This window comes from Triturus cristatus, chromosome 11, assembly GCF_964204655.1.
Source record: "Triturus cristatus chromosome 11, aTriCri1.1, whole genome shotgun sequence".
Taxonomy (NCBI): domain Eukaryota; kingdom Metazoa; phylum Chordata; class Amphibia; order Caudata; family Salamandridae; genus Triturus; species Triturus cristatus.
Window position 1 is genome coordinate 447,833,733 of NC_140594.1, and position 72,089 is coordinate 447,905,821.

Below are 72,089 nucleotides of genomic sequence, written 5' to 3' on the forward strand. Positions count from 1 at the left end.
AATGGACATGATGGGGGTGCAAAGTGACCAGCCGGAGTTGGGGTTCCCCTACCAGGGTTGTACTTCAAGCATACTATGCAATTCTTGACCACATTCTCTGCACACTTGGGAATCCCAGCATTCTGCCATACTGGAGCCAACAACTTGCATATACCTTTCGTACTGATATGTGCCATTCCATGTGCCATAGTAACCACTGGAAGCACATATGCATCAGGCAACAACCATCGCCTATGTTCTGTCAGATCAATCCAACAACCATTCTCATCCAACTTACCCATACTTTCTCTCCACTTGCTTAACTCTTCCTCTGTGGCTTCAGCTTGAAGCGACTTCACACTCTCTATTGTGTTCTCACACATTCCCACATCATTAACCCATCTTGCGGGACCTGCAACATACATTCTAGTCTTCACATTCTGTGCTGTTTCTTTCGCGGTCTCATCAGCAAACGCATTCCCACGTCCAACATCATCTGTGACTTTCCTCTGCGCACTGCATTTCATGATCGAAACTTGCAACGGTAGGGTCAGTGACTCAAGGAGATCATTCACTAACTTGCCATTCTGAATTTTAGCTCCATGCGACGTCAGGAACCCACGCTCTTTCCACAAACGCCCAAAATTATGAGCCACGCCAAAGGCGTACTGGCTATCTGTGTATATGTTCACTCTCATTCCTTCAGACAACACACATGCTCTCGTGAGGGCGATTAATTCTGCTGCTTGGGCCGAATTATGTGGCACTCGTGCAGTTTCCACGACCGTGTGCAAAGTCGTGATAGCATATGCAGCAGTCGTGTCACCATTAGGGAGCTTGAAACATGACCCATAAAGTGCCATCACACTCAGTCAGGGGAGTATCTTTTAGATCTACTCTCCCTTTCGTCTCTTCTTCTGTTCTGAACAGACAGTCATGTTGCTCAATCTCATCTGAGTCTGCTGGAATTGGCAACAATGTGGCTGGATTCAGCGTATTACATCTCTTTATGTGTATGTGATTAGCTAACAGTGTAAGCTCGTAGCCCGATAATCGTGCACTAGTCAAGTGTTGTGTCTTAGTTCTATTTAATAATGTGTCTACAGCGTGTGGAACCATAACAATCAATGTGTTGTCCATTACCAAACCAGCAGATTGTCGGATAGACATCGCTGCAGCAGCTGTCGCTCTTAGACAGCTTGGCAATGCCCTTGCTACAGGGTCCAAGGTTGATGAAAAATATGCGCATGGGCGCGGTCTGTCGCCAAAAGGCTGTGTTAACACTGACAACGCACATCCATCTTTCTCGTGAACATACAATGTAAAAGGTTTGCTGTAGTCAGGAGTACCCAACACAGGTGCTGAACATAATGCATTACGCAATTCCACAAAACTTTTCTGGCACTCTTCAGACCATGGGATAGGATTCGGTGTGTCTTTGCATGTTAAGGCTAACAAAGGTTTTGCCAATAAAGAAAAACTAGGAATCCAGTGCCTACAGTATGAGGTAATGCCCAAGAAAGCACGCACTTCTCTCTGTGTTCTTGGCACACTCAACTGTGCAATGGCTTGAATTCTTTCTGGGGTCAGTTTCCTTCCCTCCTTCGATAAGAGATGACCTAAGTAGGTCACTTCTTGTCGACAATATTGCAGCTTAGAGAGAGACACTTTGTGATGGAAAGCGGATAAATGGCGCAACATAGATAATGTGGCTTCTTTGCAGATCTTCTCAGTACCCGCAGCGATCAGTAAATCGTCCACGTACTGAATCAGGATAGCGCCACTAGGTAAAACAAGTGCATCAAGCTGCGCTTTCAAAGCTTGACTGTATATGGATGGACTCTCACAGTAGCCCTGGGGAGCGCGTTTGAAGCGGAAGCTTCGGCCTCCCAGACTAAAACCAAAAATATCTCTGCTCTCTTCTGCAATTGGGATACTAAAGAAAGCATTCTTTAAATCGATCACCGAAAACCATACAGCAGAGGCTGGAATCATCGTTAACAAGGCAGTTATATCGGGGACAACCGGAAACTGTGGCACAACAATCTTATTAACCTCTCTAAGATCGATCACAAATCTGTAAACAGGTGGCTGTGAAGGATCCGTTCGTTTTAAGACAGGTAAAATCGGACTATTGCAAACGTTGCCTCTTGTCTCTTCAATCACACCCTTATCAATCAAGTCGCTGACAATGTCTAACAATGCTTTCTGCCCTTCATTAGAGATCTTGTACTGGGGAATACGTGGCAGTCTGACATTAGCCTTTAGAGTCACCACATATGGCGGTATCTCCAAGAGGCCCACATCATTGGGACCAGTAGCCCAAAGGGCATCCGGAAGGGACGACAATTCAGGTGGCATCGTGTTTTTAGACAAATACATTGGGGAAACCACTTTCTTGCCTAATGTAAGTTGTACTCCTGAAGGAGAACAATACAGTGTAGCGTGCAATCTTTTCAACAAATCTAATCCCAGCAAATTCTCACCACAACCTGTTGTCAGGATCAGGGGTGCTTTCAGCTCGCAAGGTCCAACAGAAAGTGACATGGGACTAGAAATCGGGTTCCTAACTGGGGCGCCAGAAAAACCTACTGAAACATTTATATCGCCAGACAAAGGTGCGCCAGGGAGTTTTGAATGCATGATTGAACTCTTTGCAGCACCAGTGTCTAGCAGAAAAGGCTCCCTTACATTTGCTGTAGTCACCTCAACATACGGTCCACTCTGATCCACTGGCACTGAAACAACTCCCTCTCTCTGTCTACGGCTGTCCTAGTAATCATTATTCTCTGCATCACCGTCCTCTGCATAATAATCATTATTATAATACTGGGCCGTATTACTAATCGCGTTAACTTGCTGGTCAAAGCTATTGATGGTACTTTGAGGCGGCAGAGGACGCGCGTTCTGGGGAACACTTCCACGCCCTCTGCCTCTAGGAGCTTGCTGACCACCCCTACCTCTTGCGCCATACATATTACCGTTCCGCTGCATTAATTTAGGGCAACTATATTTAAAATGACCTTCCTCTTTACAGTATAAACATTGGTTGGGACCTACAGGGACACGTGGTTGATAATACCCATTCATTTGCTGGTTGTTCTGAAACTGTTGGGGTTGGTGATAGACACCTTGGGGTTGCCAATAATTATTCTGACCTCCACGTGTAGGATAGGCCTGCTGTAAAAGGACCTTTGTCTTCAGTTCCTTCGTTTTTTTCTCTGTTCTATCTTTCTCGTCCTTATCTCTGTTTTCATAATACTGTGCAGTAGCCAGTATTTGCGCTGAAGAAGAAACAGCCCAAGAACTTTCTGAATCTTTTAACTTTTTACACAGGTCAGGAAGTAAATTCTGCACAAACTTATCCACAAACAGCCGTTGGCCACCCTCAGTACTCATATCCTGCCCACTGTGGTCAATAAACGTTTCTTCAAACCTAGTATAGAAGTCTGACACTGTCTCATCTTTCTTCTGCTTGCATGCAGATAACTTGTCCCAATTTACGCGCATCGCAGGCATTATTGTCTTCATATACGTAATGATTCTACCAGGCAATTCAGCTACTAAAGGTTCTGGTTTCGCACCACCAGTTTGTCTAGCATCAGCAGCAACAATGTTAGCACATGTATCCCCTAGTTCTGCATTGTGATCTACATTACGAATTGATCCCCATAGAGGCTGTGGAACAACATTACCAAACAACATGTCTATGTCGGCCAGATTCATAATGCATGACCCTGCCGTCTGTGACAACTCTTTATAATAACCTGCTGGGTTTTTACGGGGATCAGGCAAGGACTGCTTAAGCGCTAACACCTCAGAGCGCTTCCATGGAACATGCACCCAAACACGCTGGAAATGCGCTGCCACAGCGGGGTTACCACCGGCAGCTGCAACCGCTTCCTTCCATACCGGGGGAACTTCTCTCATAGGGTATTGTCGCGCTTTTGCCTTTTTTCCCACAAGGACCTCTTGTTCAAACAATGACTGTTGGCAATCGTCATTCCTAAAGGACAATACAACCGCAACTGCTTTATCTACTTCGCGGTCCACAATTATACCAGTTCCAAAATCGAACCTCACTCTACACAATTCCTGCTGGTTTGGATTTTTACCACTATCCTCCAATTCTTCACAGAGAATTTCGCACATTTTCTCAAACACATATCTCTGTTTCGGGGCATCCCATTGATGGAAAATGTTGACAACTGATTCCACATTATACAGTGAAGGAAAAACAATCCATCTACGCGCCATGTTATCTATTACCTTTTTCTCATCGGGGTTAGGCAATTGGCTGCGCAACTGCTTTCGCTGTAAACCAGGGGTCGCACCGGATGACTCAAAGAGAGGAGACATTAATGTAGTAACCACATTAGCTAAGCGCTGTCGCGCTGAAGGAGAAGCTGAGGCGAGAACAGGGGGAAAAACAGAGGGAAGAAAAGAGGATGTAGAGACAGGTACTGGAGTGGTGGAAGGAAGAGTGTTAGGGGAGGCAGTTACTGGATTAGGCAAAGTCGCAGGAAGTGCGGGGGCAGTTGGAAGCACAACTGGCGGCGCTTGAGAGGGCTGCGCTACAGGAATAGGAACTGGCTGCAAAGCAACTGGCGGTTGCGGCAAGGCTTGCAGTATATGCACTGGAGGCGGCATATTTACAAGCTGGGGAGGCGCCGTGGCAGTTTGAGCATACGGGGGTGGCGAACTCAACAAATGTGACATCAGGGGATCTTTCTCCTTTTCTTCTGACTCATTCTGCTTAGAATGTGGCAAAGCTGGGTAACATTTGTCAATCCCTAACTTATGCTGCCTGTGCAATTGCTCACTCATTTGCTCCTCTTCATTGTCTTTAAATTGTACAGCTGCTTGCATTACTGACATACCTCTCTCTCTCTTATTCTTTTTTGCTAGCTTAATTTCCTTCTGTTTGGCTTCCTTTCGCCATAAGCGGAAAGAGTCAAACATCGCCGGCCGGGCTTTCTTCTTAAATAATTTAATTTCCAAATTATCTAAAATATCGGTATCAAAACTACCATTTTGGGGCCATTTTAAAACACCGTCTTTCCTGGTGTAGTGGATCCACACTTCGTTATATGCAATGGGGCCTACGCCATGTTTTACATAGAGCTCATAAGTTGGAGTTCCAACCGGAGGAACCGGACATGATTCCTCTAGCTGGAAATCTTTTCCACAACCCAAACAGAATAATCTACCAAATATTCCAGAACCAGGCATCTTCGCTCACTAGTCTAGATCCCAAACGTCAAAGGATTATCGATTACGATAGTCTCGTGAATACACGAGTCCTCTGGTTTTGGCGTTTGCAAACTCCAAAGTACCAATTCAAATGATCCCGAAGGATACCAAAACAAATGGGAGACGCTCCACTTATACTTAACTGAATATTGCTGATCGATGGCGTCACCAGAAGACTCTCTCGATTGTTTCGCTCTCTCAAAACTCGTCAAGGGTCCAAAACAGGTCGATTAATCAGGGCAGCAGTCCTTCGTAGCCGTCGGGACGCGGAGAACCTCGCAGAAAAGACTTTCGGACCACGTCGACATGCAGGGGTCGATGAAGTGGCGGCCTTCCTCCGGAATTTCCACACGAAGCTCCTCACGAACCTCTGGCTTGGACTGGTACCGCTGAAATCGTCCCGAGTTGGGCGCCAAACTGAAGTACTGGGTATTTTAGACCCAGCGGTGCAGGGGCACACACCCTATGACTTCTGGGTTCACCCTGTTCCAGACCTACAGAAACACAGAGTCTTCTGGTTGAAGTCAAAGATTCGTTTATTGGCTGCAGACCAATGACAGGTATCCTAGAAGTACAACAGCGTGTATGTTCTCAGGAGACTGCTGAAAATCATAGGAACGGACTTCTCCTTAAGTACAAAATATCATGCTCCAGGCACACATTCCTTGGTTTACGATATGGCCATTATAAGTATACATTACAAAACGAAAAAGCAGAGTCATGATGACCATCCCACATTCCAGTTCGGCCAGCCCACAATGATTTACACAGTAAGGTTCAGATCCCACATCGTATGTCAATAGACCCCCCAATAAACATGAGCATCTCCTGTTTTGGGAAACAAGTCATAAAGCAGGAACAAGCAGGTGTGGAAGAGATTAGCCGGGGGATTGTGTAGAATGAAAGGGTTTTATGACGGGTCAAGCCCTGATGCTAATCACAGGTGGAAGGAGGAAGGGGAGCTCGTGAGACCGGTTTGACCCGGGGCAGCAGAGCCAGCTGCCCAGGTCACAGAGAAGTCAGAGGGAAAGCCCATGTGCTGTGAGGCCCGTATTTACTCCATTATAGCCTATGTGAGGGCAATGACAAGATGGCCACTGCTTCCAAAATGGAACCCGCGTAGTGAAGCTGAATAACGTGTAAACAGTGCATTCATAGCTAGAACGGTATATAAAGCACTCGTACATGCCGCATTTACCATTTGCGGTTCGCTAATACCAAGATAGACAGGGGTAGGGCCCTGTCCCCTACGCGGTCCCGAATATTAAAGTACGACAGCCTGTACACATGCAACCCTGGGAATGTTGCTGGCTACCTTTGGGGTGATTCAGATGAAGTGAATGTTACATCTGTGAAACCTGTGTTGGGTATTGTGGTGCAGATGAATGGACTTGGGCCTAGGAGGTGTAGGTTTGTAGTTGTGCAAGACAGTACATAGCAGTGTAATGGTATACATTTGTTTGTCCTTACCAGACTACACTCCCCTGGCTATTCCTGTGAGACTCTCTGGATGCAGTATGCCAAGCACCTTCTCCACCCATGCAGGTAATGTTCTTGGTGGAATGGGAGGGCCACCTCCAGTCATCTGAGCCAGCTGATGGTTCTTGTTGTTTCTCTCTTTCACCTCGCTCTTGAGGTCATGCCACCACTTCATAATCTCCTTCTTGGTGCGTTGGGTGGTCCCTACTGCTTTGACCTTGTCAACTATCCTTGTCCACTTTTGTGCTCTGGTGGCTACTGGTGTCGGTTGGACCATGGTACCAAACTATTGTGGTTCTACTCTGATTATCTCATCTACCATGACTGACAACTCCCTGTCAGTGAATTTGGGCATTTTCTTTTGTGCCATGGTGCCTGATGTGCAAATGGTTTGAGGTGCAGTTGTGAGGGTGGTGTGTGTGTGTGTGTTGTTGTGCTGGTGAGATGTGTGCTGTTTGCCTATCCAGTGTGCTGCAGGGTTTGGATCCTTCAGGGATGGAGTAGTGCAAAGGATTCTGGTCAGGGTAGGGGCTGGTTTTATACTCAGCTATGTTGGTGTGTCAAAATGGGGTATTGCTGTCAGGTGTGTTGTGTGGGTTTTCCTGGGATTTGTATTTTTAACGTTGCCATGGGGGTGTGTCATTGGGGTGTGTTAGGTATTTTTGGGGGCATAGCTAGTTTGATGTGTGCACTTGGTGGCCTTGTTATGTGTTTTTTTTGTCGACTGCCATATTTGTCATGGAGGGTCCACGGCGGTGGCTATGCAACAGCCCTTCCGCCGGCTCTCCCATTCAACACTGTTTGCTATCGCGGCGGTCGGAAACAGCGGATCGTCCCGCTGTCACATTGAGGGAATCCTAATTTTACATGCGGTCACTCCGCTGGCCTCGTGGCAGTTTAGTGTGTTTACGCCACGAATCTGACTGCCGCGGATGAATTTTCACCAGCTACTCCTAATACCGGCGGTCTTTCATGGCATCGTTCTGCTGTGGTCAGAATTTTTGGGCAGTTGATCCTAATCGGACTGCCCGTTTTGCCGCTGTACCAGCGGACATTTGATTTCAGCTACCATGGCGGTCGGGGTGGTTTTCCGACTGCCATCCTAATAGACCCCTAAGTTAGTCCATTCTGACGCCAACTGAGCTTCAAGTAAAATCTATTCTCTACAAATTACTCTTCTGGCTAAAAACATCAGGAAGAAGATCAGGCTCTTCTGATTCTAGCTCAGTTTATCACACAATAAATCTCTCCCATTTAAAATTATGCTGTGGCTTACATTGCAAATAATTCAGTTGAATCGGCTGAAGTTGTGTAGAGATAGCCAACATGCACAGGGCCAACCGTGCCTCCCTCCAATCCGATTCATCAAGTCATGTGGTGTGCTTGCAATGAGTGATAGATGAACCTGGGAGTTTGCTCCTCTAGCAATGTGACTCCTCTATAACTAGGCCTCCAAGGGACTAAATGCCGGTATCTCAGTGTCTGGAGGCATGTTAGTCAGGAGTGCGTGGCGTCACTGAAAATATTTATGGAATTGAACAGTGTTAGATTAGTCTCAGAGTGATTTTGCGGTTCTTGGAAGAGCAAAATATGTTTTTCCGCCTAAACATCTCCAAGGACAGCAAAGCCAATCATGTCCCATTTTTAAAGGGCCCTCTGTGTGGTGGAGCCAGAGCCCCCTCCACAGGGGAGTCATCCTCATCAATGTACCGTTCCAGCCTAAATATCGCAATGTGGAATGCCAGCAAAGGAAAATCACGCAAGTGATATCAGGTAGGCTTCCTGGTATTGAAGTGCAATACAGCTCATCCTTAATGTGATCAAAGCTCAAAGAGGAAAGTTCCCATCGGTATGTTAGATCATCCCACCCACCGCTAAGCCACTTATTGACCACAAGCAATAGGAAGGCCATATAGGAACATTGCAGGTCCACCATCCCCAGCCCACCTACATAGATAGGCTGTTGACCTTTGGGAAATGCATTATGGAAGCGACCGCCTGACCAAAGAAAGGAGTGGAGGATGGAATTAAGCATGTGGAACCATTGTGTGGGAATTAGGAGTGGGAAATGCTAAAATATTTCAAAGAAGTGGGGGAGAATCATTACTTTAAAAAGAACTACATAATCCATCACATGTTGGGGAAGCTGCAACCACTTCTGTATGTCGCTTTTTATGGTGGACACCAGCTGAGTCAAATTAAGGTGCCTCATGAGTTCAGGAAGCAGGGAGAAATTAAACCCGAGGTACTTGAAGGAGAGACGTTGCAACAGGATACTGGATTGCCAGAGATGGGTGCCAGCGTCACCTATAATCGAAACCAATAAAGGCTTGTAAGTGTTCACCTGAAGGCCGGGGGCCTCTCTAAATAAAGTAAGGAGTTCTAGACAATGGGGGCCCGAGATGGGAAGGTCAGCCGAGTACAACAGAACGTCATCAGAATAAAAAGCAATGCACTCCTCTGGTCCGTCCTCCCACAACCACCCGCTAAGCTGGGCATCGCAGGAGATGAGCAGTGCAAGGGACTCGATTGTGAGGGCAAACAATATTGGAGACAGCTCTGGCTCATTCCCCACTGGATAGCGAAACAATCTGAAAGTGAGCCGTTGATACACACAAGGGAATAGGGGGGTCACTGATACAACATCAACTCCAAAAACATTGCACTACAAAAATATTGCGATATGAATATCGTATGCATGAATATCGATACACAATACACAAAAAAGAAATGACACAAACATTGATAAAAAAATATTGTCTAAAAAAATCTCGATGACAAAAATATCGACAACAAAAATAAAGAAAACAAAAAGATCAATAACATTAAAATAACATTAAACACATCAAAAACATCAGTATAAACAATATCGACAACACAAACATTGATAAAATACATATAAACTATATAAAAAATTACATTTAAACATAAAAATTACCATTTGCAACAATAAAATAAAATAAAATATACCAAATATTTTAAACGAACCAAAAAAAATACAAAATAATAAAATTAATTAAAACAAATAAATTAAAAATCCTAAAAGAAATAAATAAACAAACAATAAAACAGAAATCTATCACAACTACTGAAAATAAACAAACACAAATATATATCATATATAAAAAATATACCACATTTATCTACGCATAAATTTAAAAAACAACAATTAACAAAATAAAACAAACAATAAATAAACATAATAAATGCGAAACCAGTGAAATGGTAACAGCCGAAAAATTCAACGAAAGCTAGCAAATTTAAATTACACCAACACAAACCAATAGAAAACTCTAACTAATTAAATAAACACTATCAAACAAATCAATTAATTAACAGACAACCATGGAGAAAGAGCGAACTTTTGTGAGAGAGAACACAGAACGAAGAACAACTACACATACAACTATTCCGAAAATCCCTCAATAAAGGTAAGCACAAAACTTTGGGGTCTATTACGATGGCGGGCGAACTTCCGTAACGGCAAATGGGACCGCCCGCCATATGTGCGGCGGTCCCACGATTCAAATTAGGATGAGCCCGCCACACTGGCAGGTGCATCCCGCATTTTTACATTGCGGCGGGCGGTGCTGTCAGCAGCACCCGCCGCAATGTAAAAAAAGGCATATTGTGCATTTTCATGCAGAACATGGCAGGCACCGTGCGGTGCCTGCCACCTTGTACATGCAAATGCAGGGGGCCCCCCACCCCCCAACATCCTGGGGGCCCGCAATTTGCCCCAAACTGCGAACACCGCATGCCTTTACGTGGCAGCAACACCGCCATGGAAAGGCTGCTCTCCACCTGCATTGTAATGTGGATGGCGCTGTCCAGCAGACACTGCCACCATATTCAACCCCTTTTCCGCCCGGTTGACTCGTCGACGGGTGGAAAATTAGCAGGCGGTCTTCCCGTCCGCCGCGGACCACCCAGCCATCCTAATATGGCGGGGGGTCATTCAGATGTGGGTGGTGGGCGGATCCCACCCGCCAGGCCGGCGGTGGCTACAGCCGGCCCGGCGAGAGCGATCCGCCCGCCATCCTAATAGGCCCCTTTGTTGCTAAATAAATAAATGTAATACTAAAAATAACTATAACATGTTTTACTTTACATATCACAGATTTAACTTCACTAAAATTCCACCTAGAAAATTCAACACAAAGATTTACAAACACAACAATAATAAAATCAACATTATAGCAAATAAAATAAACTATTTCAAAGTAGTTAATTTATTAAAAATAAAAACATAGCTAACAAATGTTTTTTTCTTAACAGCTTCTACAGAAATCAACAAAATCACATCAACAAAAGACACTTCCTCAACTAAAAAAAGTAAGTATATTTTTTGTTTACAAATAAAAACAATAGAGACTAAATAATAAAAATAATCCATTTAACCAAAACTATAACACTTTCTTTTAGGTTTCACTGATTATACTTCACAATAACGCCACCAAAATTACTCAAAACAAATATTAAATTTGAAAACAAGTACAAAATCAACATAACACAATTATATTATACTATGGGGGTCATTACAATTGCGGTGAATCTGACACCAGCTGCCTGCCGGTGGCAGATTCACTACAATCGTGTGGCCAAATTGCGCCCACTAGATTGCGATGGTGGGTGGTGTGCGTGGCGCACAGAAAGTCTGTCTGCCACGGGCCCGACAGCAGCATTCATAACGATTGCCTGCCGGACAGCATCGCATCAGTAGAATGGTGGCGGTGCCTGCCCAGCACCGTCTGTCATATTACAATGCTGCCCCCCTGCCAGCGTTTCAATGGCTGTGAACCAGCCATGTAAAGTCTGGCTGGAATGTCCTTTGTGGGCCCGTTGTGGACCCCCCTTGTGCCGAATTTTGTTTAGCACTGGGGGCACTTAAGGTACCCCCTACATTTCCCTGCACAAGGTAGCAGGCACCGCCACATAGTGCAGGGAAATGCAAACAGTGCAGTTAGGACATTGGGGGGGTCCTGCAGCAAGCAGCTACAACTATATTCTTTTATTTCAGATTTCACAGATTACACTTCAACAAAACTCCACCTAAAAAAGTCAAATCAAGGATTAACTTCGGAAACAAAGACAGAAGCACCATTAAATAAAAATATAAAACAAAGTAAGTATATAAAGTAAGTATATAAATTAACCAACAGAGCTACCTATTAAAAAACCGATACATTTAAAAAAAGCAGATATTACTAACAAATACTTTTCTCTTCACAGCGTCTACAAACTTTAACAGACAACAACAGCAACGAAATAATCTTCATCAACTATAATAAGTAAGGGGTCTAGTAGGATGATGAGCGGATGACTGCCGCTGGGCCGGCGGTGACAACCGCCGGACCGGCCGCGCACATCCGCCCGCGATCGCAACCCTGAAAACTGCCGGTCCCATTAGCATGACGGTGACGACCGCGGCGGTGAGAATCTCTGCCCGCCACATTTCCGCCAGTACCAGTCCGCACGCATGCCTAGCAGGCGGAACTGGACCGCCACAATGATGCCGATGCAGGGCCAGACTCCGCCGGCATGATTATCATGCCGGCGGTAGCCAGCCTTTCCGTGGCGGTGGTCCCCCTGCCATCGTAATGACCCCCATATTTACTATTCAAATTCGTATGATTACAAAATAAATATAAAAATATAATCACAGATTCACAAAAAAATGCCGGAAGGAGCAAAATTCACAACTTCATAAAAGGGAAAACAACTTCTGTGCTACATGGGCTACACCTATACGCAAGAAAAAATAACTGGAAACAAAACACATTGGAAACTCAGCAAATATTGCTCCAATTCTTGCTATGGGAGAGCCACTACGGTGGAAACTAATGTAGTTAATATCAGAGAACACAACCATCCACCCAATGTGACTGAAATCGAAGTTAGAGATGCCCTAGAAACCATATGAGAAGCAAGTACCAGCTCCCAAAAGACCAGTACCCAAATACTCAAAAACATGTTAACTAGGGTACATGAACATGTCACAGGACAACTACCATCTATCCCCACTCTGGAAAGATTAGTAGCCAGAACTAAAAGAGCTAGAGTTCAAACACACCCACCCCCAAACTTTAGCAGAAATTGAAATGTTACCAGAATACACCATCACCCACAAAGATGAAAAATTCTTTCTTCATGACAATAAAAGTGATGACAAAAAAATGATCATCTTTGCCATCAACAGCAACTTACAAAAACTAAAAAAACTGTGAAACATGGATGATGGATGGCACATTCAAAGTTTGCCCAATGCCTTTTTATCAATTATATACCATCCATGGGGAATATGAAGACACTAAGGGGCTCATTACGATGGCGGAGGGACAACCACCATCTGGCTCCCATTTCCTGCCCGCCACATTAGGATGGCAGGGGGAATCGTTCCGCAAGTGAGTCGGGCGCAAAGAGTGCCCACCACGCTTCCTCCACAGGCAATCGTAGCGATTGTCTGGTGGAATGGTTCAGACCGGGAAAATGGTGGCGGTGCCTAACACGCACCGCACACCCAATCACAATGCTGGCATCAGCCAGGCTTTCCATGGCGGTGGAAATGCCATGGAAAGGTTGGCACAGGCTGGCTTTGCGGGGCCCATTAAGGGCCTCCTCTGTGGTGGGGGAGCCAGTTGTGCACTGAGGGGTTCCCAAGCTACCCCCCTACATTCCCATTCACAAGGTGGCAGGCATGGCATTGTGCCTGCCACGTTGTGCATGGAAATGCACATCGTGGCATTTTGGCATTGCGAACAGTGCTGCAGCCAGAAGCACCGTCTGAAATTTTAAAAGGCCAGAATGCACCCTCCATACTGGTGAGCACATCCTAATTGGGCTGGTGAGACTGCCGCACAACTGGCAGGCGGTCCTAGCACCGCCATCATACTGGTCCCCTTCATGTACGCACTACGCCATAATAAACAAAACACCACCTAAATAGATCAACTCAATACTGAACCACCAGCAGTACTCAATTGGGAATTTGTCAGGTCTGGGCATTTTACCGGCCAGCAGAGAGGGCAGGAAAACTTCCTCTTCAGTGATGAGTGCATCCAACTCTCGGGCAATGGAGAGCTGATTTTAGGTAGTGGAATGTCACGCAAAAGCAGATATTTGATCTCCTGGGAGGGACGGGGTCCTCAATCATAAAGGGCCAGATAGAAAGATGCAAAGGTCTGCAGAAAATCAGGGGTCCGGGACAGATGCAGACCGTCTGCATCCGTCATTTGGGGTACGATGTAAGAGATGGTGTTGTGGGTGGCGTGTCAATTGAGGAGACGCCCAGACTGATCGCAGTGCTCATAAATGTTAGGGGAACACTTATTGGCGTCTTCGAGAGCCATAGTTGGCCCCTGGCCGACCAAAATCGCTGTTCGTGATCAGGGGCACGTGGCTAGTAATCTGATGCTCCAGATTATAAACCTGAGTCTGCAGCACCAAAGGTCAGAGTAATAGGGGCTTGATCCCATATCCTCCTTGTAAGGATGGCCATGCAGTGCACCTGGCACACATCAGTGGCTGGTAGTAGGAAAATATCAATGCGAGAATCTATTTTGTATTTGGCCAAGGTGTGAGTAAATACCTGTTCTCAAGGGTGGCAGACTCTTCAGACTCAACAGAGACCCAGTGCATCTATGCAATCAGAGAGTTGTCAGACCCAGGAGACACGCCACTGTATAAGGGGACCGGATGCATCTAGATCAGGGTTAGGCACTGCATTAAAGTCACCACCAAGAATGGAGACACCCATTGGCAAACCTGCAAGCAGAGCGGTCAGCAAGGAGAACGTCCCAGCAGGGGCTTGATTGGGTAGGTAAACTGAGAGGAATTTGTAGTGGTGGTGCTCTAGAAGACCCTTTACTGCAACATAATGACGCAAGGGTCTATATGTGAGTTAGAAACTATCAAAGAAACCCTGTATGAAGCAGAATGGCCACATCTTGCGCGCCCCCACTGAGCCCCACATGGAACAATCCGTCATACCCATATTATTGGAGAAAGGTACATTGGGAGGCTAGCAGAAGAGTCTCCTGAACCATGATGACCACTGGTTGAAAGCATTTTACAAAGCGCAGGACAGCCGTGCATTTGAAGAGGTTCAGGAGCCCGTACACCTCCTAAGACATGAACTTAAAGGAGGGCATTGTTGACTATGGTGATTATGTGAGGTGAACTGAGGTAAGACCGGGTTTACAGCATGTGCGCATAATTGTGGGGTGGGGGTGCGGGACTTGGTGGGTCATGACCAGAGTGACATGCAAGCAGCGGTAAACATAATACAAACCAACAAAACCCCTCAGACAACAAGCCATTCTCCAAATTCCCCACCTCCTACCACCCCATACTTCCACCCCTGAAGATGTGCCGCCCTATGGACCTCAATGGAGATGAAGAAAACAGCACAAAAAGAAATTAAAAACACAAAAGGAGGCATACAATGAGACAGGAAGCCCAACAGAACCCCCTCTAGAAGGGCACTCTGCCACAGAAAGTCATAGTAAGTGCAAATACAGTTACCAAGAGACAGACCAACCTGCTGTGGGAGACAGCTGCCAGCTCATACAGCACCAGGATAAAAGAGGTAGGCTTGAACAGTCTATTTGAGAGACCTCTCTTTCATGGGTAAGTGTTGATAAGGCCCCAATCTGGCAGCCATCAGACCCCACTGTCTTGGATGTAGAAGCTCTGAGCCAAGTCTGATCCTGAAGAATCCTTCCGTCCATTGTCACAGGTGCGAGGTTTGTTGAAATAGGTCTGCCATTACATCTGAGGTCTCGGGCAGCTGGCAGTGCCCCGGTGAGGTGTGCCACAGGGGCCCATTCAACCCATTCCCAAGCCTGCTCAGGAGTCTCACACGAAAATTACTAAGAGGTTGATCATGATGACGGGCGGATCATCACCGCCCGGCCAGCGGTGGCGATCCGCCCCATCACAAGCACATTTACCCCCCGCCATATTACCAGAGCGGGGTGGTACCACGGCAGATGGAAAGACTGTCCAGCGCTTTTCGGCCAGTGGGCAATCGTTCCGATTGCTGGCCGGGCGGAACTCAGGCATAATATGGTGGCGGTGCCTTATTATGATGCCTGGCGGTTTGGTCCTTTCCATGTCAGCAATGCGCCATGGAAGGGCTGGCGGGAATTGCTTTGGGGGCCCATTGCGGGCCCCCGGGGGGGCTGCACACGGATTGCCATGCTCAAGGTGGCAGGCACCGCGCGGTGCCTGTCACGGTGTGCATGGCAATGCACAGCATGCCGCCGCAATGTTAGAGATGCGGGATGCGACCACAAGGTTGGCGGTCGCATCCTAATTGGCAGTAAGGGACCGCAGCCTCCTGGTGGCTGGTCACAGCACCGATAGGGTGCTTACAGCAGCACCCACTGCAATGTCAGAGATGCGGGATGCGACCGCCAGGGTCCACCATCCTAATATTTGCGTGTGCAACAATATTGGATTAGTTTCCCTGAAACTAACCTTGTTTACACATCCAGATTCGCACAACATTATCAGAATGTCCTAAACATCATGTACAAGGTCTCTTTTTGCACTATCTGCAAATGTCATCTCTATCTTCCTCCAAGGGCAACAGAGCTATCTAGTTATCCATAACATCGCTAACCAATACACACATTGCAAGGCTGCATGCTTTATATAAGATGAGCATGCAGGCCCGCAACAAAAACACAGAATATTAACAATTTGCTTGCCAATGCAGATGTCTCCCCCGATAGAAGATGGTGTCACTTGGGGTACAATCTTCACTGTCATTTATACCAGAACACTTGGTACACCTTCAATAGCAGTTATACCAGACGTACTGAAACAAATACAAAATGAGTACGGGGCAGAGCTTACCCTTGATCTGGGGATAAAATTGTTGGGTAGTTTTGCAGAAGTATCTGCCATTATGTTAAGTAAAATAAAAGGGAGGGGAGGCAGCAGCTATGGCTATATGCCAATGCCTGAGGGAATTCACTCCTGCACAGCAGGAGTGAGAATTGCCTAAGATTATTGAAGAAACATATGCTTCAATAGATGGAGATAATCAGGGAGCCAGACCTGGTTAATCAATAGTTAAGAGCAATTCTTAAAAGGATAACTCCAAGCAAGCACCCAATTCTTCAGAGAAGAAATGGGAAAATAAACAAAACACAGGAACAGGAACACACTGAGAGAAAATACAATGTGAGAAACCGTGACAATATTAGGAAGTCTGACAGATTTCAGGATACTGATACATGTCCCCCTCGTTCCTTTCAAGAGTCATCCAAAAAGCGTGGAGAGAGATGGACGGTCCGAGGAAAGATCGTGAGAGTGATTCAAGACGAAAAGGAAGACGCATTGCACTTCGGACTACATCATTAAACAGGAAGACAAACAAAAGACTCCTAAACCACAATTTAAAAAAGAGAAAGCTAGCGGGGATTAAAATTAGAAATGCCTAGGCTACTGAGGATTCCTCTTCTGAACGGGGAATCGGCAGTGATGATGCTAGACAGCACAGCACAAGTCACGATATCTCACCAGAACCTGTTGGGTATCTGGCGACAGTAGCTCTAAGTGAGCATATCATGGTGGAAACATTTGATACAAGGGTAAGTGTCAAACATCGTTTATATGAAATAATGCTCCTGATGAGGGGGACAAAACCAGGCATGTGAAGAGTTTCTTAATGGAGAACCTGACAAATGACTGATATTTTATTCTATTCTAATATGAGGGAATCGCAAAATGTTTGCGATTTTTTGATTAAATCTCGTTTTGCGACAACACTAGACATCTCAAATGTATTTTTCTGTCAAAATATAGTCCCTGGGAGCAGGTATTTGACAGCATTCTCAGCGGTAGGTTCTTATCACCAATTTTGTCAATTACTCCAGGGGTATAAGAATTGTCCTGCATTGTTTTTAGCCAGGGTAACAGAGATACTTCAAAAATGTTATGAGGAGGCATTGCCATATGTAGATGACATCTATCTGATGGACGATGAATTAATGGAACACTTGGCTGGAGTGAACCACCTAATCCTTGGGTTTGCTCACCCGGGCTACAAATTCCTTTTCAAAAAATAAATAATTGCCCACCTCAGTGTCCTATTTCTAGGGTACAAGTTGTTAAGTGAAGAAAAGAGACTGGTGGCACAGTTTTTATAAGAATGTGCACTGTTCCAACCTCCAACAACTCTGAACAGACTACAATACATTGCAGGATTTTTTAATTTTGACAGGACATACATTTTGGACTACACAGAAAGGGAGAAACCTTTCTGCAACATAATTAGACCTGATTTTTCAGTACATCACTGAACACAGGAACATACAGATATTCTGAGGTCCTTGCAAGCTGACATGATCGCTTCTAAACATTTATGTACACACGTTAACGCAAATAACCTAGTGATCCACGTAGTTGCTGTACCAACTGGGTACATATATATCACTTTCAATAAAGGTGATTCAGTCCCTATTGCATACAAATCACATTTGCACATGTACGCTGAAATGTGTTTTGCACCAACTGAAAAGATACTTACAGTGGTACAGACTGCTGTAGTGAGAGAGAGATCACTGGCACAGTGGAAACAAATAATTGCTGTGACCCTGGTAACAACCCTAGAGGCCTTTACAAAAGCAAGCATCCAAAATGCTAAAGCATTAAGTCCATGATGGCTACAATGGGCTAACACTCTCACTGCAACAGATGTAGATGACAGATTTGACTCTACATTACAAACACAAGCATTTCTGCAGTATGAACAGGAATATCCTCTGCCATATGGAATTATGCCTATAGATCGATACAAATGCATCATTTATACTGATGGTCCAACCCAGCTAGCCGTAGGAATGAAACAGCAATATTCAGCGGCATGCACAATGTAAAAGGGTGCAAGCATGACAGACATTTGTGTCCTAGAAATTGGAGACTGTACGGCGCAGCTGGTGGAACTGAAAGCTCTCATACTGGCACTTGAAAACACAGATTGTGAATTCCCCACAATAATAGTGTGTGATTCATTTTACTGTGTCCAGTCCTATAATGAATATTTACATTATTGGGGCCAGAATGGATTTAGGGATTCCAAAGGTTCCACAGTAAAGAACAAGATGCTTTGGGAACAAGTGGCAAAGCTGAAAGAAGGCCAGCCACGGGCTCATGTTATTCATACATTGAGTCATCAACTTGTTGCCATTCACATTGAAGGGAATTCAATGGTGGTTGAAGCCGCCAAGGGAACAGTTCCTACCCAAGTACGAGAATTGACAGAACAACTATGGTGGCAGATAATGACATGCACAATGGAACAGCCCAACCAAAGGGCTTTTCACTCGAGTACTCCTACAAGGTAGACACACAAAATATTCTGTATGCTCAAATTCCAGGAGTTCCAAACATTGATTGCAGATTAGGACTGATACTAGCTGCACACGAGGGACTGGGTTCTGCTCACGCTGGGATTACTGCTACAGTTTCACTGATGAAGCATCTCTATTGGTGGCCCGGTCTTACCAAACAGACCAAAGACTTTGTCCTTAAATGCGACATCTGCCAGCAGTTGAAAGGCTCCAACATAGCACATCCAGCACAGTCACTGCTACTGATCTCAAACAAGCCTTTGGCTTGTGTTTATTTGTACCACTGTGGCCCCTTACAATCATATGGGGCTTACAAGTACATCTTGGTGGCAGTGGATTCATGCTCCAGATACTGGCAACATCACTCGGCTGATGCTCAAACTGTTATGAAGGATTTTTGAGTCATGCCTAGAAATTCCCTAGGGGGTCTTACACCTTAAGAACTCCTGTTTGGTGTGAGAATGTGGGTACCAGACCTCGATAGTGTCAGCACAGTGGTGGCTGAAACACCATTTGACATCAATTAATTTTTGGCTGTTTTATAGGAACTCAATGAATTCCGGGCCATACGAAGCAACGTCCAAGTAAAACGCACCATCACTGGAGTAGTAAATGTAGTTCCGGCAAGACCTGCCTGGGTCCTGAATATTGGGGACCTGGTCAGAGAAAAGATAGTGAACAAGAAAGAATTTGGGCCATCTTACAGAGTGCCTGTACCTGACTTGGCTGTGAAGGTACGAGAACAGTAATTATCTCGTCCTTTGCCAGATGCCGAGACAAGTAGCCACCGCATTCCTCTTGCTACTGTACAGAAAGTTCAGATGGAAGCTTTAATAATGACTGAAGACTATACTCTCTAGAGAGAAGATGTAAGCAACTATGAAAAGATACTTCTTCCGGTTGAAACAATTATGACTGTACAATCAACAAGTACAGAAATGTCAATTAAAACAATTTACAAGGTCTATGTCAACATGCCACAGATGAAGTCATCTACCAGTTCTACGAAACCTATTGAGCTGCCAAGAATAGACCAGATGGCATCTGGCTACTTCGTGCATTATGGCGATTTCTCATCAGATCCAAGTGTACCTGAATTGTCAACACCGCCTATACCTTTCAAGCTACGAATGTATGCTCTCTAGCGTTGGCTAAAAAATACTTACTTTGTTGTTCCCTAGATACATCTCTGGATTACAATTGGATTACTTTTCCTGGTACCTTGGATTGGTATAGCGGTTTTCTTTTTCCTACTTCTGAATGGACACTTTCTCCCAGAATGCTTCACAGTACAGCTTGTGAACTTGATTCTTAAACCACATGCATTATCACACCTGTCCCTAGTGAACATTGCAGCAGTTCCAGTTCCTGCAGGTATTGTTTGATGTGCATGGTCCTACAGAACTTTTGCAAATTCCTTTTTTTGTTCAGAATTTCTTTAAATAGCATCATCACCTCTAGTACGTTTTCTGATAATTGGGACATTGAAACTGTGCATAATGTGCTTGCAGATCTAGATCAATCAGCTGCATTTTCTAATGATGAATTGTATGATGGTACAAGTAATTATGGAGAAATGGTCATGATGTTTTTTACACAAAGCTAGTATCTTACACGCTGTTTATAATTACACACAATGGGAACACTGCCCAACATCGCCAAATGGTAGTTCAAACATCTTTGCATAAAAGTTTGCTTGTTTTTCAGGTTTTAATACATCATACTCAGCCTCGTGTTATTATAGGCTTGCACCTACACCTGCAAAGAATAATATGGTTACAAACACCAAGCTGATATACTCAGCTTCTTTTATTTCCCAACTGTCTACAGTGGGTTTCGACTTTTGGAAAGACACCATGGACACAAAATCTGTCTGAGGACAAAAGATTGACAGGTTCAGGGAAAAGAGGCTTTATTATACCACATCAAATGATTTTTCTGAACAAAACAATGCAACAAACTTCATGTTTTGGTTTAGCAAGAATTAAGGATTTGAACACACCGCGTATTCCAGCATTCACACAGTTTGAGAATTGGCAGCACTTAACACACTTCTATGAGGCTACATCAGATGCCATGATACATAATATCTCTTTTAATTCATCAGATTCCAATTGGAAGCAATCGTTGGTTAGGCTGACATCCACAAATAGGTGTCAATCTAGATTCCTGGGTAACATTATAGGGTTTAGGATCAATTGGCCTTATCAGCGATATGTACTAACTGAACATTCGGGAGTGGTGACGTCATATAGTGTTGGGAAGCTATGCCTAGATTGGCTGAAGACCTAAACACTTTCTTGGGTGAAGCAACACTTGTGCCTTCTTTCTGATGACATGAGTTTCAGGGATTTTTTATTAAAGTCCCCAGAACCCATTGCAAAAGTGCTTTTTGTACGGTATATACAACGAGCTGTGGAAAATTTCTCAACACTAGGTTGCTGTGAGATTGTGCGAGATTGACAGGGTTAACTTAGAAAATTCTTTGGCTGTGGTTGACAACAGTATGACCACATTATCATCCAGGATTTCTTCACTGGGCAACATAGTGTCTTCCACAATTGACATTTTACTGCAAGACCTGTCGATTTAACAAGATGGAAAGTTACAATTACGGTCTATCATAATACTTAGCTATATGTTACAAATGTTACGTTGTGGCCATGTGCCATGGCTTTACATCGATAATACAAGTCTGTTTTCAGCATACAATCTAACAGAAAGACAGTTAAGAATGGCATGCAGAGATACAAAATATACTATGTTGCACATTGAAAAATTAGACCAATTACCTTTCACCATGGCTGAGACACAATCCACTGACCGGATAATCCATGGTTATATCACCCTACCGGTCACGATGTTCCAAATCCAATACTGTCTCCAAATACCAACAGGTAGGCAGATATGAAGCACTAGGGGAAGGTTATGTGCATGAGTATTGGGAATTACCATTCAGGTTTAGATGCTGGAATGGGGACACAGATGTTTTCCTTAGCAGTTCAGACTGTGAGGATGCTTTATGCGGTTCTTAGTCTGCACTGAAATTTCTCTCCACTGGGCCTGCAATGCTTCAGTGGCAAACTTGTTTTCTGAAGGGTTCTCCAGCTGCCGTGATTCATTCATTGTTCAGACTGCTCTCAAATGGGAGCTATTTGATGCTGAATGATCAAAGTTGCGGTGGAATCGAACTGGGCAGTGCTTATCTAGTGGCTGTTAATTCCATAGTGACTTGTTTTACAGAAGTACTGTTTCCACCTACCCGCACAGTTAGGGAGGCAGTGCTATGGCTTTCAATAAATGTTTCCAACATAAAGTTTGATTCTCTGAGCAAACTGAAAGCCATACTTTTTCAAAAGGATGTGGCCGTATCTTCGGCCAAAGAGATGTTGGTTCTCCAGTTTGCAAGGTCCTCATCTGAGATATAGACACTACTCCCCACTAACTTCCCGCTGCATTCTGTGAAGCTGGTCCACCGTATCTTTAACATTTCTGATACAAAGGGAATAGTGCACTTTTTCAAATGTATCAGCTCTGGTTTGGTTAGCACCTTTCAGGCGATTTTTGGAGTTATACCATCTGTCATACACTTTTTGTTCGGAAGCGGTTTTTGAAGGGCTTCTGCTTGTTCTTCTACATATAGCGGGAATTCTGATCAAAATGTTTCTGCTCTGCAATGGAAGTCCTAGTTCAACAAGGAATTGGAGACAGCAATGCTGGTGCTGCTTTCCCATGAGCTCATGGTATACTGCTTCGGCACACCTTGGCTTCAAGAACTGAACGAGGATTGGTTTGTGTCCTTCAGGCCTGTTTGGCTTGATTGCATACAACCTGTCTTTCGCTGTCTGCTTAGCAGCCACAAATGCACACTGGATATGTCTCGATCAGAATTGGATTCCCCACTAGACATTGAATTACTGATGGATTCCTTAAAGACGCATGGGTATTGTTCTCCTCTGCGTATTCCAATGATGATGAATGCATTCTTAGAGCCACTCTGTGATGTTTCAGCTCCTAGTGATGTAAACAGTGGCTCTGCGGATCACTTATGGTTAACAACACCTTCCGAAGCGGCTGCTGTGGAAATTGGATGCAATCACTTTTGCTTCTTAAACCTGCTTCGGGGTGCGCTTCTGGGATCGTCATCAGTGGTTGAGGGTAACAGCAATGTTGCGTCCACCACTCGGAACACATAAAACAAAATTGACTTTTCCGTGTGGGAACGATTTGGCCTGTTTTTAAACAAAATGAACCAAAACAGCTTTTGTTTTTATTCTCTCTCTTCTAGTTGCCATGGCTTTCTGAGTGCTTGGATTTCAAACAGTATATTAACGCTTAAGGATTTTATGAAGATTGCTTTTAGATGATTTTATATCAGTTGTAAGGCTTTTTTTAGGTTACATATTATAATGAGATGCAGACATTTCAGAATGATTCTAGATCGTTTTTAGATATTTTAAAGAGTTGTTTTTTAACATTTTTAAACGTTCTGCTAGCTTTATAGATAGCTTTTATGTATTGACCCTTACTATGAGGAGTCGGTGTTATATTCCAGAGTTAGGCACATGTAGCGAAGCAGCTTATTTCTTACATTGTACTATTTTTTAAGCAGTTACCTTTTGCACATATTTGCATGCAGGACAATGCTGGATCAGTTTTCCTGAAACTAACCTTGTGTGACGGAGACTCCCACCCTCGGGTCATGCAGCCCTTACTCACCCTGCCCGGGTTATCACCCCTACGCTGCTCTCCCTTCCAGGGCGCACGATCCAGAGTTTCCACCAAAGCGTCCATGACAACAGGAGCCCCGCCCCTCTCTCTATTGCAGAAACCAATCCAGACCGAAGACCCGCCGGAAGGGATACCTCCTGGACCCGGAAGTCCCTCCTCCAAGTTCCCAGCCGGAGACAGAAAAGACGGAAGGCGAGAGACAGAAGTCGTCGGAGGATCGTGGCAGGAGATTCCGGCTGGAGGTGCAACGGAAGGAGAGGACGAGAGTGGCGAACCTGAAGAGTGGTCTGAAGACTGGTGGAGTCCCCCGGAGGTGGCTGAAGAGCGGCCGTAACTCGGAGGAGAGTTACGGCGGAGCCCGTAAGTACCAGCTTCCTTCGATAGAATAACATAGTTTGTACAGTAGTCTCCCTGTATATATACTCCCTCTATATTAGGCACACCATTGCACCCTGATAGGAACCCTTGTAGATATTGTACAGCATCCTGCACTGTGTATATAGTAGCCCACACAACCCTTTTCCGAGCACTCCTCTTTTTCTCAGAACATCCATCCCTCCTCCTCCCCTTCCCTTTTTCCTCACGGTCTCTTTCGCCTTTATCACCCCGGGTTGCGGTAACGGGATTGAGCTCCAGCAGGACTAACGGCTCCCTCTGTTTTCTCTTACTGCCCTCCGAGGAGCCCATCCAACCTCATCCCCACGACAGACGGAGAAGACCTGGAAGTCAGGGGAGCCCCATCGACGTCGACCGCGACAGAAGAATCCAACACCGATTTTCCTCCTGTTCGGACCTGTCTCAGTGTACTCTCCTATTGCACGTAGTGCCTAGGCACAATAAAAGAACAATATTGCACACTATATCCGGTCTCCTTGCCTGCTTTTCCAGCCCGCCGACTCCCCACGCTCACAGTTGGTGTCAGAAGTGGGATTGCCTGGAAGCATGGAGGCCGTGATGAAGAAAATGGCCGAATCTCAGGAACAATTGGAGAAACTAATGGAGCGTTTCTTGAAGACAGCCGAAGATGACCGAGGCCAGCTCCACGATGTAATACGCGGACAGGGGGACACCCATGAACAAGCCATGGGGAAACTGACCTCGGTGCTAGAACATCAGAGACCCACAGCCTCCCTGCCTTCCGTGGTTCTCCAAAAGTACGTAGCAGGGGAGGACCCAGATTTCTTTTTTACTAACTTTGAAAGATTGGCACAGGCTGCCTTGTGGCCTGTCGACCATTGGGGTCACTACCAGGGGCCCTTGTTGACCGGAGACCTGCAGGCGGCATATCAACAGGCAAACGTACAGGGTAATGCCCCTTATGCGGACATCAAGAAATGAATCCTTGAACGGTTGGGCATTGATAACGAAACCTATCGCGTGAAGTTACGTCAGTTCAAGGAAGGACCACAGGAAACCCCCAGAGCGCTATCTTTCAGAATCAAGGACCTGACAAATCGATGGTTGAGACCGGATATCTCTACCAAGGAGGACATCTTAGAAAAAATATACTTGGAACAATTCCTGATGTCGTTACACCCCAGCACTCAAAGGTGGGTGCGACAACATGCCCGTCTTACCCTGGAAACCGCAGTGGAAATTTCGAGTGCCTATAGTCGGGCACAGGAGATACAACGAAGCAAGGAAGAGCATTCCCATAAACCCCATCCCTCCATAAGCCTCCGACCTCCCCGCCCTTCTCTTCAGAGACGACCCGAACCCTCTCCTCTGGTTCCATACCCTCTGCTGCCCCGACCTATCAACCCCGGACCCCAGTGCTACAGTTGTGGGGGTTTTGGTCACATTGCTCGGGTATGCCCCCACAAGGAGGAACCCATGGAGGTGGGACTTGCCCGGAACTATGTGTGCTCGGTCCCAGGTATGGCACCTCCGTCGTTCCACTGTCCGGTGAACATCGATGGGCAACCGCTTATGGCTTTGGCTGACTCTGGGTGTCGACAGAGCGTTATCCGGCCTCAGATCCTGCCGAAACCTGTAAGCCATCCGTCTGGTATGGTCGCCATTCAGTGCGTTCATGGAGACACAAAAAGATACCCAACCACACGTGTACGAGTCCAACATCCCAAAGATCCTGGAACCACCCTCAACGTTGGTCTTGTTCCTACTCTCCCGGAAGAGGCCATTCTGGGAAGCGACTATTCTGGCCTACCCGGGCTTCTACAGGACACAACCGATTCCCTGACCCGCTGGTGGGGAGAAGCCCCTTTCCCTCAGGGGCCATCCTCCCCTGGGAAGGAACCCAAAACCCCGAAAACCAAGACACAAAAAAGGAAGGAGAAAAAAGAGTACGCTGGTGTTTTCCCAGTGGTCCCGGATGAACACCCGTGGCAAACCAACAGAGAATTCAGGGCAGCACAGCAAGAGGACCCCGTTCTGCAGGAAGCTTGGGCCAAGGCCTTAGACCACGAGGATCCCCTTATCGTAGGTCCTTATTTCTATAAGAAACAGGGGTTGTTATATCGGAAGGGAGGGATCCAACAAAAACCCCAACTTCTCATACCTGGCCCCTTCCGAGAGAAGGTCCTGTTTCTTGCCCACAGCCACCTTTTGGGTGGTCATTTTGGAGACGAAAAAACCAGCCAAGCGATTTTAGAGAGATTCTATTGGCCCGGGGTACACCAACACATCAAAACATATTGCAGGGAGTGCCCGGTGTGTCAAAAACATTGTAGATACCGGCCCCCTCGGGTACCCCTACAGCCCCTTCCTCTTATTGACGTCCCGTTCAGTAGGGTAGGGATGGACATCATAGGGCCCTTGATACCCTCTCGAAGCGGCTGTCGATACGCCCTCGTTATCGTGGACTACGCCACCCGCTTCCCCGAAGCCCTTCCGCTGCGACAACCCACTACCCAGAACGTTGCCAAAGCCCTCATCTCTGTGTTCTCTAGGGTGGGATTTCCTCGGGAGATCCTGACTGATCAGGGCACTCCTTTCGTCTCAGCCCTGATGAAACAAGTCTGCTCCCAATTGGGGATTAAACAGATACGTACCTCGGCGTATCACCCACAAACCGATTGGTTAGTGGAGCGATACAACGCCACATTGAAACAAACCCTAAAGAAATTGTTGGGTTTAGAAGCGAAGAGGTGGGAGGAAATGTTACCCCTTGCCTTATTCGCAATCCGTTGTAAGACCCAGAGCAGCACGTGTTATTCCCCCTACGAATTGCTGTATGGCCGACCCCCTCGGTCCCTCTTGGATATGGCCCAAGAAGCCTGGGAAACAGAACCAGACCGCACTCGTCCCCTCCCAGAATACATAGAGAACCTAAAATCCCATTTATCTCTAATAAGGGACATCGTACACCAGAATCTAGCACAGGCCCAAGAGAAACAGAAAGACCAATACGATAGGGGCACAAAAAACCGGGTCTTCTCCGTAGGGGATCTAGTTCTCTTGATGATGCCATCCTCCGACCAAAAACTCTTAGGGCAGTGGCAGGGTCCCTATACAATTCTTCGACAAGTAACCCCTGTCACCTATGAAGTAACCATGGATCCCACAAGGGGTACCACTCAGATATATCATGTCAACTTGCTGAAAAAATGGGAAGGTCCCCGTCCAGTCCTAGCCATCTCTGTTGATCAAGAAGCTCTCTCCTTTTCCCCTTGCATAGACCCCGTCCTACCCGCACAACAGTGTCGTGAGCTACAGCATCGCCTCTATTCCTTACGTCAGGTGTTTTCTTCTTCACCCGGTCGTACCACCATCACCGAACATGCCATACAAACGGTTCCTTGGAAGGTGGTCCGACAAAGGCCGTACAGGGTTCCTGCAGCCCGCAGGGTGATTATACACCAGGAAATAGAACAAATGTTAAAAACGGGCATTATAGAACCCTCGGTAAGTGACTGGAACTCTCCAATAGTGCTCGTACCCAAACCTGACGATCTGTTAGATTTTGCATCGACTTCCGGGAAGTCAATAAAATCTCTTCCTTTGACACCTATCCATTGCCCCGTGTTGATGAGATGGTCGAACGCATAGGGAAAGCCCAGTACATTTCCACCTTAGACCTCTGTAAGGGGTATTGGCAGATACCCCTCAGAGAAGAAGACCGAAGGAAAACAGCGTTTTCGACCCCGGAAGGATTGTATCAGTTCCTCGTCCTCCCGTTTGGCCTCCATGGTGCACCCGCCACCTTTCAACGAGCCATGAATCACATATTACGGCCCCATACCCAGTACGCAGGAGCGTATCTAGCTGATATAGTCATTTATAGCGATAACTGGCCACAACACTTGGAACACCTCCACAATGTCATCACCTCCCTGGGTTCTTACGGTTTTACCATTAACCCTGCCAAAACCACCCTAGCGGCTCAGACAGTAAAGTATTTGGGTTACCTTCTGGGTGAGGGCCTAATCCGACCCCAGAGAAGTAAAACCGAAGCAATACATTCCCTCCCGTTTCCCCAGACCTGAAAAGACCTTCGCGCATTTCTGGGACTCCTTGGATACTATCGTAGATTTGTGCCTAACTTCTCCCAAAGGGCAGCCCCTCTCACTGACCTGTTAAAAAAATCCACAAAAACCGAGACCATCCTTCAAAACCCGACGCCCTCCTTGTGGCATGCATTTTCCGACCTGAAAAATGCCCTGACCTCTGGTCCCGTGTTAGTGAGCCCGGATTACTCACAACCGTTCCTACTCCAGACGGATGCATCAGAACAGGGACTGGGGACGGTACTATCACAAAAAGACCCCGCTGGGAACGAAAAACCCATCCTCTACCTCAGCAGGAAATTATTCCCACGAGAAAAAAACTATGCTGTTGTGGAGAAGGAATCCCTGGCAATTAAGTGGGCTGTTGAAAGCCTTCGATACTACCTCGAAGGGCGAGACTTTACTATCTTCACCGATCATGCCCTCCTTGAGTGGATGGCTCGGAACAAAGGACACAATGACCGTGTCCTACGCTGGTTTTTGTCGCTCCAACCGTACCGCTTCACCACGGTACATCAAAAAGGCATAGAACAGGGCAATGCAGACTTCCTCTCCCGCTACCCAATGGCCACACCCGGTACACGAAAGACAGCTAGGGGAAGGGAATGTGATGGAGACTCCCACCCTCGGGTCATGCAGCCCTTACTCACCCTGCCCAGGTTATCACCCCTACGCCGCTCTCCCTTCCAGGGCGCACGATCCAGAGTTTCCACCAAAGCGTCCGTGACAACAGGAACCCCGCCCCTCTCTCTATTGCAGAAACCAATCCCGACCGAAGACCCGCCGGAAGGGATACCTCCTGGACCCGGAAGTCCCTCCTCCAAGTTCCCAGCCGGAGACAGAAAAGACGGAAGGCGAGAGACAGAAGTCATCGGAGGATCGTGGCAGGAGATTTCGGCTGGAGGTGCGACGGAAGGAGAGGACGAGAGTGGCGAACCTGAAGAGTGGTCTGAAGACTGGTGGAGTCCTCCGGAGGTGGCTGAAGAGCGGCCGTAACTCGGAGGAGAGTTACGGCGGAGCCCATAAGTACCAGCTTCCTTCGATAGAATAACATAGTTTGTACAGTAGTCTCCCTGTATATATACTCCATCTATATTAGGCACACCATTGCACCCTGATAGGAACCCTTGTAGATATTGTACAGCATCCTGCACTGTGTATATAGTAGCCCACACGACCCTTTTCCGAGCACCCCTCTTTTTCTCAGAACATCCATCCCTCCTCCTCCCCTTCCCTTTTTACTCATTGTCTCTTTCGCCTTTATCACCCCGGGTTGCAGTAACGGGTATCGAGCTCCAGCAGGACTAACGGCTCCCTCTGTTTTCTCTTACTGCCCTCCGAGGAGCCCATCCAACCTCATCCCAACGACAGACGGCGAAGACCTGAAAGTCAGGGGAGCCCCATCGACGTCGACCGCGACAGAAGAATCCAACACCGATTTTCCTCCTGTTCGGACCTGTCTCAGTGTACCCTCCTATTGCACGCAGTGCCTAGGCACAATAAAAGAACAATATTGCACACTATATCCGGCCTCCTTGCCTGCTTTTCCAGCCCGCCGACTCCCCACGCTCACACCTTGTTTATGCATCTAGCTTCACAAAACATTATCACAATGCCCTGAACATCATCTACAAGGTCTCTTTTTAAACTATGTACAAATGTTGGGGCAGATCTACAAGGAAGTGCCGCAGCATGGCACTGCAAGCCCTTTGGCTGTGCCACGCTGCAGCACTTCCAAAGCACATATTTACAATAATATGTTGCATTCCTGTGCTCTCCCCTGTGTTGGGGCAGAAACTGCAGCCATGCGCCGGTGCAGGCACCCTTGCAGCATGGTGCAAGGATGCCTGCGTCATTGGGAGATTGTTTTTGTGCAGGAAGGGGCACCTTACTGCACGAAAATAATCACTACATGCATTTTCCTCTTTCAATGCGTACTGTAGAATACAGCACGCTTTGAAAGAGGAAAATATGAGGAGAAATGAAAACATTTCTCCTTGTTGCGCCTCACTACACCACCACTAGGGAGGCGTAGCATTGACATGCCTTTCCAGATTTACGATTGCTCGTTAATCTGGAAATGTGTCTCGTTCCATGGGTGTTGTGTGGGAACACCCATGGAATGTCCCTTCCACACAAAGTGCTGTGTGTGAAGGGGCCATATTTACAAGGAGAGGAAAAGCTAAGCAGGGTGGATTTTCCTCTCCTTGGAAACTCGGAGAAGTGAACTGCGCCTCCAGGACATCACAAAAAGTGACGTACTGGTGGCGCAGGGAGGTTGTTAATCTGCCCCATCATCTCTGTCTTCATCCACCGGGTGACAGGACTATCTACATATCCATAACATTGCTAATCTATACGCACATCGCAAGGCTGCTTTCTATTATACAAGATGAGCATCCCGATAGATTAGAAGGGGAGGCACTGGAGCTAACACCAGTTCATGATGAGAATTCATCACGGAGTGGTCTTGACATCTCGAGAGGGGTGTCCAGCTCATGACCAAGAAGGGGTCGTTCATTTTCTCCCACCAGGTAATGGGGTTGGATCGTCCCTAAGGGGGATTCTTGGCTCTACACCTACACACACTCTAGGTCCACTTAGAGTAGGGTTCTCATTGTAGGAGTACGTTAGACTACTGCCTTTTTTTATATGCCTGCATACATACATTGTTTTAGCATTCTGGTAGAATTATATCTACTATTCACACCTTTGGTGCTTGAAATGACTGTTACCTGCTTCTGTCTATTAAACATTGCAGCACCTGTATTCTATACAAGAATAATGTTGGTTCAATAAATATATTGAATATGTCCCACTGTTATTCTCTGTATACTTCTCTGAGAACAAGTGAGCACGAGTGACTGAGCGAAAGGTTCAGTATTGTTTCTACGACCCCTCAGGGGTCAGAGTTGTCATGTTTAGTAGTTGCCAGAAACCATTCAATCCCTTGTAGATTAGGGGGCATACGATGGCACTGTGAGCTAGCTGGTCTGTAGGCCAACATATCCTGTGGGGGTTTCAAGAATCAGTCTTGACACCAAGCCCCTAGTTTCTGTTGTCCAAACAATGTGCATATCCTACGGATTAGGAGGAACTATACGACAACTTCAGGATGGACACCTCGTCTTCCACAGAGGGCACCTGGTGTTTGGCCTCGCCAACACCGACAGCTACGTTGAGGAGATCTTGGTGGAGGAGCACTGAGTTCATCTGGACTTCATCAACCCTGTTCTCCAAGACCATTTTTTTGTCTTATGGGGTCTTAAGAATAATGGCCAAACCGGGCTGGGCATGTCCCAAAGAGTCTACCACTTCAAAGGCCTCCCCAGAGCCCCCAGGGCCCATCTGCGTTGTAGTAAAGCGATTCATTTTGGTCTGGGCCGGGGCTGGTGATGGGGCTTTGTCCTTACCCATGTTGAACAGTGAGAAACCAAGCCAGCTTTGTAGAACCCCTACCGTCCTGCTTACCTGTAGCTGGCACAAGCACCCGAAGTGAGGTAGGCATCAGAACACATGGGATACAGTTGCTGACAGAGTATGACCCCTGGCCTGCTTGGCTCATAGCAGCATGAGCAGCCAGATCGAAGCCAAGAGTAAGATGATCTCTGAATGGGCCAGTCACCAGAATACATAAGCCAGGTATGGTAAAGCCACCAGTCAGGGTTTAGCCCCCGTGATGACTTGAAAGTTCATGGACCAGGAGCATTACCCCCCTTAGGGGCCCTCACGGAATCTGGCCAGAAGGGGACCCCCACACTTGGGAGAGACCATAAGGGCCTGTCACTGGCCAGTCTGGTGAGATGGCTAAGGCAAGAGTCAAGTCGGCCTTCAGAGATGTGGTAAAGCCCAATAGAGTGTCCCGGGGGGCAGCGCAGGTCACAACAGCCAGCGACACATCTCAGTCGCCCCCAGAACCTGGGAAGTCATAGATGCAGCGCCCCGAAGACAGGAGAGAGGGAGTCAGGGGAGCCCCTCTGGTGGCAGCCCCACCCCCTGAATGAGTAGGCTGCTGTTCCAAGGTGCAGGGACCCCCTCTAGCCCATTGGCATTCAAACGGGCCTGTGGGGGAAATGGAGGTGCACCTCACAAGCTCTTGCAATAGCGAGTGACATTCCCCCAGTGCACACGTTGACCATGTCCCAAGACCCATAATTTAAGACCTGCGAGAAGAACCTTCAGTCTCACCCGTTTGAAAAACTTTGGGTCCCCAAAATTAAAGAAAACCTTTTCAGATCCTACATGTAATAGCATAGCCATGTACATGCGTCCCATCTAAGATTAGTCTGGTTTACTGGCTAAGACCCAAAAATTCTTGCACTCGAAAGGGTAACAATATATGTGGAAGAGACAAGCCCCCTTGTTTTAGCATCATTCTAAGCTTTTTCCATGAAAGATTTCCCTGTGGGTGACCAGATGAGATTGCTTAACCTCCCTTGGAATTTCCTGATCTGCTTTTACAATAATGTCAAAGGAATGGTTTTAAACATAAAGGCTACTTTATGGAGTGTACTCATCTTGATGATATTTGCCCTCCCATAGATACTTAATTGCAGATTCTGCCATCTACTCAACAGGGCCTCTGTTCGGAAGCCTTAGTCAGGTTTTTTTCCCAGAAGATCACAAAGGTTCTGCACTATCCGAATCCCGAAACATTTAATGTGTTTTTTACCTGATAAACAGAATTTGTGCTAGCCAAAGTCAGGACCTCAATTTTCTACGTATTGTATGAGCACCCAGGTATTCTCCGAAACTCCTCAGAGTGCTGTATACTGAATTATATGATCTGCTAATAATGTGATTTTGATTGCTTGGCCCGGTGCTTCAAACAGAAGCACGGACTTATCTAACAGTATCATTTTAGGAAAAGGCTCAATGTATAAATCAAAAAGTATTGGTGAAATTGGGCACCCCTGACTGCCACTAGAAATCAAAAAGGTTACAATGAGGTCTCCATCAATTAATATCTTTGCTACAGGGGCCATATATAGGGCTTCTATTGTCTTAATAACATTTCTATTAAATCCCAAATCCTTCAATACTCCTCATAAATATACCCAATTTACCGACAGCTACGTTGAGGAGATCTTGGTGGAGGAGCACTGAGTTCATCTGGACTTAATCAACCCTGTTCTCCAAGACCATTTTTTAGTCTTACGGGGTCTTAAGAATAATGGCCAAACCGGGCTGGGCATGTCCCAAAGAGTCTACCACTTCAAAGGCCTCCCCAGAGCCCCCAGGCCCCATCTGCGTTGTAGTAAAGCGATTCATTTTGGTCTGGGCATCTCATTCCTCCACAACAATTGTTACTTTCAACACAGCAGGAAACTTGAACTGAGCTCTAGCCCCCAGGCCTCTGAACTCTCTTATTTTCTCTACCATCTCCCATTGCCGCTATGTGGTTGTATGATGCAACCACAAATTCCACAACCCTGCATGCCTAAACAATGTGGTCTGAATAATGAATGTGTCTTAACCAAGCATTCCTTTACCACACATGCCTTTACCACAAATGTTTGTAGTAAAGGCATGTAAGGTAAAAGGGCATGTGTGGCTAAGTTTGCCACCCCCCCTGCCCTAAGTTGTTACTCCCCCTGCCCTGAGGTGCAAATACCCTACCCTCTCCCAAACCACATGCAGTGCCGTCCCCCTGCTCTGATGCATGAAACCCTGTCCCCTATTCTGAGCCTGCCCAGCCCTGACCCAACCGTAAAAACTGCCCTGTCCTCCCCTAAGCCCTATAAACTACCCCGACTACCCATTCCCCTCCCCCTGCCCTGAGGCCTAATACCCTGACCTAAAATAAAAAAAACTACCCTAACACCACCAGCCCTAAAAACTACCCTGAGACCCCAGCCGTGAAAACTACCCCTGACCCTCAGCCCTGAAATCTTGCACCACCCCAACACTTAAAACTAACCCCACCCCCAGCCCTGAAAGCTACCTCCAACACCTCCAACCCCCCCAGTCCTGGAGATTAGCCACAAATCCCCTAGCCCAGGAAACTATCCCCAACTCACCCCAGCCCACAACCCTACCCCACCGAACCCCCAGCCCACAAAACTACCCCCAACCCATCCCCACCCCAGAAAACTACCCCAACCTCTCAGTCTACAAAACTACCCCCAATCCACCCAACCCACAAAACTACCCTGACCCACAAAACTACCCCAACCCATCCTCCATCCCACAACTACCTGGAACCACGCCAGCCCACAAAACAACCCTGACCCAGCCCACAAACCATTCCTGACCAACCCCTCAGCCCACAAAAGTACCCCAATCCACCACCCCAGGCCCACTTACCTCACCGCAGAACTCTCCCTGCTTCTGTCCAATGCTGCCGATAGCCCACAAAAGATTCCTGACCCAACTCCCAGCCCACAAATTATCCTGACCCACCCCCAGCCCTCAAAACAACCCTGAGCCAGCCCACAAGACATTCTTGACCCACCCCAGCTCACAAAAGTACCCTGACCCCCAGCCCACAAAAGTACCCCAACCCAGCCCACAAAACAACACCAACCCACCCCCAGCCCACAAAACATTTCCGACTCAGCCCAGAAAATATTCCCGACCCCACCCCAGCCCACAAAACAATCCCAACCCACCTCCCAGCCCACAAACATCCCGACCCACCCCCACAACAGTACCCTTGACCCAGCCCCACTTACCTCACATCTCCCTGCACCCATATATTTGTTCCACAGCTAGACCACACATATTCCTTAACCACACACATGCGTGGTTAAGGCATATGTGTGGTTAAGGCATGCGTGGTAGGGCTTGTGGAGTCAGAAAACTTGTGTTCTAGACCGCGGTGTGCCGACTCTTTCCCCGCTGAGCTGTGATTCTGCCTACATCTGACTTGATCTAATGAGAAAAGGTATCGTATGACACTGATCTCCACTTTAAGACAGCAGAGAGAATTTGCTCTTTTAGAGTATACGTCTGAAAATTCACCAGTATCTTCCTAGGTGACTTACAATTTGGATTGAACTTAAAGGTGTCTCCTTTAATCCTCTGAATTTTATCCTGCAAGTTAATGTTTGGCCTGTCCCTGTGCCGCTCGCTGAGGAGTCCTTGACCCGTTGTTGCTCGTTGCCTTGTGGAGCCCCGTTGGGCATTGCCTTCATTGGACCTGTGTGCTGGGAGCCCCGGTGGACATTGGAAGAAGACTGGGGAGCTGCTGTGCAGGAGGACGGGACTGCGAGGACCAGCAGGCTGTGCGTGTTCCATCGAGCACACCTGCCGCCTCTTCCCGTGACTCCGCCCCCTGCTGACCGCTGATAACTCCTCGCGGCCCCCGCTTCGCGGGTGCCGCTCGCTGAGGAGTCCTTGACCCGTTGTTGCTCGTTGCCTTGTGGAGCCCCGTTGGGCATTGCCTTCATTGGACCTGTGTGCTGGGAGCCCCGGTGGACATTGGAAGAAGACTGGGGAGCTGCTGTGCAGGAGGACGGGACTGCGAGGACCAGCAGGCTGTGCGTGTTCCATCGAGCACACCTGCCGCCTCTTCCCGTGACTCCGCCCCCTGCTGACCGCTGATAACTCCTCGCGGCCCCCGCTTCGCGGGAGCCGCTCGCTGAGGAGTCCTTGACCCGTTGTTGCTCGTTGCCTTGTGGAGCCCCGTTGGGCATTGCCTTCATTGGACCTGTGTGCTGGGAGCCCCGGTGGACATTGGAAGAAGACTGGGGAGCTGCTGTGCAGGAGGACGGGACTGCGAGGACCAGCAGGCTGTGCGTGTTCCATCGAGCACACCTGCCGCCTCTTCCCGTGACTCCGCCCCCTCTATCCACAGTCAGCATAAGACCTGAAGTTCATTACGCGTCAGCGGGACATCACCCGGGACAAAGCCCGGACTAAGGGCGGACCCTCTGAGACCCTCAGAGACACGAGGAGACCGGACCGGGGGAACTTACTAACTTCATTGCCCACTAACCGTGAGTCCTGTGTTCGATACTGCTGGAAAAACAAATATGGCTGATATTATAGATACTAATCCTCCTGTAATACATGGTGCCCCGACCAAAGGCACATTGGTTGATTATTTAAAAAAAGTTATTGTACCCACTGACAAGGAGACTACGCTTGCCGAACGAAGGGCCGAGCGACGTCGCTCTATAGAGTGTATTAAAAATAGGACATTTACGGACAGTATATCTCCTTTGACTTCGTCCCTCATTGTGCTAAGTCCCCCTACTTTGACGCAGGAGGCGTTAGCTATGGATAATGTCCCTGAGCTGCTTAGATCTATTGAGTCTACACCTAGCAATTGCAATGTGTCACCAGTTTCAATTGCTTTGCCCCCTTCCAGTACTATCACCTTTGATAAAGAAACTGATACTGTCACTATTCCCTCTGAGTTTAAGGCTAAGTCGTCCAGTAAGAAGGCAGGGAGGGCGTTGGTATCTAATGCTCCGAGGCCCCCTCCGCCGAAGAGAAGAAAGAGGCTAGGCAACCTGCCAAAAGGCAAGATCAATCACACTGATTTTGGCAAGGGCCCTATGCAAACTGTGGGCATTGCATCGCCGACTAAGGTTCCATCATTGCCATTAAGAATACACGATGTGGCCTTAACATCTTATACTTCTTTGGTTCCCCCTCCTCCTGACCTGTCTCGTTCTTCGTTGCTCCTACCTGATTTGGGTACAATGCCATCATATCTTGAGAGCATCGAGAAATTGATAAGATCATTCACTTTACCCATTATAGAACGACTAAAAAATATAGAGTCACGATTGGGGAATCTAGAATCTTTAATCATAAAAGACCCGGGGCCACGGGAAGATCTGGCTCACTTACTCCCGCCCCCCCCCATGGTTTCAGACGCACCTCTTACTCACACTAGGACTAATGAGACAGGTAGTTCTAATTCCCAGTATAGGGACAAGCCGCTTGACATGACAACCCTTCAAAGTCATCGTCAAAATGAAGAGGGTGAAATCAGGAAGGAAATAGCAAATTCCATCTTAGTAACGTCCCCAAAGGAGAGGGGTGAGAATCATCACCTAGCTAGAGCAAGTGACCCATATAGCCATCAAGTTAACTTACCCCCAGAGGCGGTAACGTATGTGGTAGTGTTAACAGAAGTTCCGCCTCTGGCTAAGGGTAAAAATGAGGGCTATTACGATCTAAAAAATAAAACCATGCACTGGCTTAGGACTAATAGACCCCTCCCCCCCAACATCAATGGGGAGATATTGCATGTCCGGAGACTTCCTTGGCTAGGTCGCAGAATCAAGGATCTTGAAGGGGATGCAATTATCATCAACTTTAGAGACCCCAGAGCAGTCAAATACATCTTAGACTACCCCTTGGGTTCTACATGGGGGTCTATAAATCCCCGTGCACTATCATATTTTTACCCAAGATCAATAGTCTCTTATAATGCATACCCCAGGGCTCCAGTAAAAACAGTGACTTACCCTCACCCATTTCTAGCAACTTCTGGTCCCCAAGTTCAACACTGTAACATGTATGTACCCAGTCCTGTGGTTTACGGAAATGCAGCAGAATGGATTACGGTTCCCTCCGGGAATCATAGACTTGGACCGCGGAGGATGAACTATAGGCTACCATTTACCCCTCTCGAAGTTGCTAATAGATTTGGGGCCCTATCAGGAGTCGATGACTGCGACTGACATAGTACTACCTTTGACTATGGGCTCAGTACACAGGGCGACCAGGTTGAGGATATGGATCTGATCCCCAAATTGTTGACTTCTTGTCCAAGTAATAATTTTACTTTCAAGGGGTCACACTTGTCCTTACCGGTGACTCATATAGAGCCCCTGGAACATGTTCCGGCGGCTGCAGACGAACTAGCTCTAAAACCTTATCACTCCGAACACAGGGAGGAGAGGGTAGAGGTGGAGGGTGGTTGCTTTTCCAGAAAGACTAAAGTTCTACAGGGGTCCTCAATTAAAGTACTCTACAAACAGGGCCTTGAGGCCACTAGAGATACTGTCATGGAACGTGGCTGGGCTCCCAAATAAGCTAGGCAATACTGATTGGGAAACTTTTATTAAAGAACATGATATATGCATGTTCCAAGAGACGTGGGCCAGAGAAAACCTTTGCCACCCCGGGTTCGCAGTTTTTAACATTCCGGCTAGATGGGGTGGGAAGGGACGCCCGTCTGGAGGACTATCAATATGGATTGCTTGTTATCTAGGCTGTACGGCCGAGGTGGTAGAAACAAATTCTCTTGACATCCTGTGTGTGGTCTTACGTTGGCCCACTGGGAGGGGTCTGAGTCTGGTAAATATATACTCCAGACCAGTCGGAGCTGCGGCCACCTCAAGGACATTGGAGGATTTAACGACTTTTCTTGATTCTCTCACCGGCCCAGATATACTCCTGGTCGGAGGGGATATTAATATTCAGTTTGAACCACTTCCGCTTCACTTAGGTGGGATTAGTAGTGAAGAGGATGATCTCTGGGGAATCCAAAGTATTGCAGGTCCACCAGTAAGGGCAGCATCACCCCTCCTATTGCAAGTTCTAACATTAACATTGGCAAATTCACTCAGAGCATGCAATGGTAGGTTCAATGGGGATATTCCGCCCCAGTCAACTTTTAATAGACCGGGACAGGAGTCCCGGATTGACTGCATACTGATTAGACTCCAGGATTGGAAATTGGCATTAGATTTTAAAGTAGTCCCAAGGGTGGATAGTGATCATAACCCCCTAATTCTTTCATTAGATGCAGATGGCTTCCTCAGGACTGAAACTCGAGGAAATAGACTACCTTCCCCCAGTCTCACCTTATCCAGTAACAGACGAAGAATAAGGTGGGACAAATTGTTAGAGAAACCGACTCGTATAAGGGCAATATACGAGCAAATGGCTTCTACCCTGGAAAGAGTGGAAAGTCTCCTCCCTCAGTTGTCCTCGCTAGAAGGTCGTTCTTCCCTTGAGGTCATCCATCAGACACTTTGTGACAATTTAGCTGAGGTTTTGAACCCTGTGGTTCGGGGCAGGAAACGGAGGAGTGAAAGAGCCTCATGGTTCAATGCCACCTGCAGGGAAGCTAAGAAAGATCTTCTCCAAGTGCTCAAAAACAAGGAAGCATCCTCGGTGGTTAGGGAGAAGAGGGTGGCCTATAAGCTCCTCCTTGAATCTGCTAAAATAGACTGGGATTGGGAGAACTGGGCAGAAATAACATCTGCTCTCAAAACCAGAGATTCAAGGAAATTTTGGCATATAGTCAAACATGGCTCAGTTGAGCCTGTTATGGCTATAGAAGGTAATATTGCACCGGAAGTCTGGGAAAAACACTTTTCATCGCTCTATTGTAGAGCTGAGCAAGACAAAATGGGAACTCCGCCTGAGTGCTTAGTGGTCCCCACCATCGACAATCATACTGAGCTGGAAGATTTTAAGCTGGAGGAATTAGAAATGGCAATTACTTGCCTTTCCACAGGAAAAGCGCCAGGCTTAGATAAGCTCCCAGGAGACCTCTTAAGGCACGAGGTCAGCGTTTGGGCACCATACTTCCTGGTATTGTTTAATGCCATCATCCATGGGATGGCACTTCCTCCAACTTGGCTTGGGGCGGAGATTGTGCCCATTTTCAAAAAGGGCTCACCTTTGCTCCCCGCTAACTACAGACCGATCAGTCTGATAGACGTCCCTCAGAAGCTTTTTGCGAGGCTTCTGTTGGATCGACTTTTGGACTGGATCGAGGAGAGGGACATCTTGAGCCCTTTGCAGGCTGGGTTTCGCCAGAAGACCTCTACTATAGATCAGGTATTCAGGCTGTCCCTTCTACATTGGAAAACAATACAGTTGGAGGGTGGCAGCCTCTATACTGTATTTGTAGATCTAAGGGCAGCCTTTGACCTGGTCCCTCGTGGCAAGCTCTGGCAGGTCCTGGCGAATGCTGGGATGCCAGCTGACCTCCTGAGTATGATCATCCGCCTACACACAAATACCTATGCTCGAGTGAGGTGCGGTGCACAGGGTGTACTCTCAAACAAATTTCCCGTTGAGAGAGGGGTAAGACAGGGGTGCGTACTTGCACCGACCCTGTTTTGCCTCTTTGTCAACGGTGTTATTGACCATCTTAACGGGGTCCCCAATTCGGATGTCCCGAAGTTGGCGGGAAGGAGGGTCCCAGCAATCATGTTTGCTGATGATACCCTCCTTCTCTCCAAGTCACCTATGGGAATCCAGCGTGTGCTGGATGGATTTGGGGACTTCTGTAGAGACCACGGATTGGAAATAAACACCACAAAGACCAAATTTATGGCCTTCAATCCGCCACCCAGGTTCCACCGTATTCCCCGTATAGGGGACAATATACTCGAACGAGTAAACACCTTTGAATATCTTGGTGTTACACTCAACGAGGAATTGGGGTGGGGCCAACATCAGGAGAAAGCGAGGTTGAAATTAGCACAACACATTGGTGGAATATTAGGGATGGTTGGGAAGAATAGGTCGACCCTTAAACCCATAGGCCCTCCCCTACACATTTATAGGGTTCAAGCAAGAGGAGCAGTTACCTATGAGAGTGAATTATGGGGTCACAAAGTACTGGACAGCTTGACAAAGGAGGAGAATAGATTCCTCAGGTGTCTAGTAGCTCTTCCTCCGAGTACACCGTTAGTGCCCTTACGACTCGACCTAGGCATTAGACCCCTAGAGGAAGAGTTGGCACTTCGTCCTGTGATCTACTGGCGTAGATTGTGGACGGTGCCCGAATTGACTCACTATAGACAGGGCCTCCAGGAAGTTCTTAGCTTCCCAAATTCGGGGAACATTGCCTGGCTTAAATTCGTAAGGAATAGTTTGGAGAACCTAGGTCTTGATGCACTATGGAATGATCCTTGTAACGCCTGTTCCAAGCTTTCTAAGAAAGCTCTAACCAAAGTGTATCATGACTCCAAGGCACCCTTACTTCGACCTTCTAAATCCCTAGGGTCTCTAACAAATCAATTCCTTCTTATGAAGAGTACTTATACCTTCGAATTGGCCCTCGACAATGTTTATCCTATAATACTTAGAAAGCTTTATTTGCAATGGAGGCACGGGTCTTTGCCAATTCGTGCTTTTACTAGTTCTTGGTCTCTGTCGTCACCCAGTATTTGCCCGGCTTGCAGATCATGTGACGAAACTGAGTTGCATTTCATATTCTTTTGCACGGGTTATACTGAGGCCCGCAGAAAATGGATTATCCCTATCTGTAGGAACCTGGGCTTCATCAGGTGCCATGAAGCCTTCAGAATTCTTAAGAGCGAAACGGCCGTGCACATTATGTTCGCAGTGGCAAAATTTTTGGGGGCTTTTTGGCACAAACGGAAAAAATATCTAAAAATGCCAATCTGATCCACTGTATGTAATTAGTATGTATTAGTCATGTGGCTGTATTAATTTTAAACATTTTACTATTGTTGTTAAATGGTTTTATATTCATTTTATGTACTTTTATGGAGTTACTCCGAAATAAAGTTTTTGAACTTGAACTTGAACTTCCCTTAAAACCTTAATGACAGATCCCTTTATATCAGAACCATCAACTTCCTCTGGGATCTTTAGTATCATCAAATGTTTCCTCCTAGACTGGATCTTGAGGTTATTGATTTCTTGTGCATTCTTATAAAGCCCTTGATTTGTCTGGTCCATCCTCTTTTCCAAGATTTCCACCCATTAGCATCTGACACACGTCCCGGATTTCTCTTTGATTTTGCATTGAATACTCAAATTTGCACATGATCTCATATTTAAGGTTAAGAAAGAGCTGTGCCACAGAGTCACTGTCTTCGGCATGAAATACAGTAAGGCCTGATGTATGTTTAACCTCAATACTCCTTCTAGAGTCCTGTGAGCACTGAGAACACAGTTGATGCCAGGCTTGAGACACTGTTGGGGACCGAAAGAAAGCATCAGCTAACACCTCATATCTATTCATAGCGGGGGCAGTGAGAAGTACAGCAAATCGGTGCGCCCCTTTAAAAACAACAATAACATTAACAGCATCATCACTTACCATTGGGGAAACATTGGCCATATGGGCACCATTTGATTGGGCCTCCTGTTGCAGCAGGCTTTTATTATTATTTTTCAATAATTATCAAGAAAGAGTTTAAAGAGGAAGTGGGCCTCTTTTGAAAACTATTTGGCCACGCTTCTTGCACCAAATATTTCCTATCCACAGTCTCAGTATGTGCTTTTAGTGAGTCCTATATAAGCCTTTTAGTCACAGAATTGTGTAGAAGTGCGGCAGGGGCATTGTAAATATGCTCCTTGGTGTCTAGAGGCCACAGAGTTTGCATTACTAAGCTTTACACGTCCTTCCAGTCAATGTTATAATAAAGTCTTCAATGACATCAGCTGTAGGCTGCACATAAGTGCCTCTAGAACAGAACTGCCTTTATATCTTAGAAAGCGTCAGTCTTCTTGGTAAATTGCTTCATTGGAAGATGCTCGATTGCATTCATTCCTGTTAGTCCTATTGTATGTTCCTATTCAATGTAAAAACATATAATCACAGGCATAACATAAGAATTGTGTCAAAAATGTCAATACTTAAGCAACTAAAGATAATTACATATAACAAGTACGAAGAAACACTGCTGTATTTACACACATGCTGTGTTTAAAAGAGGCACTGCAAACGGATTATGTTGTATACAAATGAATATTAGAAACTGGTAAATAGCATTTCAAATTATATTCAAATTAATTATTCGATAGAATAAAAACCATTGCCTGTATGCTGCTAATCACAGGTAATTGTTTGTGACATTACAGAAATTTAATTTAGCAAAGTTTTAGTAACCGAGGAATTTTCAGAACTCACTGAGAAGACGCAGTATTTGGATGCGGGAAAACTGGCGGTGTTCCCTACTATTGTTTCACACTTTCTTTTCCTTTGTCTTCATTCCACCTGTTACTTTATACCAACTCTAGATGTTGGCCATATTCTCTTCCTCCTGGGGAATTGACTGCATTCTCTTGCTGAAAAGTTCACACTGTTTTGGGGGGCTGATCCTTATTTTAGCTGTGTTAAGCTCTAATCGTTGGACAGTTATGGTTCACTTGCCAGGCTGTAAAGCTGTTCCACATTATCTCAACTGTGTTGATCTAATGGGCCAAATCTAGTTGACTAACATAACACACAGAGTTAATACAGTCTGACTGCAATAGAGCTTCAGGTAAAATCAATGTTCTACAAATTTCTCTTCTTTCTTGCTACCAAGATCAGGAAGAAGATCAGGCTCTGTTGATTCTTGCTCCATTTATCACCCAATAAATCTCTCCCAATTAAAATTAGGCTGTGGCTCACGTTGAACTCAACTCTCACTCTCATAATTTCCTTAAGGACATTACTTACTTCCAGAAAAGCATGAAAATGGGACCCTCTACAAATGTGCTTATGGTTGGCTGCTGGCCAACTTCACCTCTTACATCTTGGGATCTCTTGCATGAATTTTGCCCGTCTCTTAAGCATCGAGTAGGTTCTATGAAGAGTAAATAAATTATATAATTTTCATTTTTTTGTGTTAAATAAACTATGCTAGGAGATACGTATCTTAATTCTTTTTTCACAAGCTCCTTCAAGTCTTTTTCCCATAGACAATGTGGATCTGCAAGCTTCTTATCCTCTGCTGTGATGATATCCCAATAAGATATGGAGACTTTTTTCATGAATTGTCTATTGTTCGCCAAAAGGACCTCATGCTCCCAATAATTAACCTCTGCAAACCTTTGAGATGCTAACCATGAACAAAACTGAAGATATTTAAATTTCAAGATTTTTCCATGAGATAAATCAGAGATTATCTGCCAGGCAATAAAAGCAACATACTTCCCAAAATAGCCCCTAGTACTGCAATTCCCTTTTTTTTTGTTTTGAAACCACAAAGTAAAGTACAATCACCTTTGCATTTCACTTCAACAATGTAGCCAGCCACACCCCCAATCCATAGTACGCCCCACCAACAGCCCCATATCTTGCCTTGCTTACGTGGACAACCTCGGGCAATGTATCCAGACTTCTCAATTTGATCACACCTGCCCACTCCCACACGCCCTTCTGCCAGGATAGGGGTGCTGGGGGAGTTCCATCGTCGAGCAATGTCCCTCTTAGCCATCAATGTGGCGACACCCACAAATGTGTGGTCAGCCCTGGAGCTGCCCATTTCATGATTGGGGATTAAATTCCAATATCTCAGTGTCCTGAGGGATATTAGCCAGGAGTGCATGGCGTAGCTGCAGATATTTATGGAATTGAACTGTGTTAGATTAAGCTCACAGCGATCCTGCAGTTCTTGGAAGAGCAAAATAAGTTTTCCCTCCTCAACATCTCCACGGACCACAATGCCCATCATGTCCCATTTATAAAAGCTATCAATGCCCTCTGTGTGGTGAAGCCAGCCCGCCCTCCATAGGGGCTTCATCCCCGTCAATTTATCGTTCCAGCCTATAAATCGCAACGCGGAGTGCCAGCAAAAGAAAATCACTCCAGTGATATCAAGTAGGCTGCCGGGTATTAAAGAGCTATAAAGTATATCTATAATCTTGTCAAAACGCAAATAGGAGAGTTCCCCTTGGTCTGTTGGATAATCCCACCCACTGTTAAGCCAGTCATTGACCACAAGCAATAGGGAGGCCAGATAGTTACATTGGAGGTCCACCATCCCTAGCCCACCTTCATAGGGAGGCTGTTGACCGTTGTGAAATGCTTTTCGGAAGCAACGTCCCGATCAAAGAAAGGACTGGAGGGTGGAATTAAGCATGCGGAGCCAGCTCACAGGAATTGGGAGTGGGAAATGCTGAAAAATGTAGAGGAAGTGAGGGAGAATCATCATTTTGAAAAGAATTACATAGTCCATCACATGTGGCGGAAGCTACAACAATCTCTGGATGTCGCTTTTTATTTTGGACACCAGCGGAGTCAAATTGGGGTGCCTAGTGAGGTCAGGAAGCAGGGATGTATGAAACCCAAGGTACTTGAAGGAGAGAGGTTGCAACGAGATACTGAATTGCCAGAGATGGGTGCCAGTGTAGCCTCCGATTAGAACCAATAAAGACTTGAATGTGTTCTGCTGGAGGATGGAGGTCTCTCCAAATAAGGTACGAAGTTGTAGAGAATTGGCGCCAAGGTGGTGTGGTCAGCCAAGAACAACAGAACGTCATCAGAATAAAGAGCGATGTTCTCCTCTGGCCCGCCGTCCCACGACCACCTGCTATGCTGCACATAGCAGGGGATGAGCAGTGCTAGGGGCTCGATCGTTCGGGCAAACAGGGGATAGCCCTGGCACATACCCCACCGGATAGGGAAACAATCTGACAGTGAGCCGCTGACCCAGACGTGGACATAGGGCTTATGATAGAGGGCCCCAATAGGGCATCTCATGTACTTCCCCAGACCCGCTTGTTCAAGGACTGCCTCAAGAAAGGGCAAATCCACCATCATAAACGCCTTCTCAAAATATTGGAGAAGCAGCACCATGGAAGAATGGGGTGCACCCAACCTGTAGACTGCCACTTTGACCCTTTAACTGCAGTGTCTCAAGCTGTGTCCGGGCATACAGCCTCATTGATCACTATGGATCAAGTATGGTAAGGGGGGGTTTAAGCCGGTAAGCCAGGATTTTAGCATAGAGCTTAATTTTGGTGTTAATCAATGAGATAGATGTGTATTAGGGGAACTTCTCAGGAAGTTTTCCTGGTTTGGGAAGAACTACAATTGAAGCAAGGTCTATTTCTGGGGGGAATGCACTGTTTCCAAACAGGAAAGGGATCAACTCAATACAGTACCACCGTTAGTACTCAACGGAGAATCTGTCAGGTCTGGGCATTTTACCGGCCAGCAAAGTGGGCAGAGAAAACTTCTTCTTTAGTGATCGGTTCTCAGACGAGGGAGTGGGGATAGTAGGTAGCAGAATGTCTCGCAAAAGCAGACATTTGATCTCTGGAGAGGGACGGGGTCTGCAAGCATAACGGTCCTGATAGAAGGATGCAAAAGTCTGCAGAAAATCAGGGGTCCGGGACAGATGCCGACCATCTGCATTCGTAATTTGGGATATGATGTAAGAGATACTGTCGTGGGAGGAAAACCAATTGGGGAGCTACCTAGGCTCATCTATTGGCTCATAAATGTTAGGCCTTCTCACCCGTCAACACAGGCAGGTGTCTTCAAAAGCAGGGCAGTATATTTGGCAACAAGCCGACCAAAGATGCTGTAAGTCATCAGGGGGTGCATGGCCAGAGATCCGACACTCCAGGTTAAGTACCTCAGTCTCGAGGGCGTGATTTGTGCTACCTGCTCCTGTCTACCTCTGCACACAAGCCCCTATGCCAGGCCCCGAATCCCTGATTGGTCTCAAAGTATGGCTGTATCTCCGTTGCAAGAGAGGTCTCTAATTGGAGGAGATATCAGGCATTAAGATGCCATACGGGGCTCAAGGTCTGGTCTCAGCATCAAAGGTCAGAGTAATAGGGGCATGATCCAATATCCCCCTTGGAAGGAATGCCATGTCGTTCACCTGACACACATCTGTGGCTGGCAGTAGGAAAAAATCAATGCGAGTGTCTAATTTGTGTTTGGCTGAGGTGTGAGTATATATCCGATATCGAGGGTGCCAGCCTCCCCAGACATCACAGAGACCCAACGCATCTATCCAAGCAGAGAGTTGATGAGCATGGGAAATACGCCCCTGGTTAAGGGGACTGGATGCATCCAGATCAGGATTAGGCACTGCATTAAAGTCTCCACCAAGAATGGAGACACTCATTGGCAAACCTGCAAGCAGAGCAGTCAGCTATGAGAATATCCTAGCAGGGGCTTGATTGGGTAGGTGAACTGAAAGGAAATTGTAGTGGTGGCACTCTGGAAGGCCCTTTGCTGCAACATAATGCCCCGAGGGTCTATATGTGAGTTAGAAATTATCAAAGGAAATTCCGTATGAAGCAGAATGGCCACACCCCAGGCTCCCCCACTGAGTCCCGTGTATCATTGGAGAAAGGTACATTGTGATCCTAGCAACTGCGTCTCCTGAACCTAAAGGACCGCTGGTAGAAAGCATTGTACAAAGCGCAGGACAGCAGGGCATTTGATGAGGTCCCAGAGCCTGTACACATTCCAGGACATCAACCTAAAGAAGTTATACAAGAAAAACAGGAGCAAGCCCGTTCACCCAGTTGAGACCGGGTATACGTAATACGTCTCCATTGCTTGGACGCCGAGGCCCCGACTCGGACTAATCCCGACGTTTGGGAACTTGACGGAACTATTCAAAGCCCCGTGGACCGATCCCGTTGTTCGGCAACTAACCTGCCTACCCCTAGTTCCGAGAACCTATCCCGTTTTTTGGCTGCTTACGATTCTACTCTAAGTTCAATTTCTAACATTGCGGAATTAATCACCGCTGGATGCCGTTTCATTATTTTACATAATGCCCCCATTGATGGCTCACCTTTAACACAACTGGACAAATTTATCATCTCCATTGGCCTTCATTTCTCTGTTGTCAGCCGCAGACATTTGATGTTTCCCCCTCTAAAGGTGACGGACCTTAAATAATTGATCCACCATTCCCTACAATTAACTTTGAAGTGGTTTTGGACCACGGACACAGGTATTTAGAATATTGCAATAACCATAGTCCTGATGATGACCTCAACTTATGGAGGTTGAAACGTCGTCGACCAGACAACATTATTTACGGCTAATCATAGGGTCCTGTGAGACCTTCATGTTTATATGTAAATTACCGATTGTATATAACTCTCCTTGACCTTGAATTTATTTAAATCATTTCGCCGTACCGTGTTGTCACTTCCACACTTTTTGTCACTGCGCCGTTCACTTTTTCACTTTTTTGTCAGTGCATATGTGTTAGTTATGGTTATTTTGAATTGTATATACCTTTTGTGTTTCTAATTATTAAATCTGTTCCTCCTTTACCTTGGATCTCTCTTAATTTTGCCCTTCCCTCGATTGAATCGTGTATTGATTGGTCCTCTTATTCATTTTCCCTGTTGAGACATTGTTTTTTGCTATCAACCTAAAGAAGGACATTGACTTCAGTCATTTGTGAGGTGAACCTAGGTAAGACCCAGTTTAGAGCATGTGTGCATAATTGTGGGGGTGGGGAGTGTGGGTCTTGGTGGGTCATGACCGGCGTGAAATGCAAGCAGAGGTAAACATAATACAAACCAACGAAACCTCCAGACAACAAACATTTCCCTCATTTCCCCGCACCTCCCACCACCACCACCTCCCACCACCCATAAGTGGACCTTCACAGAGATGAAAAAACCGGCACAAAAAGAAATGAAAAACACAAAGAGAAGCATACAGTGAGATAGGAAGTCCAACAGACCCCCATCTAAAAGGACACCGTGCCACAAAAAGTCATAGTGGATGCACATGCAGTTGCCAAGAGGCACACCCAGCTGCCATGTGAGACAGCCACCAGCTCATAAAATACCAGGATCATAGAGGTAGGCTTAAACAGCATCTGTTTGAGAGACCTCACTCCCATGGGTAAGTGTTTATGAGTTACCACTCAAACAGCTGTCAGCCCCCACTGTCTTGGATGCAGAGGGCTCTGAGCCACGCCTGAGCCTGAAGTATCACTCCGCCCATTGTCACAGGTGTAAGGTTTGTAGGGATGGGTCCGCCCCCTCCTCTGAGGCCTCGGGGGCAGCTGGCAAAGCAAAACCAAAGGAAATGATGGACGGAGTGTTGAACATTGCAAGCACTCACCCCCAGTCAACTGATCTGGGTTTAATCCATCACCGTTCTTTAGCCCACTCTGCCACCCCAGTTCAGACATGGCCATATGCAAATCAGTCTTTGATGCTGAGACCAGACCTTGAGTCCCGTATGGCATCTTAATGCCTGATATCTCCTCCAATTAGAGACCTCTCTTGCAATGGAGATACAGCCATACTTTGAGACCAATCAGGGATTCGGGGCCTGGCATAGGGGCTTGTGTGCAGAGGTAGACAGGAGCAGGTAGCACAAATCACGCCCTCGAGACTGAGGTACTTAACCGGGAGTGTCGGATCTCTGGCCATGCACCCCTGATGACGTACAGCATCTTTGGTCTGCTTGGGGCCAAATATACTGCCCTGCTTTTGAAGACACCTGCCTGTGTTGACGGGTGAGATCCCTGTGCCTCATGGGAACAGTCCAGCCCGAACTGCCAAGCTGGCAGCGCCCCGGTGAAGTCTGCCACTGGACCCGTTCAACCCATTCCCAAGCCTGCTCAGAAGTCTCAAGCGAAATTGACTTAGAGTTAAAAGGACTTTAAGCTTTAACGAGAAGAGGAGCATATATTGGAGGTTTGATGCCCAGAGTTTTTGCTTGACCTCTGTAAAAAAGCGGGGGCGCTGCTAGACAAACCTGGTATAGTCAGAAAACAGCAGAATACTTGTGCTCTGGAAACAGAGCTCAGACTGCCCATGGGCGTCTTTGAGGATCATGTCTCTATCACGGATGTTAAGGATACGAGCAATTAAAGGCCGCACAGAGTCTGAGGGGGTGCAGGACCAAAGTTCTGTGGGCGCACTCCACAACAAACCAAGCGGTGAGAGAGCCGAGACTGGGAACCACAAGCAAAACCAATCCTCTAGGAACTTTATTGCGTCAGGCATCTACGACCTCTCCAGAAAGCCCACTTTTTGCAGAATATTGCAGCGAGAGCGGTTCTTGACATCCTCCTCCCACTTCTCCAGTGCCGCTGTCACGGTCAGGAGTCTGGCCACATTCCACTTCAAGATGTACACATCGTCTTCCACAGAAGACACCCAGTGTTTGGCATCTCCCACCCAGACAGCTGCGTTGAGGAGTTCTTGGTGGAGGAACACTGTATCCATCTGGACTTCGTCATCCCGGTTCTCCTGGACCATTTTCAAGTTTTGCATGGCCTTAAGAATAATGGCCAAAATGGGCTAGGCATGCCCCAAAGAGTCTGCCACTCCAAAAGCCTTCCCAGAGCCCCCAGGCCCTTTCTGCATCATGGTGAATCGATCCATTTTGGTCGGGCCGGGGCAGGTGATGGTGCTTTGTCCTTACCCATGTTGAACAGTGAGAAACCAAGTCCACTGGGCTTTGTAGAAAAGAGAACCCCTACTAGCCTGCTTACCAGTAGCTAGCACAAGCATCCGGAGTGAAGTAGGCATCAGAACACATGGGATACGGTTGCTGGCAAAGTAAGGATGAAGTGCACGGATGTCGTACCTGGCCTGCTTGCCTCACAGCCGCATGAGCAGCCAGATCATAGCCAAGAGTGAGATGATCTCTAAATGGGCCAGCCACTAGAATACTTGAGCCAGGTATGGTAAAGCCACCAGTCAGGGTTCAGGCCCCATGATGACTTGAAAGTTCCTGGACCAGGAGCATCGCCCCCTTAGGGGGCCCAACAGAATCAGGTCAGGAGGGTCCCCCCACACCAGTAGAGACCATAGGGGCCCCTCACCAGCCAGTCAGGTGTGATGGCCATGGCAGGAGTCAAGTAGGCCTTCAGGGATGTAGTAAAGTGCCATGGAGTGTTCCGGAGGGCAGCAGAGGTCGCAACAGCCAGCGACACACCTCAGTCGCCCCAGTACCTGGGCAGTCACAGACGCAGTACCCCAAAGACAGGATAGAGGTAGGCGGGGGAGCCTCTCAGGTGGCACCCCACCCCCTGAACTAGTAGGCCGCAGTTCCAAGATGCAGGAACCCTCTATCCCATGAGCATTCAAACAGTCTTGTGGGGGGAAAAATTGAGGTGCACCTTGCACCCTCCTGCAAAAGCGAGTGACACTCCCCTAGTATGGACTCTCATGGCCCTCAAGGCCCCATGAGTGAGCAAGAAACAGCTGCAAAATTCAGGGACCTCATCGGCCCAGCAGCATCCAAACAGAAAGAGAAAAAGGGGTGCACCTCACACCCTCCTATAGCCGCAGGTAATGCTCACCAGAACCGGCCCCAGTCTTTCACTGACTCAAGCATGGGCTCCAGAGACCACCGGCCTCAGCGAGAGTCAAGGAGGCTCTTTCATTAACATATGCACCCCATGGGCCAAAGCAGCAACTCACCCGCTGGGCGTAACAAAATGGAAAAGAACAAAAAAGGAGCCTAAGAGGGTTTAAAGACCAGCACAGGGTGTGTCCCCAAATCACAATCAAAACACAATCGGAACCCTGGGTCTGGAAGAAAGGAAGAATGCTAATGCTAAAGAGGTGTCTCTTTTATAGGATGGTTACCCTTACCCACCCGAAGGTGGCATGCTTCATCATAGGGTAGCCTCCCGCACTATGGACCTAGCCATAGTGCAGACTGCAACCTTCTCACTGAGAGGGAGGAGCTCATTTATGTTTGGTTGGTTTGGGAGAGGTATAATAAATAACTTTCGCAAAGTAGGTGTGGTGAAGGAAGGCAAAAATGATCAGACAGTTGTGAGTTAAAACCTGTTCAGAGATACGCAGTTCGGTTTATTCAAGCAACCCCGGCCAGGATTAAAAAATGAGCTTTGACAGTGTCACGATTCACTCCCTGTGCTCTCGTTCCCACCACCATGGGGCCGTATTGTGGGGCTTTCCAGTATTCTCATATGCTTCCAGACACTCCCCTGTATGCATATCCTGACTTCCAAGCATTTGGACATCATTAAGAATTGACAGCCATTCCCAATCCATGCTGGGTTTTGTGGAAGCCAGTCTGCTCATGCTGGAAACTTCATTACCTATAATCCCCTGCTCACTTCTTTGTCTCCACCCCTGCAGGCCAAGGATGGGTGGAGGAATTCAGCTCACCTGTGGCTGGCTGCTGCTAGCCTCCTCTAACCTGATGTGCATGAGTACTGTGAGCTCTTTATTTGATTTTTTATTTATTTATTTGAAAGGATTTATATAGCGCTAGCTACACCAGAGGGTATCAGAGCGCTTTACATCGACAATGAAAATAAACCGGAAAACAACAATAGCATTAGATGAAGCAAATTAAACAAATGGTCATACAAAAATAAAGGAATAATTAAGATTACATATTGAGCAGAGTGCATATAGTGTACACAGAAAACAAAATGAGAGGACCAGAATGTATTTATAAATAGTAATATTACAGTATACCAAGGAGGACTTAGTGTACGTAGTTGGGGGAGGGTATGATGAGGGGAGATCATGGGACTAATTACCCCAAAAATTTATTGAGAAGGTGAATTTTAAGATTTCTTTTGGAGCTGTCATAGGAGGGGTTGCATCGAAGATCTTTGGGGAGGGCGTTTCAGATGGTTGGGGCCTTGCCGGAGAAGGAGCGGGATTTCGAGGCGTTTTATTTTAGTAGAGGGGTTATGAAAAGAAGAGTGTTGGAGCTTCTCAGCGTACGGGCACTGCCAGCTTTTTTGAGTTTGGTTGAGAGGTAGGTTGGAGCGTTCTGAAAGAGGGCTTTGTGTGTAATACATGCAATTTTGTAGGAGGATCTGCCTTCGATGGGGAGCCTTTTGAGGGTCTTGAGGGCAGGGGAGATGCGGTCAAGATGGTTACAGTTGGTTGTTAGTTTAGCTGCAAGGTTGAGGACGGATTTGATGGGGGCTAGGTGGATTTTGGGAGTACCAGAGAGAAGGGCATTCCCGTAATCTATTCTGGATAGGACCAGAGATTGGATAATTAGTTTGAAGTCGTCAGCTGGAATAAAAGGTTTGATTTTTATGAGATGCCGGAGTGTGAAGAGCATTTTTTGCTGAGTTCTTTACATGGGAGTTGAGTGTGAGTTTATTGGTGATGGTGATGCCGAGTGATTTGACAGATTCGGCGAGGGAGAAAGAGCAGTTTAGGGCATTAAGGTCAGCGATCCATGTTTGGATGGGGAGAGGTTTGTTTTTGGGAGAGAAGAGGATGATCTCAGTTTTGTTAGGATTGAGTTTAAGATGGTTGTTATTGAACCAGGTTTGGATCTTGGTAAGTGTAGTGTTAAGGTGTAGGATATTGGCATGGGACTTTAATTTATAGTACAGTTGGGTGTCGTCAGCGTATAGGTGATAGTTGATTTTTATTTGTTTAAGTATGAGGGTAAGGGATTCCATAAAGAGTTTGAAAAGGGCGGGGAAAAGGATGGATCCTTGAGTGACACCTAGGGAGACAGAGGTTGGTCTAGAGAGGCTGTTTTGAATTTTAATTTGTTGGGTTCTATGTTGGAAGTAGGATGTGAACCAGGCAAGGACCGTGCCATTAATGCCGAAGCGTTCTTTGAGTGCATTGAGTAGGGTTGGGTGGTAAACTGTGTTAAATGCAGCGGTGAGGTCAAGGAGGATGAGTAGGTAGCTCTCTCTCTTGTCCAGGGCTAAGTGAATATCATCAACTATGTTGAGCAGTGCGGTTTCAGTGCTGCAACCTTTGCGGAAGCCAGATTCCGCAAAGGTTCTGCGGTCCAGTTGGTGGAGGACGCATTTTTCGAGGGCTGTGGAGAGGAGGGGGGGGGATGGAGATAGGGCGGAGAATGGTAGGGTCATTGGGGTCGGCTTTGGGATTTTTGGGGATGGGGGTGATTTGTCCGAGTTGAAGGGAGATGGGAACATTTCCTGTAGAGAGGGAGGCGTTAATGATGTTGGTCCAGTAGGGAACAATGATGTGTTTGAGATCTAGGACGAGCGCGGAGGGGAGAGGGTCTTTAGTGTGGGAGGAGGGTTTGAGTTTAGTTAGGATGTTGAAGACTTCCTGTTCAGAGACGGGGTGAAAGTTATGCCATGAGGCGTTATTTTTAAGCGGTAGGATAGTGGGAAGGGGTTCAGGTGGGATGTGAGATGGGAGGAGGAGTGAAGGTGTCAGTGGTGAGTTCAAAGGGAGAGGTGGATAGGGTGTAGTATCCAGGGGGTGTTGAGCGAGGGTTGGGGGTGGAGGAAAGCGCGGTCAATTTTTGCGATTTTTTCTCTGAAAAAGTTGGCGATTTCTTCACATTTGTTAGTGGAGGCCACCGGGTTAGGGAGTGCAGGTGAGGTTTGATTTCTAATAATGTTGAACAGTTCTATGGGTCTGTTTTTGGCACGAGAGAGTTGATGACGATAGAATGATGCTTTTTCCGAAAAGCTGTGTTTTTTGTATTTCTGAGGTGAACAAGATGGGATGGGGAAGGGTGTTGTCTCCATGTTCTTTCAGCCAGTCTCAGTGAGCGTCTTTCTTTATTAAGGTCTAGGGTGAACCATGATTTAGGGGGGACATTTGTTAGCGTTTTGGTTTTCAGAGGGGCGAGTTGGTCTAAAACCTCAGACAGTTTTGTTAAAGTGCTCAGTGAGTTCATTTGCATTAGAGGAGGGGGCAGTGAGACTGAGTTGGGATTGGAGTTTATGTTCCAAAGTGCCGGGGGGATTTGCCTAAGATTTCTGGTCACAGTTGTAGTCTTTGTGTTTTGTTTAGGAGCGGGTGGGGCTGGAGGGGAGATCGTGAACAGAATAAGATGGTGGTCAGACCAATCGATGGGAATGATGTTGGATAAGGATGTCAGATCAGGGTTGGAGATGATGGTGTCAAGCGTAGCTCCTTTGGCGTGTGTGGGGGAGTGGCAGAACTGCTTGAGGTCGCTAATGTCAAGAAGGCTGTTGAGAAGAATGGTTGCAGGGTCATTGGGTTCATTCCAGTGGAGGTTAAGATCTCCAAGGAAGAGATCTTTAAAGTAACGATTTAGTTAGAAGGTCGGATAGTTCTTCGGCAAATGGAAGGGGTTCACTAGGAGGGTGGTATATGTTATGGAGTCGTATTGGGGGGGAGCTTTTTATTTTAAGTTCGGCTCCTAAGTATTCAAAGGTTGTGTATTCAGTGTTATTAATGGGGGAGAGTTAAAGTACTTCTTTATAGATAATTGCTAAACCTCCCCCTATTTTTTCAGGTCTGTGTTTTCTGAGAATAGAGTAGTCAGGGGGGGCCAGAAGGTCAAGGATGGGTGTAGATTGGTCTTTGAGCCAAGTTTCAGTAAGGAAGGCAATGTCAGCATCCTCATTGAGGATGGTTTCAGAGATTTCGGTCGCATGTCGGACAGCCGAGCGGCAATTAACGAGCATGCAGGAAAGGGGTTTAGGGTTTGTGTTAGGGGCGGGGAGAAGTTGAATGCTGGTGAGTTGACGGGGGTCTGGGGGAGCTCGGAGCCTCCCAAGATAACTGGAATATTGGAGTGAGTGGGGGAGGGGTCTTTAGGAGGGGGATGGTTAAGGTAGGCATTGCAGAGGGCAGAGAGGTCGGGCGGAGTAGGTATTCGAGGTTCGAAGGGGTCTGTCAAAGCGGGTGAGGAGAGGCGTTGTTACCCAATGTTTGGGATATGGGTGTTTTCCGTGGCTAGTACTTGGAGCAGAGGGCCAAGAGGGTCGGGCTATGGGTTGGTAGGAATTGATCCTATTTAAATCTTTTCTGAGTAGGGTAAGTTCAGTAGATAGGGTAGAGAGATTATGGTCTAAGTTATGAGGTGTCTGACAGAGGTTGGGGAGGATGGAAGTGGAGGTGTCTGGGATGGAGGAGGGGTTAGGGACAGAGTGGCTAGGGAGGGAAGGTTGGCAGCTTGGAGTGGTAGTGTTGCTAGGGGGGATAATGTGGGTGGTTCCGTGTAAGGAGGAGGATTGGGGAAGGCCGGGGGATGAGAGGGGTGTGTGTGCCGGTGTTGGGAGGGAGGCTGGGCGTGACGTGTGATGGCCTGGTGGGGGGAGGGGGGAGAGGGGGAAAGGTGGGGGGAGAGTATGCAGGGCGAGAGGGGATGCGACAGCTGTGAAAAGGGTGGAAGTGTAGTTTGTGAAGGAAGGGGTGGTGATATGAGGGGTTATGGTCATTAAGGGGCTGGTAAGAGGGAGAAAAGGGGTACAAGGAAGGTTGCAGGGTGTCAAAGTAGGTCGGTCATTAGGGGGCATGGGGGTTAGGAGGAGTGTATTGTGGGGGTGGCGGGGGTTGGTTCCGAAGAGGTCGGTAGGATAGGAGTTAGTGTGAGGGATGTGTCATTAAGGGTAGGAGTGACATGGGGTGTGGAGTTAGTCTCTGGGGGGCGGAGGAGTGTTGAGAGGGGGTCTGGGAGGGGGATGGGGAGGCGAGGGGGGATTGGATTGCAACAGGGGATAGTTCAAGTGAGGGTGACAGAGTAGGAGTTGTTGTATGAGGACTGTCATTAGGGAAAGGGTTGGGAGTAGGGGCAGCCGTAGGGGGTCCGGAGGGGTTTTGGGAGTGAGAGGTTGTTGAGGGGGGAGTAGATAGTAACAGCTGGCCAGAATGAGTGTTGAAGAGGAGTTCAAAAATTGTGAGGTGCTGCTCGGAGGCTTGAATCATGATGTTTCCAGTTTTGTAGATGGAAATGGTTAATTCACCAGGGAAAAGAGAGGTAGGAGAAGTGGCGAGTTTGTGACCATGGGGGAATTAATTGAGCTAGATACTGGGAGGTGTTGTAAAAAGGTGCTCTTCCATTTGGAGGGGCGTTTGGTGTAGAAAATATATTTAGTTTTAATGGGGGATGTGAGGCTGTGATAGTTGTCTTCAATAAGTGTTTCGTGATGTCGGATTAGGAATTTATGTTTGAGGTTCTTTTTGGTATTTTTTGAAATGTTGGGAGGGTATGGAATTGTCCAAGAGTTGGGGCCATGTTTGGCGAGTGCAGGGTGCTTGTCAGTTATAGCCTGAGAGGGGCGAGGTGTATGGGTGGGATTGGGGAGGGACATGGTGGAGAGGTTTGGCTGGGGAGAATAGGGCGGTGGGCAAAGAGAGGCAGGCAAAGAGAGGGGAAGAAGTTTAGGGGAAGGAGATTTGGGTAAGAGCGATGAGGGGGAGGGTGTGGGAGGGGCGGGAGGGGGTTGGTTTTTGGGGTACCGGCAGCAGATCCGGGGGTGGGCCAGAATGATGCGGATAGGTGGGGTTGAGGGGGAATGAGGAAAATTGGGCAAGGTAGCGGTGGGCAGGGGGGAGATTAAGATTAGGAAGGAGTATAGGTCTATGGATCAGATTGGATCGTGAGGTGAGTTGAAAGACAGTGAGTGTGATGAGAGAGACAGTAGATTCTAGGTTATAGGATCAATACATTCAGTTTAAGGTACATGTAGATATTGATATAAGAAGTGATGGGTAGGTATAAGAAGGAAGAGAACATATAGGGGAAGAAGAGGAAAATGAGAGTGAAAGGGGAGGATCCCCTGAGGGGGGAGTTCAGAGCAGGTAGGCAAGCTGCAAGTTATATAGGAGAGGGGGAGATAAGAGGCTTAGAGTGAAAAAGAGAGATAATAAGAAAAAGGGTAGGGCAAGAGCATAATAACAATGAGAAGATATGTAGGAGAGATTTAGACTGGAAGCAAGGGTAAAAAATGGTACTACGATATGGAAAGTCGCAATAGTGTTGTCAGGCCTGTCTGGTGGGGATTGATTCAGAAAGTTCCGGATATGTGGGAGAAAGCGTAGGGTTGTGGACCCTGAGATCAGGTCCAAGGAATAGGGCACGGCCTCCTGTCGTTGCGGGGGGTGAGGCAGGAGGGGCACTGGGCATGGCAGCGCAGTGAGCTGATCTTCGGTGGTCAGGTGACCGTCTGAACGTGCCCCAAAAAGTAGGGCAGAATGTGGAATGTCAACTCAGGAGGAACACCCCTTGCGAGGCAGCAGTACAGTGAAAGTTAATAAGAAGGGTTTCTAGGACGGACCAATGTAAAGGCAGCGTTAGACTTTCAAGTGCGGTTCAAAATGGAGGCAGTGAATCACAATTACAACTCAAAATGGTGGCAGTGAACCAGAATTCCATCGGAGGCTGCGAACAAAACAGGGAAAGAGGGGCACCAGCTGACCCCCCAAGTACCCTGTCCACTAGAATCAGCCTCATGCAGCTTCTGTGAAACCCCACGATATGGGTCTCATTGGGCCCAAGTGAGGCGCTGAGCTCAAGGGATCCATGGGCCGTCTTGGTGGGCTCTCATGCTAGCAGTGTGGAGCCACAGGTGGAGTTACCTGTGATTGAATCTCAGCTCATAGATTTTTCCGTGGGAACTCGAGTTGGAAAAAACTGATCCAAGATGGCCACTATTAGGACGGGTCTAGCTTATCTAGCAGATGAAGTCCTTTGTTAGTTTCTGGTGTTTGTAGTCCTCTTTCGCTTGCTATTTGTAGACAGGGGGATCGGATGGCAACCATTTTGTAGTGAGAGGGAGAGAAAGTATTGTGCTCATATGTAGGAGAAGTGCTGATTTCAATATGTCTGGGGCAACAGTCATAACCCACCACTAGCCATGAGAGTCTCATATAAGTCTCCTCCAAAGAAAAAAGGCTCACCTACATGTTCTTTTCAGGACCTCAGTTGGGCAGCCTTAGTGCCAGTGTGTAGTTTCATTAACTCAGATCAGCATCCATTGCTCTGCCCAGCCTCACAGCGTTCCCACTGATTTCTATCAGGACGATGTTATACCCTGATTAGTTGGGCTCATCTGGAGTCGCTAGCGTCCCGCCAATTGTAACGGAGAGCTGAGGATCGATGCTCCCCCCCACCCCAGAGACGAGTGTGGGGCAAAGTGATCTGGTGGTTCCTATGGAAGATGGCGTGTCGGCTTGGCAAGGCTTGGCAAGGGATCACCAGGGGCTCTCATGAGTGTGGGGCATGTTAGCTCGGTAGTAGCGGTGGGGCAGAGCACTCGGTCGGCTCTGCTGTGTTGAGTTCCTCTAGTGGAGGCAGCGTGGCAGTTTGGAAAGCCCAGGGGTTACCCTTCAGATTGAGGCCTTGGGCGAGCCGGGGAGCTACTCCCCTCGGTCCCGTAGCAGGTCGTCGGTCCAGGCGGATGGTGGGGGGTGCGGGCCTCGCCAGCGCGCTGGAGCGGGCCTCAACAAGCCTCAGAGCGGTGCGAGCTGCGGAGCCCCGGCAGACAGCAACTGTGGATTCCAAGCAGACTGTTGTATATCCGAAGCGACGGGCTGGGGCGTATGCTCAGAGGGCCCATACGAGATGTGGGGGGCAGTCTTCAGCAATGGTTGGTAGATGCGGGTCCTGCCAGGACACACAGGATGGAGGGGCAACTCCGGTGCAAGGCAGTCGCCAAGCCACAGGATGCGTGGAGGAGCACCGGTGCTAGGCGGCCACAGAACACATCGGGTTCATCCAGGCACAGCGCCGATGGTGTGGGTCGGGGGGCGAGTCTCCGGAGCCTGATCCACAGCCTGGAGCTCGTCCTCATGGAAGACACCGACCGTCGTGCAGGAAGGGGACGTCGAGGAGCTCATCGGTGGGAGGCGGTTGGAGCACACCTCGGGTGAGAAAGCGGGCCTCGTCCAGCCACAGTGTCGATGGTGTGGGTCGAGGGGCGAGTCTCTGGGGCCCGATCCGCAGCCTGGAGTTCGTCCTTGTGGGAGACAGCGATCGTCGTGTTGATGGGAGAGGCCGAGGAGCTCATAGCCTGTCCTGCCCGAGCGTGTGGGTCCAGAACTTCCAGATCACAGGTGAAAGTTTTTCGCTGGTTTAAATTGTTTAAAGTGGCGGTTCGATGGGGTAGGTTTCTCAGGGATTTACGCCGATGGCGATCCCTTACCTCTGGAGCACTCGGTAAGAGCTCCTTCTCCATCGGCCATTTGAAAGTCCCAGCCCCTTCAGCCTAGGGTAGGTAATTGTAGCTGTTTTCCAGTGAGACCGATCCTTGTTTCCTGAGCTTTGATATTCCTTGATTCCTGAGCTATAGTTATTCTTTGTTCCTTTTCCTGGGCTTCAGCTATGTCTTGTTTCAGATTTGCACTGCTTGCAGTGCTCTCTTGAGTCCTTGTTTCCTGAGCTGTAGCTATTTCCTGTTTCCTTGAACCAGAACTGCCTGCAATGCTACCTAGACTCCTGAGGCTTTAGCAATTTCCCTGTTCCTAAACTAGCACTGCCTGCAGTGCTACCTTCACTCCTGAGCCTTAGCTCAATTCATGTTATTGCTCCAGCACTGTTTTTTATGCTACTTTGTTTTCTTGATTCCCGGACCTGCAATATTCTAGTATACCCTTGTAGCCTCCCCTTCTGTATATACTCTTCCAGTCCCTGTCTTTCTTCCCATTTCCTTGGTTCCAGTTAAAGTTTGCTGTCTTTCTATTCTGCTGTCTTGCTTCTGTTACCTTGTATGTTTGTTTCCTGTTTTCTGCCAAGTGTGCCCTGTGATTCCCTTCCTATCCTGTTAAGCACTCCTCCTTGCTAGCACCTTGTCTATTGTGCTTGTGTTTAGTTCCACCCTTTTGCTGTTATTGCCTTGCGTGTTCCTCTTTGATTGCCAGGATCTGTGGGCACAGCTGACTCCCTAGGTGGTGTTTCTTGTTCACTGTCAGTATTGTCTTTGAGGTACAGTTATAACGTAACCATAGGTATAAGCTCCACAGATCCTGCCTTTGCATGCATATCCTATTTGTGGGGGTTTTCAGTCAGTATCTGTAACAGCAATTGTGGGTGAGGAACTTACTGAGCTTCAGTCTCACCATGTTGAGCTCCTGAGTGCTTTACCCCACATTCCCTTTATTATTAATGTTGTATTATATATATATATATGTCTTGCACGTCCGTCCTGGGTATACTTAGTCTGAATGCTAAATTGCCTTGTGAGTGCCCTTCCTTTCTGAGTCTTAGCCATCTTGTACAGGCTTCCCCTTTGGATCCCTTTTTCGCCTCTGACTCCTTGTGTGATCCTGGGAAGAGCTGTACTACTCTTTCTGTCCACGGTACATGTTCTACTGTGTTCCCGACATATTCCCGGACAGACCCTGACAGACAGACAGGAATTAAATATGTCATACAATGCAATAGTGGTCATAGGTCGACATGTTTCAGCCTAAAACCCTCATTAGAGGTATGGTGGCTTTCTTTAGGATCGCGTGAATATTTCTGGAAGTGTAGGTAACAGTGTAACAAAGAACAAAAAATAAATGACTATACAGCCAAATACAAAACCAGTGGTTGGACTGTTATGCCAAAAAGCCAGGGATTGAGCGGTCAGAATTGCCTGCGATTCAGGCAACTAGCCCCACCTAAACCTTGGTGCAAAGCTCAAGGAACACCAAGTACTGTTGTCCTTCATGTCAGGCAGCACGCCCACGTCCAGGCAGAGGGGGGCCCTGCCTCCTCAGTGCCGCTCCAGCTCAGCCCACTGTCAGCAGGCCACAATGTACATTGCTGCCCCCAAGGCCAGGACATGTGGTCCGTGGCACTGGCAAAACTCTAGTCATGGCAATTTCAGCCACCATGGCAGCCCCAGGGTTGTCTGGGTTGCAGAGCAGTACAGGAGGTCCCCAGAGGCACCCCCCTGGCAGAATAGCAAAAAGGGGGTCAGAATCAGTCTCAAACTGCGACCCTCATTTTGCCTACCTTGGACACGCCTAGACCCATAAGTTAAGTAAAAGCATCGCCGCTGAATACGTGCATCCCATGTAAGTTTCGTCCGGTTTTTACTGGATAGTACAGAAAAACCGGAAAATGGAAAGGTTAACACTATATCTGGAAGAGCCAAGCCCCTTTTTTCAGCTTCATTTGAAGCTTTTTCCAAGATGGCCTAGCTCCTTTGGGTGACCAGATAAGATTGCATACCCTCCCTTGTAATTTCATTTTCTCACTTTTCAAGAATGCCAAAGGAATGATGTTAAACATAATGGTCATCTTGATATTTGCCCTCCCATAGATACTTAATTGCAGATTCCTGCCATCTTCTTGCCAGAGCCTCTCTTCTCGGAACAAAGAACAAAAAATAAATGACTATACAGCCAAATACAAAACCAGTGGTTGGACTGTTATGCCAATCAGCTGGTGAGCCAGCCCATAAAACCTGGCCCCATGCAGAAAGAGTCAAGCGGATGCCAGATGAGGTCTCAGGCACAAGGCCTGGCACAAGGCTAAGAAGGGACCTGCATGACGGATAATGGACAAGTACCACAAGGTGATCCCGGAGAACTGAGCAGTAGCAGTGAAAGGTCAGTGACACTGGCCTGGCAGGTCCGCAGGACTGGGATCAACACAAAGGAGGTCAGTGGACCGCAGCCTCTTATGTTTTGCAAAAGCGGTGGAGGAGGCAGCAAGGGGGACCAGGATGGGAGCTGCCACAGGCCCGTGCAGAGTGGGACTGTCCTGAACTGCCACACTCTGAAAAAATTAGGACTGGAAGTCGTTTATTGGTGAGGGGGCCCGACCCTGGATGTGAAACCCCAGGGAGGTGTGGGATCCATTACCAGAGACAAGTGATTGTCGCCTGGAGTTCCAATAGGTGGCCGACCTGGCATTATCCTCACTGAAGTTCCAGGAGGACTGTGAGTGACGGGGGTCAGCGGCCCGCAGGAAGGAGACAGCACCCCCTTGCTAATAGATGTCATAGACACTGGTGGAGTGGAGTTCTGGGGGGCAGGCTGCCTGAGGCACTGTGAAGTGATGCTCCTGGAAAATCACCCGGGTGAACTACAAACCGGGTGAACTACAACTACGCATTCTCAAGAAACATCTGGTGGATTTCTGGACTATTGGCCCCTAGGTGAATGACCACGATGGTGAAGGACAAGGGAAGCCATGCAGCAGAGGCCAACAAGATTCTGAACTAAGCCAAGCCTCTGCCCCTGGGTCCTGGGACACAGGAGACAAATATGGTGGACTGCGGCGAAGAGGTGACGAGGACTGTGGAGCCATCACCCTCCTTGGTGGATGTGTTGGTGGCAATTCAAACTGCCCAGGATGACATGCTGCACAGAATTGACTCCGTGGCCATTGAGGTCAATTTGCTGTGCTGTGACCTGCTTAAAGTATCGAAAAGAGTAACCACCACTAAACACAAAACGAGAATATACTGCAAACGGAGGTTCCCTCTTTCAGGGACTCTGTCCCTGAGCTCCAAAAATGGGTGGTGAAACTCAAAGACCGGGCGGAGGACTCTGAAGGGAGGTCAAGAAGGAACAACCTACACTTCGTAGGCAGAGAGACTCTCGGCCGAGTTGTTCTTATAAGAATGGATTGTGACTTTCTTAGCTCCCAGGAGGCTCTCAACATTTTTTAATGCTGAAAGAATGCACAGGGCACTGGCTCTCCCGCATAAACCTAAAGCGCCGCCCAGGGCTATCATTGCCCGGCTTTTCAACTATCGGGATCACAATGCTATCCTGCAAGCCAACATGTACCAAAGGACTGTTGCTTTTTAAGGTTTGCCTCATTTCAATCTATCCTGACTACACAGAGGATCCAAGAACAATGAAAAATGTTCCTTGAGGTCAAGTGACGACTCTGGCACCTTAATCTAAAATACTGTCTCCTCTTCCCAGCTAAAATGTGAGTTGAGGGTAAGGGAAAAACCTTGTTTTTTATGTTGGTGGTGGAGGTGAGCGACTGGCTGGATTCCCAGGGACATCCGGGTTCCTGTTTGGTGCCCTCAACTGAATCATCCCATTCGACAGGGTCAGGCAGGTCCGTCCATGATCGAAGGCAACTGTAACAATGGATATCACGAAACAAAGGAGGGAGCCCGGGATGGATCTAGGTCTGTCCAGATGGGATGCTGCCGGCCTCAGAGCCAGACTTGGACAGAGCAACACAGAACCAGGTGGTGGATCGAAGCTTGCTTGAGGGTGTGGACAATTAGCGCAGTGACACATGGAAACCTGGGCAGCCCACACAAGTGAGTTGCCAGAGCTTGATACAAGTGGGAGGATGAGCCGAAATGTTATTGGAGGGGGCCCACATATAGGGAACATTATCGATAGGGGGTTTACCACCCAGAGGAGGTTGATAATGGAGGGGGGAGCTGGAGGTCTCGGCCTCATACCCAGCCAGCTACTCAACCACTAGCGTAGCACCAAGTTTGGGGATTACTATATCACACACCAATGGACAAAACTGCGACAAACCACAAACTGAAGACTATGGTGACGTGGGTGTTTGTCATCTTTTGCTTGGGGTTTAAAGCACTCATGGTGCGGCACACACAATTCCTTGCTCTCTATGATAGTGGGGTGGAAGGGTTGGCGGTGTTGCCCAAGGGGAGAGAGGATGTTGTGTTTGATCATGATGTATTTTTTTTAAAAGGTTTCAATTGTTTCTATTGCCTCCGTGTCGATTTGTAATGATTGCATTGCTGCAAAAATCCCATTGGGTAACTGGGATGCAAGGGGTGGAATGGAGGAGAGGAAGATACCGTAATTGCTTCACGACTCATGTCTTCCTCTGTAAAAAAGCTGATCAATGGGAATGTCAAAGGTAAAGCAGCATTTGAGCAACACAGACAAGTATCGGCCTATCTGAAATGCTATGAGTAGCGATAGCATGCCTGCAAGAGACACATGTATGAGGGGGTCTCACTGCCATGTATGCGGTGGAGATGGAGAGGGCAGCTTGATGCTACCTCTCACTCAGGCTTTGCGTGAAAGGCCCTCATATGGGTGGTTCCAGGGGTCCCTTTTCAGTACCTACATCATGTGGCAGATCCCGAAGGGAGGTATGTTATTCTACAAGGTACACTAGAGGTACGAGAAATATGTATCCTTAATCTATACGCCACTAGTATTGACTGCCTGGCAGTCTTTCTAGCAGTGCTGGCAGCAGCAATCCCCTAAATAGGCGCTGAAATAATCATGGCAGGCGACGTTGACTGCATGCTGGACAGGACATTAGACCAAGAACCTCCTGGTGCGCAACCGAACCCTAAATGACTGGAACCCTAAAGGACATCTTGCTGGGCATGCAGTTGTGTGGTGTATGGAGGGATAGTTACCCTACAAAGAGGTTGTTTTCATGTCATACCCCGGCGACCGGTACATTTTGCAAGTTAGATTTCTGTTTTCTCTCATGTGAGCTGGAAGGAATAACATATCTACCCAGATATCGCTCGGATCACTCACCTGTCTTGTTAAGTTTCGGGGTAGCCCAGGAATGCCCTGGCAATACCCTTATGGTGTGTTAGGGCAGAGGTGTTGTCGGATCCCCCCTTTGCAGCTGTGGCTTTGGACACCCTGACCCGTTACTTCGAGGAGAATTGGGGGTTGACCTCCACCCGGGCACTCAAGTGGGAGGCCATAAAGGTTATCCTATGAGGGGTCTGCATAAAAACAAAATATGGGGTGGGATAGCAGTTGGAGAAAGACATAAAAATATAGGAAGTTGGTCAGGTCAAGACGGAGCTTCCTACAGCCCCCCATGCTATTGAGGAGTGGTGCACTGCCTAAGAGGCTCTACTAGAGAGCCGGCGTAGGTTAGAAAAATTGACATCTATTGCATACTGGCAATGCCTGCATATGGAGGGAGACAAAACGGGAGCTCTGCTTGGCTGTCTTGTGAAACGAGAGACACCCATGACATCTATATTACAAATTCAAGGGGGCAATGAGGAAACAATATATACTCAACAAGCGATCCTTGAGGTCCTGTGTGCATATCTGGCCAAAGTGTATGGGAAATTAATGTCCCCACTGCAAGAGAATATTCAAGAATTCCTAGCCACTGTGAATTTGCCACGGTGGGATCAGGTGGCCTGCCCGATTACTAGTGAGGATTTACTGGTGGTCATTTGGCATCTCAAATCAGCTAAGAGCCCTGGGAGTGATGACCTCCTGGCAGAGTTGTATCAATAGTTTGCTCCTTTGCTGGCCGACCGCCTTTTGGATGTTTATAATGAGGCATTGGAAGCTCAATCTCTGTTGGCCTCCATGTGGGAAACAGTGGTAGCTATGATTCCCAGTTCTTATAGGCAAATCTCGCTTTTGACCCTGGATGTAAAAACCCTGAGTGGAATTTGCGCGGCCCAACTCCTCCCACATAAGACCCACCTTATACACATAGATCAGTCTGGATTAATTCCGAGGTGTAGAACCACTCATAACTTACTGCGCTTGCCACATGTCTGGCATGCTCCGTGTCTCATGGAGGATGACTATGCCCTGCCACTGCTCGACATAGAGCAGGCCTTTGACTCTGTGGAATGGTATAGTGCTAGAGGCCCTCTTGTGGTCTGACACCCTCTGCTGACCTTTGACAACCATTATTTTAATTGACTTTGGTTTATTATCTTATCCTAGCCTGAATGTACGATGTCCTGCACATGCCTTATTTCTCTCAAAAGTTTCTTTTAATCTTGCTGCTTTCAGTGGGAGCTGTCACGGAGCAGAGGGAAGGTTTCTAGTGCAAGTTTTGAGAATATAAAGCTGGGGGTTGTTGACTTAGAAACTGGGATTTTGGAATCCCAATGGGGACGGATGCGTCTACTTCGGTACAGCGGAACCCTGTTTGCTGAGGCCCTTAACCCCGGCTTTTTAATCCCCTGGTCACGAGTGGGCTAAGATGCAGTGTTTGCACCAGGTGAAGTGTTGAGTTTTGATTATTGCCATTGTGCTGTGTGGCCAGTGGCTTTGATCATTTGAGGTGTTTGAGTTAAGATTATTGCCATTGTGATGTGTGGCCACTGGCTTTGATCATTTGAGGTGTTTTCTTTGTGATGTGTGACTGAGTGAGGTGCACATCCAAAGTAATATTTTCATTTATCTAGTGTATATATGTCTTTCGGATCTCTTGCAGGACGTCCCATATTATATTTGCTTGAGTCTTATCTCATATTATTTGCTGCCTGCTTATTCATGGTATTATTCATGCATGTAACTGTTGCATTTATCACGTGTGTTATTATTGTTTCCATATAAACATATATATCTCTATGTGTATTTGAATGTTGTTCATTTGGCACCTGGGAAAGCCTTTCTGTAGAAAGCATTGTGTAAAATAGACCTCCAAGCCTTATTCTAAAAAGAGAGTCTTTCCATTTTTTTAAAATTAAACCCTTTTCTAAAGGTGTTGTTTGCTTTGCGTTATGTTTCCTGCTTTGCCCTGTGGGTTTGAGCCACCATGTGGGAGATTCTCTATTATCCGAAAGGCGAAGCAAGACATTTGGCGTCACAAACAGGATTCAAGAAATTGCAATTTTAAAAAGGGAAGATGCTCTCTAAAATGCCCATGTTTTCAGCTGCAAAGTCCCAGATGTCAACTGAGTTATTTGAGAGGGGGATTGCCTCTCTTAAAGAGGGAAAACAACTTGGTATTTCAGACAAAAATAGTGGTGTCATTTTGAATGCATTGCTTAGCACGTATCATAAATGTGAAAATTTGGAAAAAGAATGTAGTGAGCTGAAAAGAGAGTAAGCGGACCCTCAGTTTGAAAACCAGTCTTTGAAAAAAGGGTTAAACATGTACCAAGCTCCGAAGCCGTTTGGTTTGAAAGGCTGTTCAGATAGCCAGGGTGATTCATTCATGAAAAATGTGAACTTAGAGATGCTGCCAGTTAATCTACAGGTTTCACAGATGGTTTTAATTAATTCTTTTGAGGGCGTTTCTGAGTCAGAAATGAATTTGAGCCGAAAAAATGTAAACGTGCAGGAAGATAAACAAACCAGCCTGTTAGAATTAGCGATCGTTGGTTGCAGTTATAAGTCAGACATGTCAGTGAATGACAAACCTTGCTTCATATGGAGAGACGCTACTTTGAAGAAAGAAATGCAGCAATGTGGTTTTGAATCTGCACAACAGACTGTGTAGTGTGTTTTAAATGTGCGGTCAATACAGGAATGTGACATTACATGTTATGTGCCAGTTCAGAGGCAGTGTGCTACTTTTAGTAATTGTGAAAAACAAGGACAGAAGAGTATGCTTTTAGACTTGTGGACTGAAGCTGTCAGGAACTGTCCAGACCTATTTCAGGAACACCGTCAGGGACTTGGGCAAGGACTGGGAATGGGATAGAAAACGTACACAGAGAGGAGTAAAACACTGCCCAGGATCACCCAGGAAGTCAGAGGAGGAAAATGAATCCAAAGGGGAAGCCTTCACGAAGGAACACAATGGCTAAGACTCAGAAAGGAAGGGCACTCATGAGGCAATTTAGCATTCAGAAAATGTATACCCAGGACGAATGTGCAAGACATATATATGAAACAACATTAACAATAAAGGGGAGTGTGGGATAAAGCACTCAGGAGCTCCACACGGTAAGGCTGAAGCTCAGTAAGTTTCTCACCCACAATTGCTGTTACCGATACTGACTGCAAATACCCAAATGTAGGATATGCTTGTAAAGGCAGGGTCTGTGGAGCTTATACCTATGGTGATGTTATAAATGTAACTCAAAGACAACACTCGGAGTGAACAAGAAACACCACCTAGGTAGTCAGCTGAGCCCACAGATCCTGGCAATCAAACAGGAAAACGCAAGCCAGTAACAGCAAGGGGGTAGAAATAAACACAAGCACAATAGACAAGGAGCTAGCAAGGAAGGAATGCTTAACAGGAAAGGAAGGAAATCACAGGGCACACTTGGCAGAAAGCAGGTACATACAAGGCAACAGAAGCAAGACAGCAGAATAGAAAGACAGCAAACTAGGAACCGGAACCAAGGAAAAGAGAAGAAAGGCAGGGACTGGAAAAGGATATACAGAAGGGAAGGCTACATGGGTATACTAGAATAGTGAAGGTTCAGGAATCAAAAAAACAAAGTAGCATAGAAGGCCGTGCTGGGGCAGGAACAAGAATTGAGCTGAGGCTCAGGAGTCAAAGTAGCACGGCAGACAGTGCTGGTTCAGAAACAGGGAATTACTAAAGCTCCAGGAGTCAAGGTAGCACTGTAGGCAGTGCTAGTTCAGGAACAGGTAATTACTAAAGCTTCAGGAATCAAGGTAGCACTGCAGGCAGTGCTAGTTCAAGGAAACAGGAAATAGCTACAGCTCAGGAAACGAGGAGTCAAGAGAGCACTGCAAGCAGTGCAAATCAGCAACAAACAATAGCTGAAGACCAGGAAAATAGACTAACTATAGCTCAGGAACTCAGGAAACAAGGTAGCACTGCAGGTAGTGCTTATTCAGGCACAAGGAATAGCTATCGCTCAGGTGAGGGATAAAAAGGTAGATTTCCCGTATATTAGGAGTATCGACCTATATTATGTTAGCATGATGCATCTATACGTACACTCCCTGTTTGATATATATGCTTTTGCTTGGAAGAAACTCGTTTATTTCCTCCCTGTATATCTACTGCTAAAAGAATAGGCCGAGAGCCATACAGACACCATCTTCTGAACAATATGCTCGAGCACAGGCCGTGATCACGCGTTGATCACGTGCAGTTGTCAGGCCCCAGTTCATCTGAGTTACTGGTAGCAGCTGAAGGTAGGCTGTTTACTCGACTGTTCTAAGACTCAAGGTCGCATCTCGCTTTGGGGGTGATAAGTGCATTCCTGGAGGCGCCGTGCCTACACTCCCAGGCACCAAGACGAAAGGGAGTCACCCCTCCTGACCTCATCAGTAATAGATAGTCAAGCCTTTGTACTGGTCTGATGTGTGCCATATATGGTCCTTTCCTGGAGCTCGAGGGCCAACAGGTGTTTTCCTTTTACAGTGATTGTATGTGTTGAACCGAAAAGTATATAACCTCATGTTTGAATACGAGCCAACAGTCTTCTCGGCGCACCTGATGGGTGAGGTTTGGAGAGGCTCCTCTATAGAGTATTTTGTTTAATAAACGATTGAACCTTCATCACTGCCAACTGACTGATTATTTGGTAATGGTATTGGGACTATTGGTAGGTATAGTCCTTTAGTTTATTTTTATGGTACATCAGTTGGCGACTCCGCCGGGACTCCGTGACTGGGTCATCCTCCCCGTAAACGGATGGTAAGGACAAGGGGTAATTCTGGTCGAGCGGGTGGACGGAGAAAGGATCCTTTGAAATGTAGCCATTTTTGGTATGAACTTACTCCGCTCTCACGATCAGAGTATCCCCAGCTGCTAGTGACCCTTCACCGGAGTCCTACGGGCATAACCCAGGAGCTGACCATGTTGGTCTTCAGGAGTTGGCAGTGGAGAACATGTCATTGTAACTGTGTGCACCAGGTGAGTGGAATTGTTTTGATGTTCTTGGCATGCACTGTTGAGCAGTGCTTTTGAAGCAGTTAACTGTGTAAGTATTTGGTGGTCAGTGTACCACAGAGAATCCTGGGGATCTGACGGGGCAGCATTGTGGTGGCTGCACGTATAGATAGTCCACGGACCTTTTGTGAATAATAAGAGACGCCGATCGGACGCCTGGTGTGGCACGTGTGGTGCGCGCCCGGCCGGACTGCTCTCGGAAAAGCCTGTGGCTGTACCTGGGTAGTCTTGGGAACACATCTGAAGCGGTGCTAATGAAGCGGGCTTAGTCAGAATAGTCCCAAGAGTGAACCAGGAAGGCTGCGGGATAGTCTGTAGGTCGGTCTGTGGCTATACCTGTCTGACGGTCTCTTGGTAGTCTTTGGACTGCTTGATTTTGGTATCTGTTGGTCTTGGAATTTGAATTTGATTGATTCTCCACAAACAGGAGTCGACGGGCTCTGTTCTTTGTTTGAAAAGACGTCATTTTTTAATATCTTTTTATGTATATATATATTATTGTCTTGTGTATGTTTGAATGAGCGTGAGGTGGTATGTTTTGTGAATGTTTGAACATGGCCATGTTAGGAAGTTGATTTTTATGATCGAATGAGGAACACGTAACGACAATAATCATGCCGTGTTTTAGCAAATTGAGTTGTTTTAGATGTTGTTGCCGCCCTAATGATACGCGTTTGGCTGAAAGTCAACCTGCCCCGCCTCAGGGCATCCCCACTTATGATATGTATGTAAAGCATGGTATTACACCTCTCTTGTTCAATACACTCTGGCATAAATATACTAAAGATAATGTGGAATTGCAATGGCCTTTAACCGGGTCTTTTGATGAAAAAAAGATACATTTCCTGCAGAATCGATTATTTTCTAAACGTAGTCGACAGTCAATGTTTGACTCCCTAAACCTGTGGCAGAAGGAAGCAAAGCGTAGATGTATGCAGGAGGAGAAAGTATGTAGGATGAAAGGAAATCAGACGATTACGCAGAAAGCTATAGCTTATGATAAAACACAAACTGAACATAGGATTGATTGTGCAGATAGACAATTTAGATTGCAAGTGGATAAGACTTATGTGGCTAGGACTGAAGCGGAAGATGAGATAGGGGATTTATTGGATACTCGTCCACATCCACCTTATGCTCCGCAGCGTATATATCCCGTTGATCCCCCGACTCTAGTACAGGCCCCTTCAGCTTCCACCCCTGTTGTTTCCTCTTCCCTTGCCTCTCCAGGAACGTCCTCTGTTTTGTCTCCCTTAGTGTCTGAGACTTGGCCTATTACACTGCTGTCTTCCGTTCTGTCCACAGCTGTTTTGTCTCCCCCCCACCACTGTGTGGGCTTCCCTTTCTGCGAGCACGACCCCATCTCCAGCTGTTTCGACTCCACTTCGTGCTCCGGAGGATTTCGACGCACGGAAGTTGTTTACCCTTTCGGCTGTAGGACAGAATGAGAAACAGATGATTGAGAATCAGTCATCCCAGTGGATGCGACAGCCTATTTACACTCTAACTGATATATGGAACACGCTTCGAGACTATGAGCCTGTTATGCAGCAACATGCCTTGAAACACATGGCTGCACGTATTATTATTCTCTGGGAACAGTGTTTTCCAGGAGGGATGGCCCCCCAAGTGATGTATGACATCCGGAACAGGGCTCATAAGTCTGAACTTAGCCCAGATGAAGTGTATAGAAATGTGGAGGTTTTATTAAATTATCGTGAACGGATGCATCAAAAGTGTCCCTCGTGGGACACTCAGGATCCTATGCGAGAAGTTCATCCTATCCTTCATCCTGAAATATCGGAACTAAAGAATGACCAGATCATGGTGACTAGACCTCGTGTAGAGGCCCGAGTGCAGGAGCAATGGGTTCACACCCCCTGGAAGAGAGTGAAGTCCTCTCGCTAAAATCACAATTACCCGACCCCCGTAAGAATCCCACGGCTTATTATAAAGAACTCACAGAAGCTGCCTCTTCGGCCGTCATGATCGTAGCTGACATAG